The 72,089-nt window shown below is 44.7% G+C and overlaps 1 protein-coding gene and 1 non-coding gene across 2 annotated transcripts; one reads left to right on the forward strand and one right to left on the reverse strand.

Moving 5' to 3' along the window:
• The first annotated feature begins 14,347 nt into the window (after positions 1-14,347).
• LOC126652431 (creatine kinase S-type, mitochondrial-like) lies at positions 14,348-40,674 on the forward strand. The gene is made up of 9 exons (XM_050339165.1): positions 14,348-14,499; positions 16,892-17,090; positions 18,846-18,941; positions 20,399-20,620; positions 25,771-25,856; positions 30,242-30,365; positions 37,220-37,354; positions 37,682-37,807; positions 40,444-40,674. Exons 1-9 carry the CDS (start codon positions 14,348-14,350, stop codon positions 40,561-40,563), a joined length of 1,260 nt encoding a protein of 419 aa, XP_050195122.1. The 3' UTR covers positions 40,564-40,674.
• Positions 40,675-42,514: 1,840 nt separating this feature from the next.
• Positions 42,515-42,587, reverse strand: TRNAE-UUC (transfer RNA glutamic acid (anticodon UUC)). Its single transcript has one exon. It is a non-coding gene; the product is annotated as a tRNA-Glu (tRNA).
• Positions 42,588-72,089: the final 29,502 nt, after the last annotated feature.

Raw genomic sequence — 72,089 nt, forward strand, 5'->3', positions numbered from 1 at the left:
AGATCATGACCTTTCAGATTGTTTTTGCTGATTCACTGGAAGTCATAGATTACTGAATATTGCTCTAGAAAAGGCAATTACAATTTGGCTCTGAATTTACTTACCCTTTATAGTGCTGATGTGGTGGGAGATCAGGAATAATTGTGTTCAGCTATGAAGAAAACTTGGTTTTTGCAGACATTTAATGCTTCATGTTGTATGGCTTAGTGACTTAAGTCAATGTAACATTTATTCCTCTCACAATTAATCACTTCACACATGAAGTGACCACTGCCTATTATAACTTTATCCACAAGATGGTTTGTAAGGAATTAATCAAAACTGTTCGCTATAGCAGTAAACCTGCTGCATGGAAAATATATAGCAGCTGTTGCTGAGCCAAATGTTCTGTATTTCTTCACTTCTGTAGAACAATATTTTTGCTTTCTTTAAGTTATAGTACAAGTACAAATGTCCTTGGAAATAAAACTTTGAAGGACTTATTGCCAGTGATAAATTCCACTCTCAGAACTATTGATCTGTACTTGAGCCAAAGGAATTCATAATCCTGGAGGGATACAAAAGATATATTAACTAGTTATCATGAGGCAAATCCAGCTGCCAAATTGTGAGCAGAATGACATAATAATAATGGCCAGTCTTCGCGAGCGAAGATCCGGGGAAGGTCTTTACACCTTCCAGCCTGCGCATTGGATTTTTTTTTAGGTGAGACACAGTGTGCGCAGAACTGAGCCCACCCTTTAATCCTAAGGTTCATCTGCCGGGGCCAAGCGAGCTTGGACGGTGGCAGCGAGGTCCTTAGGACGTAGGTGGGTTGCCTTTAAGGGCTAACGAGCCCCACCTGCCCGGGAGTGGCCCTGACCGGGAATCGAACCCGGGTCTCCGCGGTGATAGCGCGGCGCCTTTACCACTAGACCACCAGGGGCTCCTGACAGAATGACATAATGACATAATAAAGGCAAAATGTATAAGGCTAGTTGTCCAACCATTTTGTAAAACTGTTAGTTAGATTCAAATCCCAGGAGTCATCAAAATGTCTTGCATCACACTTAGCTAACAAGAGAAAAATCCCTCCCTCTTACCCGCAGGAAAATCACCTTGTAATAAACTATATTTAAAAGGGGATTCTTTTTTTTTTTTTTTAAGCTTAGTAAAACTTCAGGACATTGATGTGTGATTTCCGTGTGTATTTCCCACATAGCTGTTAACTGCTTCTAACAAGCTGCCGTTTGTTCCCGAGGTTGATAATGAAGGGGGGAGGGAAGTCTGGCAATGTAATTAACTACACAAGCTGGAGACACCGAGAAGCTTCCTCTAAACAAGGAGTCAAAGTGATTTATATGTGCGATAAGACTGGAAGGGGAGGAAAAATACCTATTAAAGGCGCATGCTCCAAGCCGGGTTCATCTTGGGGACATCGAGGAAGACTAAAAATCTTCATCGCAGAGACCCCGGCCCACAAAGAAACCCCCAGACCACCGACGCCGGTAACACAGCCCAGGAACATGCATGGGGAAAACTCTGCAACTGAGCATGTGCAAAAAGCACATGCCCCGGACTATGTATGGATAAGAACCTAAGCACTGAGCATGTCTGGACGGGAACCCGGAGGGTTCAAAAGGGGAAGTTTGAGAGCTTGGGGCGGGCGGCGGCGAGCTGAGAAAGAACTTTTTTCTGTTCTAAACGGTCCCTCCCCCCGGCGCGTGCCGATTGTCTATCTACCGCTTATTAATAAATTTGCTTGCTATTGTAAATTGGCTTCTTCAATAGGCATCGCTGGTAACCTATAACAACCTGATGCTGAATACCAACTGATACATGTATATCTTACCCTCCACATACAGCAATTAATGGATATGCAATTGTGGGTACTGCTGAAGCTTGTATCCAAGGCCATGCCATCTTCAATGGAAAGAAAAACAGAAATATTATAGGTTCTGGGTGATAACAGAGCACAACTGTGTGGGGTATAGGCCAATCATCCCTGTCAGTGGTAAGGAAAAGCAGAAGATTTAATGACTTGATTAAGACCATTACATTATGACCAGTAACCAGACACTTATGACCAAACACTTGCATTGGAGAGTTGGTGAGCCAAACCCCACTGTGATGCCATGTGCAGTAAACACAGGTGCACCCTCCCAGTTGCAGCATAGACTGGTATAGCAGTGCATGAGGTGCATTTTTTGTATCTGTGACCTCCTGTGGTATTTGAGAAGCTCATGCTTTTCTCTAGCTGGAATTCTCTTTCTGATATTCTTTTCATCAGCCTGCAATAATATCAATGCTTTCTTAATCTTTGGTTCTGAGTTAATGTTCCAATTTATATTTCCACACTGTGAAATACCAGTTGTCATTTATTCACTCTGGACTGTTGTGTTTCCTGATGTGTTAACTTTAGCTTATCTATATATAGAATATATACAGTTCTCTAGATTCAACAATCTTACACTGAAATAGTTCATTTTAGATCACTTCCCTGAATATTTCTAATAGAGTGGTCAAAATGGGTTAGGAGCTGAAATCCCTGACATCATCCAACTACTAAAGGAAGAAGCTGTCTGTAATGCTTTGGAAAAGCACTCATTACTATGGGAGTATCATCTGAGTGACATGATTCTGGTCTCTTGCTACGAATCCTAAAAGTGTCTTTCAAATATATAAAATAAAATTACTAAACTTTATACTTCAAAACAGTGTTGTGTACAATATCACAGAAATTAGACCTCATTTAGACAACTAAAGGAGAAAAGTTTAAAGAACTAAAAATCAAGGCTAGTTAAGATGCAATTCAGTCCTATATGTTTCCAAAATAAAATCCAAATTTGTATGTAGCTTGTGGTGCATTGAAAGAACTAATTTCTACAAAGATTGATGCAGATATAAACCAACTAGCAGAGTGGTGAGTTGACCCTGGCCAGCAGCTAAGCACCACACAGCTGCTTATTCACTTTCCCAGCCCACTGGGGCAGGGGAAGGAGTAGGAAGAGCAAAGCGAGAAAACTCATGGGTTGAGATAAAGATAGTTTAATAAGCAAAGGAAAGAGGAAGAAAACAAAATGAGTGATGCAAAGGCAATCACTCATCACCTTCCACAAGTAGACTGATGTTCAGCTAGTCTCCAAGCAATGGCTACCTTCCAAACCCCTCCTCTCCTCAGTTTTGATTGCTGAGCATGATGTTGTATGACATGGAATATCCCTTTGGTCAGTCTGGGTCAGCTGTCCAGGTTGTGTCCCCTCCCACCCCCAGCCTACTCACTGCAGGGAGCAGAGCTGGAAAAAAGAGAAAGCCTTGATACTGTACAAGCACTGCTCAGCAATAGGTAAAACACTAGTGTGCTATCAACACTGTTTTAGCCACAAATCTAAGACACAGCATCATACTAGCTGCTATGAAGAAAGTTAACTCCACCCCAACCAAAGCCAGTACAACCTCTATACCTTATTCCATACCGTTTACATCATGCTTGGGTCCCACACTATCCAATACATTGTCATTAATCACCATTCCTCCTTCCTCTCCTTTGCTATACACACAGATATAATTTCCTTAATCTATGAGCCTCCCCTGTAAAATGTCCATAAAATGTCCATAGAGTTCACTTAGTCTGCAATTCAGGCTCCATTCATTATGGTGGTCACTCAGGATGAGAGATTGGTGTTGCATTGAGTTATTGGATGCTAAAGCCAGCTCAGATTGGGTTGCTGCTGTACTTGCTTGGTTTCTTGCAAGGCTCATTCTCAGTTGGTTCAGGGGATTCCTGCTATTGTACTTCCTATAATATACAACTCAAATCATGGGTTATTTTTCCCCAGGGTTAAATCTCCTTGAGGTGCCCAACAGATTTCCCCACCATCCTGCATTACCCACCAATTATACCTGGGTCCTTGACTGAAAGCAAACTTGTGAATGGATTTGCCCATGATGTCTTTCCCAGCCAGTTCCCTACACGTCCCTACAGGGACCTTATCTCCTTCCACAGCTCATAGGAGTTTTATTTGGGTAGGACCAGGTCAGTTATTTGATCCTCTGGTATTAACCAGCCAAGTGGCTTTTGCTAAATTTGCATCCCAATGCTTCTATGTCCCAGCACTTATGGCTTTCAGTACAGTCCTTAAGAGTCCATTGTATCCTTCAGTGTTTTCAGAAGCTGGTGTGTGATAGGGAATGTAGTACATCCAATCGTGTTTGGTGAAACACTGGAACAGGCTGCCCAGAGAGGTGGTAGATGCCCCATCCCAGGAAACATTCACGGTCATGTTGGACAGGGCTCTGAGCAACCTGATCTAGTTGAAGATGGCTCTCGTCCTGCTGGGGGACTTCAACCACTACTGGAGAAGTAGTACAGTGAGCTGTAAGCAATTGTCACAGTTTAAATGGGACAAGGGTCTTTTGCTGAGGATGAATTAGGAGGAAAAGACCCAAACTTCTTTTTCTAAGCAATTATAAATCCGAAATTAAGAGGCTCCAATTGAAGGAAAAAAAATTATGGAAAAGGGAAAACAAAAAAATAACAGCCCTTTATTAAAAGGTATGTGTGTATTAACAGAAACACGAAAAAAAATAAGTAAAACAACCAAGCAATACTCCTATACCCACCAATAATCCCCTTCAAGAACAAAACCGATAAACCGGTAAAAGGAAAATTTAAAATAGTTCAATTTTTAGCACCCTTTGGTGCAGTTCCAACCACAGTCAGCAGGGGGTGCCGTCGGGTCACTGGAGATGCAAAATTTGTAACGTCCTGTACCATTCACCAGGTGGCGCTGTTGGATCACTGGAGGAGTAGAACTTGTAATGTCCAGTGCCCGTCACCAGGCGGCGCTGTGAGATCCTTGGCTGCTGCCAGGTGGGGGGAGGAGAGGGAGGAAAAACAACAGCAATAAAACAGAAAGTTCTCCCAATGGAAGAAAACTCACAAACTTCAGCTGATTAGGGTCCGTTGTAAGCAGGGCCTGCAGCCAGCCACAGCTGAGCCGAGAGCAGCAGCAAAAACTCCCCTCCGACAGGAAAGAGACAAAGAAACCCGGCAGTGTCTGCAGCCCACAGCAGGCTCCCCTCAGGGCAGACTCAGCTCCCCCCCAGCCTCCACCCCCTTCTAGTCACACACCCCAGTAGCCCCCCCCAACTCCTCCCGCTTCGTTGCTCGGAGACTAATCTCTTGGCCATTAGTGACCAGGCCGATTCTTTTGTTCACCTGATGGCTCATCCACAGAGCACACACGCAGGGGGGAAGGGAAAGAAAAAATTCCTTGCTGAAATCAGAACTATGACAGCAATCCAGGAGACTCCTGGAGTGCGTCAAGAATAACTTCTTAAGCCAGGTAAAAGACAGTCCTACCAGAGGGGATGCAATGCTGGACCTGATGGTCACCAATGCAAGCGAGCTAATTGATGACATCAGAATTGGAGGCAGCTACAGTGATCATGTGCTGGTGGAGTTCACAGTCCTGAGGGATATGGGTCAGGTAAAGTCAAGACCCTGAACTTTAGGAAAGCAAACTTCCAGCTGTTCAAGGAGTTAGTCAATAGGACCCACTGTGAAACTGCCCTCAGGGACAAGGGAGTGTAAGAGAGCTGGCAGATATTTAAGGATGCTTTCCAGAGAGGACAAGAGTTCTTGATCCCTATATGTAAGAAATCAGGAAAGGAAAGCAGGAGATCAGAATGGCTGAATAGAGATTTGCTGGTTAAACTAAAGGGCATGAAGGAAATGCACAGGCAGTGGAAGCAGGGACAGGTATCCTGGGAAGAGTACAGGGATGTTGTCCAGTTGTGTAGGGATGGGGTCAGGATGGTCAAGATGCAGCTGGAGCTGAAATTGTCAAGGGACACAAAGAATAATAAGAAGGGCTTCTACAGGTATATCAGTCAGAAGAGGAAGGTCAAAGAAAGTGTACCCCCTCTGATAAACATGACTTGCAAACTGGTAACAGTGGACGAGGAGAAGGCTGAGGTACTCAATAACTTTTTTTGCCTCAGCTTTCAATGGTAATGTCTCTTCCCACACCTCTTGAGTGGATGGACCTCAAGGCAGAGACTGGGGGAATGAAGTCCCTCCCACTGTAAGAGAAGTTTAGGTTTGAGACCACCTGAGGAACTTGAACACACACAAGTCCATGGCCCCCAACAAGATGCTTCCCAGAGTCCTAAGGGAAGTGGCAGATGTAGTTGCAAAGACACTCTCTGTGATATTTGAAAAGTCGTAGCAGTCAGGTGAAGTTGCTGGTGACTGGAAAAAAGGAAACATTTCACCCATTTTTTAAAAGGTTAAAAAAAGAGGACCCTGGGAACTACAGACCTATCAGCCTCACCTCTGTGCCCAGTAAGATCATGGAGCAGATCCTCCTGTAAGTTATGCTGAAGCCATATGGAAGTCAGGGAAGTGATAAAAGACAGCCAAAAAGGCTTCACCAAGGGCAAATTGTGCCTGACTAATCTAATGCCCTTATATGATGGAGTGACTGCATCAATGGACAAGGGAAGAGCTACAGATATCAACTATCTGGACATCTGTAAGGCCTTTGACACAGTCTCCCATCACATTCTTGCCTCTGAATTGGAGAGAGATGAATGTGAGGGATAGACAGACGGATTGGGGGTTAACCCCAGTAGGCAGTTAAGCTTCTCAGTGTACTTCCTAAAGTTGTTTCTCTGAGGAGAAAAGGGAGAAAGTGTAATTGCTGGTTGTCTTCATGAGATGGTGCTTGGAGTACTGAGACAACAGTAATGTAGGGCCCAAATACCAGATTAGCATAGCTAACACTATAGCTGGACACTTGCAAGCCGGAACCTGGGCAGAATGGGGGAAGACTACAGAGCCCTGGGGGTGCAAGCAAAAAGTATTGGTGCCCAAGTTCTCTCTTTCTCCATTTTATGAGTTACAGTCAGAAATGGACGTATAATTCAAATCAACTTCTAGCTTTGTGGCTGATGCTATTGTGAGGGTTTTAACTTTTATGATGGGGCATTCTTAAATTACTATAGCTTATTAGGGAGGAATGGAATCCACCTGTCTAGAAGAGGCAAAGGAATCTTTGGCAGCAGGCTGCCTTACTTGGTGAGGCAAACTTTAAACTGAAGGACTTGAGGGGTGGGGTCCAAAGTGGCAATGCTCATGCTGTTACAACCAAGTGGTGAATATGCCAGACCAACCAGAGCAGAGACAAATATTCCCTAGCTGCCTCCCAAGATGAGAATCAGAAGACCAACCACCTCAAGTGTATATATACTAATGCACACAGCCTAGGAAACAAACAGCAGGAACTGGAGCTCTGCATCCAGTTAGAAAGTTATGGTATCATAGGAATAACTGAAACATGGTGGGACAACTCATGACTGGAGGATCACGATGGATGGCTATAGGCTGTTTTGTAAAGACAGGCAGGGAAGAAGAGGAGGAGTCATGCTCTACGTTAAAGAGAACCTTGAATGTATAGAAGTCAACTACAGTGACTGCGGAAGCCTTATTGAATGCCTCTGGGTCAAGATCAGAAGAGTTGTTTCCAAGGGGGATCTTACAGTAGGCATCTACTACTGACCTCCAAACCAAGATGCTAAGGACAACGAAGCATTATTTGGGTCACTTAAGCAAGCTTTAGTCCAACAGAACCTGGTTCTTATGGATGACTTCAACTATCCAGACATTTGTTGGAAGAACAATACAGCAGCTCACATGCCATCCATCAAATTCCTGGAATGCGTAGAGAACTGCTTCCTCATACAAATGCTGGATGTGCCAATCTGGAATGAGGTGATAGCCTTGGCTGCAGTGATCACAATATTATGGAGTTTGGGATCCAGCTGAGCACGCTGAAGGTTAGTACTAAGACAGAGGTTTTAGCTTTTAGAAGAGCAAACTTCACTCAGAGCTCAGTTGGGAGGGATTCTGTGGGAAGCTTACATGGAGGATAAAGGAGCCAGCGAGTTCTGGGAGTTTTTCAGGAATGCTCTCCTAGAAGCACAAAAACAGTTCATCCCCTGTAAAGGTAAGGGAAGTGGGCAGAGTAAGAAACTCCCTTGGCTTAACTGTGAATGTAATAAAATATTAATATAATAAATAATATACCTGGCACGGACCCAGCCGCCAGCTTGGCCAGCAACTGAATCAGTTTTATTCAAAGGAACAATGACTTCATATATGGAGTTTGAACAGTGACACATCACAACATGTGACCTTCTTAACCAATCATAATCAGGGACTCCATTGAGCATGTGCGATAGAATACTTCAGGACTACATTTCCCAGAATGCCCTTTTGGCACTCTTCCTGAAAACAGAAATGTCTCATGTGAGCTTCTGAGTATGCTCAAAACCAAAAGTGAAGGGTACCAGAGTTGGAAAGAAAAGAAAGAGCGTTGCCAGGGTGAGTAGAGATGCAGTTAGAATTGAAATTGGCAGAGATGTCAAAAAACACAAGAAAGGGTTCTTCAGGTACATAAACAACAAGCAGAATCAGATGGAAAATATTGGTCCACTCTTAAACAGGAGAGGTGAATTAGTCACCAACAATGCTGAAAACGCAGAGGTTCTCAACACTTTCTTCATCTCTATCTTTACCAGCACCGTTGGACCCCAGGACCTGGGAATAAAAATCCAGGTTGATGCAAACACAGACCCACCATCAGTGAAGGAAGAGTTGGTGTGTGAACTATTATAGGAGCTTGGCCCCTGCAAATCAATGGGCCCTGACAATATCCAGCTGAGGGTGTTAAGAAAGATGGCTGAAGTCATTATGAGGCCACTCTCCATGAAGTTTGAGAAGTCGTGGAGATTAGGGGACATCCCAGAAGACTGGAAGAAGGCTAATGTCACCCCCATCTACAAGAAGGGATTAAAGGAGGATCCAGGAAATTATAGACCCATCAGTCTTACTTCAGTCCCTGGGGAATTTATGGAACGAATCCTCCTGGGGGCTATCACAAGTCAGATGAAGCATGTGACTGGGAAAAACCAGCATGGATTCACCAAGGGCAAATCGTGTTTGACAAGCCTGGTTGCCTTTTATGACAAAGCATCTGCTTGGTTGATATGGGATGAGCGGTGGATGCTGTCTACCTGGATTTCTCTGACGAACGCTGAATGGATAGGAAAAGGGGAACCCCGGAGCAGTGGCTTTTTCCTTTTACCCCTAGCTCCAAGGGGGGGAGTGCTCCCCCCCTGGTTGCCCCACCCCGTGGCACCTCATGGTCCTCCAGAGGGACCACGGGGCCAAAGGCCAGGCAGGAGGAATGCAGGCAGAGAGAACTTTATTGATCTGACAACAGCTTAAGTACCTTTTGGAGGGATCACAAGGTGACCACTGGGAAATCAGGAGGTGTTACAAACAACCAATGATGACAAAGGGTTAACAACCAATAGATGAGTTTCTAGTTATCTCTCAGACATTCCACAGGTACACCGAGGTATTTTGGGAAGAAGAAAGGTTACGCAAAGGTTTAAAATCACCATCTTGGACACGTGATCAATATTACAAACTCCTGCATTCTTTTATATGTAGCAGAGTTACCCCAACATCTCTTCCCTTTTTATTTTCTAAAGCTGGATAAACCTTTATTGATTTAAAACTCCTGGCAGATGTGGAAAGACACAAACAACAAACAAACAAACAAAAAAAATTTAAAACAAGCAAATGGGTTTTTCTGGCTGTATTACCTAATTTTCCCCGGTTTTAATTACTTTCCAATGCTTAAAACTTACACATTTTACCCCACTGAGAGGTCTTTGTTTTATTAAAGGCATTTTATATTAGTTACCCAGGTTTATATTTGCAAAATTCTGTCATCTAATTTAAACCATTTTCATTTTGTTTCATTTACTGTTAGATACAAAAACACATACTGCAGTTTAAAGAGTTCACTAGAGTCAGTTTTTTGGAGAAGGGATTTACCGATGTGTGGAAGGAATGCTGCTTCTCTGTTTCATTTGTCTTTCGCCGTAGTTTCGGTTTGGGGTCGGGGGGAGGGGAGGTCCTCGTGGCGCGCTGTTTGCTCCTTCTCCGGCCATGTGGGGGTCGGGGAGGTCGGCTCTCAGCGTGCGGGACGGCAGGGGAGGGGGTCTTCGGCACTTTTTTTTTTTTCTCTGTCAGTCCTCGGGACGGGGTGGTTAGGTTTTCGGGGTCCTTTACGCTGGCTCGTCCTGCGATCACTGGCTGGACGCTCTCGAGAGCTCTAGGCTCTGAGAGGGACGGGAGGAGGTGTCGGGCTTTCTCGGGGTGCTGCTGGTGGTGCTGCTTGTCTTGGTCCCGGGACGGGGTGGGGTGCTTTCCGGGCTCTCTGCGGCGATTTTGCAGGGACGGTCCAGGGCGGCAGCATAAACAATGTTGCTCTCCTCTCGGTGCCAGGATGGGCTGGGCTGCTCCCGGCAAACTGCGGCAATGTTGCAAGCCCCGGGGCGGTAGAAGAAACAATGTTGCTTTCCGGAGTTATTCGCGGGAGGGAAAGCTGCGGAGCTAGTTTTAACAAGTTTAACTCTTTCCTTGCCAATTTATCTGAGTTCTTTAGCTGGAACGGAACTCTCTTTCTTTAGTTCTTAAGGCAGTCTTTTTTAAATGAGTTGCCGATGGAATCGTTTCAGGGTTAGAGGGATAAAGGAATATGCCAGAGTTGCTCCTACCTTGCACCGGGACGCTAACTCTGGGCGTTCGCCCGACACAGAATATCTTCTGCGCTGTAGCTGTCCTCCCCTTCACAGAAGGAGTGGGTCAACCATGCCCTGCTTGGGCGCCATTTGACGAACGCTGAATTGGATAGGAACGGGGATCCCCGGAACAGGAGGCTTCCTTTTACCCCCTGCTCCGAGGGGGAGAGGTGCTCCCTTCCCCCTCCCCCATCCACCCCGCGGCGCCTCATGGCCCCACAGAGGGACCACGGGGCCAGTCAGTCAGGCAGCAGGGAAGCAGGCAGAGAGAACGTTTATTGATCTGACAACAGCTTAAGTACCTTTTGGAGGGATCACAAGGTGACCACTGGGAAATCAGGAGGTGTTACAAACAACCAATGATGACAAAGGGTTAACAACCAATAGATGAGTTTCTAGTTATCTCTCAGACATTCCACAGGTACACTGAGGTATTTTGGGAAGAAGAAAGGTTACTCAAAGGTTTAAAATCACCATCTTCGACATGTGGTCAATTTAACAATATTACAAACTCCTGCATTCTTTTATATGTAGCAGAGTTACCCCAACATTTCTCCAAGGCTTTTGATACAGTTTCCCACAGACTCTTCTTAGAGAATTTGATGCATTATGGTCTAGACAAGTGGTCTGTGAGATTGGGTGGGGAACTGGCTGACAGGCCACACCCAGAAGCTAGTGGTAAATAGTTCCTTTTCAAACTGGCAACCTGTCACAAGTGGGGTCCCTCAGGGATTGATATTGAGTCCAATGCTGTTTAATATCTTCATAAGTTATCTGGATGATGGGATCAAGTGTTTGCCAATGATACCAAACTGAGTGGGGAAGTGAACACCTCATAAAGGGAGAGCCACCTTGCAGGAAGACCTGGATAGGCTGGAAGAGTGGGCTGACCAGAACCTTATGAAGTTCAACAAGGTCAAGTGTAAGGTCTTGCACCTGGGAAAACATATTCCAGGAGTGCAGCACAGACTGGGATCTACCCAGCTGAGAAGTAGCTCTGCGGAAAGGGACCTGGGTATGCTAGTAGACAACATGTTCAATATGAGTGAACAGTGTACTGCTAAGGCAACAGGATGCTGGGTTGCATCAAGCATCAGAGATAAAGAAGTCACCATCAGCAGCAGAGATAAAGAGGTCATTATTCCACTCTACTCAGTGCCACACCGGCAATACTGTGTCCAGTTTTGGTTCTTGCTACACAAAAGATGTGGACAGGCTGAATAGGATCTAGAGAAGGGCCACAAAGATGATCAAAGGAGTGGGAACCCTGCCATGTGAGGAAAGGCTGAGAGAACTGGGTTTGTTCAGCACTGAGAAAAAAGATTTAGAGGACACCTTATCACCGTGTACCAGTATTTAAAGAGTGGCTACAATGAAGATGGAAACTCTTCTTACAAGGAGTCACATGTAAAAGACAAGGGGTAATGGATACAAGTTACTCCTGGGGAGAATCCAATTGGACAGAAGAGGAAAATATTTCACAGTGAGAACAATCAGCCATTGGAATAATCTACCCAGGGAAGTGATGGATTCTCCAACGCTGGACACTTTTACAATCTGTCTGGACAGGGTGTTGGTCCATCTTGTCTAGACCGTGTTTTGCTGAGAAAAGGTTGGACCAGAAGATCCTTGAGTTACCTAGTATTATATGATTCTATGAAATTTGAAACACATCTCCTGTGTTTCTCATCCAACATATGTGACTAAAGTACAAAGTAGATATTGCTTTGCAAGTCAGATTCTGAGGAAGAAAAAAATGCATTCTCTTTTGAGGAAGAAAAAAATATGCATTCTCTTCTTCAGTCTTTTAGACAACATGCCATTTTCTCTGTTAGAGATCTCCTGTACTCTAGACATAATCCCAAAACCACAGCTGCACTGTGAACACACTGCTGGGAATAATCAATAGGGCACACAAATTCCTAGGAAGTATCTTCCTGGATTATCTTCCCAGAGCAATGTTGCTCACAATGACTTCCTCCCTCTAAACACTTATCTCTTTTCTTCCCTAGCTCACTGAAAACACATACTAAAGGAATTTTATAGGAACATGTCATGAGGCAGGCTCTACACATTTTCTTCTTTAAAAGAGCCCTCCCTCCCCCCCCCTACTCCTCAAACTAAGAACATTATTGAATTGCAACAAGACCTCTAAATTTGGTATCCATTATGTTTATTCTTATTTTAAAGTTTTGTGCCATACATGTGGTATAAATGCAAAGGAGACTCTGTCTTGAATAATGAAAGATCTTCATTTCTTGAGAGATAAACATAATCCTAGTTTGGTACCTCAAGACTGATCCAGAAACTGCTACTTATAATGTGCCTCTGCTAAGTGACACCTTGTGGCTTAAAGAAGTCATTTTACTTTGTTTTCTTTAGTCATATTTGTTGGTCTGAAAAATGCTTGTATACTTCAATAGTAACCTAAATCTCGAGAATAACAGTACTGATCTAGACCAGTGGTCTTCATAACCTGGTACTCTGTCTAACAATAAGTTGATGCTCAGAGAAGACAGCAGAACAAACATGATATTCCTCGATACTTTCACAGCTTTCAAATATTTTCAGATCAGGGAATTTTGTTAGCCTGTTTTCATTTGCCTGCTTAAAGCCCACAATGCATCTCTTCCATGTACTTGTTCAGTTTCTTGTTGAACTCATGGAAATGTCCTGCATATACATAATCCTTTGAGAAGGAGTTCCATAGATCTATGACAGATTGTATAAAGATTCACCTACTTTTGTTTTGAATGTTGCTCCCACTAGTTGCCTTTAATGGACTGTATTTTTATATTGGAAAAGGCAGTGAAAAGTTGATCTCTATCCATGTTCCCCATGCCACTCAGAATGTTTAGGTCCCTACCATATTCCTCCTCCAAGCTTTCTCTTTTTCAGGCTGATGAGTTCTGACCTACTTCAAGTTTATTCATAAGGAAACAAAGCACAAAGTGTTTAACAGGTCGGGCTAGCATGAAAAGGTGCATGAGTTTCTGTATAGGTGCTAACTGAAAGTTAGCATCTACCTAATGCCATATCCTGACATAGTTGACTTTTCTGGCTGCACAGCCACTTACAGCAGAGTCACCTGGAAACATTCTCAATAAAAATATAGAACTCATACTTCTGACTTTGCACTACATGCCACATGGACTTTCCCACTCCATGCCACAAATCCCTGTAATCTACAATCAGCATTATATAATTGATTATACCATGAAATACTCAAAACCTCCATATGATTTCAACCTTCTTTCCTCTTACCCCTTTCACCAAAATACTCCTTTCACTTTAAATATTTTTGTCTGCTGTTTCTTACTCCAATATTGTACCTTTTTAGTCAGTGGAAAGACATCTCTGTGTAATGCATTTTTGCTATGAAGCAAGCTAAAGCATTCAATTATGGCCCTAAATCATTAAAACAATTAAACTATTCTGGGTGTTTGGTTTAGAATTGTGCACTTAATATAGAATTAAAAATCAATTGATTTCCAAGTCTACCACAGGTACATATATGGAAATATAGTAAAGTCTAACTATTTTTCTTAATGCACTGTTTCAATGCAAACCAATAATAAAAATGAATTGCTTCTTTTATTGGAGTACAGTTAAAAGTGAAGGTTTATTTTTCATTTGCATTGCATGAGGTCTTCTGGGTTGATTTTAGGTTGTCTTCTCTTTTAGAACTTGTATCCTTTCAAGACGAATGGCTAGCACATTCTGTCGTCTCCTGGTTGACCATGCAACTGCTGCATTCTTTGCAGCGGGAGGCACAGGGATCCTAACCACTGGATACCTCCTCAATAAGCAAAATGTTAAGGCTGCTGTTCAAGAAAAACGAAAACTCTTCCCTCCAAGGTAAGCCCTTTGGGTTAAGTAGTCAGCTGAGCATAGCACCCAGTTCACTGGGCTAGGCATAGCATTTAACTCTTTGGAGGAAGAAGATCCACATTAAAGCTGCAGAGTACATATTCCCTCATGCAAACACACTATGTTTCTGCATATAAATTGTTAACTGTCAAACTAAAACCCAGCATCCTTTATTAATAACACCAGTTTTAGATAGCACTGACAATGGCCTTCAAGGACAGAAAATAGGGATGTGAGATCATATCAACACACTTACAAAAACATTGCCAAACAATGACAAGCCTGAAAAATGGTTCAATTTTTAGGCATACCACCAATTCAGTCCTTATTTTATCTTGTCAGCTCTTGAATGCTTTCAGTGTCTATTGGACATGCTGATTGCATAGACTCTAATATTAGAAACTATAAAAGTATTTTAATGATGCAAATAGTAAAGAAATTTCTTACATAACTACTGTATTTGAAGTTATCCTTATTCTGTTTAAAACCTAGTTGGTTGATAATTAAAAACTAACTACAGATATGTAAGTTGACTTTGCTGGCCATATTTGTGAAAAAATAAAAAAAAACAACAAACCAAACAAAACCACCCAAAAGAAAGGACCAGGCTTTGACAGACTTTTTTTTTTTTTTTTTTCTGTGACAAATAGTATCTTAGCTCAAATAAACTCTTATCAAAGTAATGGGGTTGTGCATAAAGCAAATTTATCAAAACAAGGTAAATGTGATCTGACCCATAAAAATTATTTACTAAAGCATAATGTAATTTTCTCTGCTTTATTATACTGTACAATTTTTTGTAAATAAAACCATTAAAAGAACCCCAAATACTGTAAAATAGTTAGATTTCCAGCTGATATAGATCAGACAGTTACACTGATGTCCACGAAGCTGCAAGAATATCTCAGCTCAGAATGAGAGCTCTCATCCAGTTAAACATAATTCATTTCCTACTTGAACAAAACAATGTTAGAGAGATTTTAATTTTCAATAAGTGTCTCAACAGAGATTTAACATGGTTTAATACACTTTCAAGGATTCATTTTTCTGGTTGCTCCAAGTAACAGAAAGCTGTTATTGTCTGTTAGTGGGGCTGCCCAGCAGTGCAGTGTGGAGTACTTTGTGAGTTCAATATTCCTCATGTCCTAAATTTCAGTGCAATGTATTGTGATTGGTTATCCTTGGCTGGCTGCCATACACCCACACAGCCACTCTCTTACTACCCCTCCACAGCAAGACAGGGGGAGAAAATAAGATGAAAAACCTCATGGGTAGAGATAAGGACAAAGAGATCACTCACCAATTACCATCATGGGGAAAACAGACTTGACTTGAGGAATAATAATTTAATCAATCCCCAATCAATTGTAACAGAGTAGGATATCGAGAAATAAAAAAAAAACTAAAATCACCTGTCCCTCACACCCTCCTTCTTCTGAGGCTTGACTTCACTCCTAACTCTTCTGTCTCCTCCCTGCCAAGTGGCATAGGCAGGGATGGGGAATGGGGGTTCTGATCAGCTCATAACACTTTGCCACTACTTCCTCCTCACACTGTTCCCCTGATCCAGGATACAATCCTTCATGAACTTCAATGTGGATCCTTCCCAAGAACAAACTGCAGTTCTTCAAGAACTGCTCCTGCACGGGTCCTCCACAGACCACAGTTCCTGCCCGAAAATCTGCTCCTGCATGGGCTACTCTCCATGGGCCACAGTTCCTGCCCGAAAATCTGCTCCTGCATGGGCTACTCTCCATGGGCCACAGTTCCTGCTAGGAGGCTGCTCTATTATGGGCTCACCATGGGCTGCAGCTTCCTTCCGGGTACATCCATCTCCGCTGGCATGGGATCCTCCACAGGCTGAAGGAAGACAGCCTGCCTCACCACAGTCTTCACCACGGGCTTCAGGGGAATCTCTGTTCTGGCACCTGGAGCACCTCCTCCCCCTCCTTCTTCAGTGACCTTGGTGTATGCAGGGTTGTTTTTCTCACATCTTTTCTTACTTCTGTCTATCACAACTGCTATGCAGTGTTTTTTACCCTTTCTTAAATGTGTTATCACAGAAGCACCACCAGCTTCACTGATTGGTGCAACTTTGGACAGTGGTGGGTCCATTTTGGAGCCTGCTGAAACTGGCTCTGTTCGAGCATGGAGGCAGTCCCTGATTTCTTCTCACAGAAGCCATTCCTACAGCCCCCTCCACTACAAAAATCTTGCCACATAAACCAAATATATGTATAAACCAAGAACTAATTATATTTTCCAGCTATGCTGTGTTCTCCATATTTCCTGATCATTTAAGTAGTTTCTTAAACTAGCAAGGATTACTGTTTAAAGATATCATATTAAGTGCTTGTTTTGTTTTGGTTTTTTTTTTCAGTGCAGACTATCCTGATCTCCGCAAACATAACAACTGCATGGCTGAATGCCTCACACCAGCAATTTATGCTAGGCTAAGGGACAAGATCACTCCCAATGGCTACACCCTAGACCAGTGTATCCAAACCGGGGTTGACAATCCTGGCCATCCTTTTATTAAAACTGTGGGTATGGTTGCAGGTGATGAAGAATCCTATGAGGTAAAATATTTTCACAATGTTATCATATTTGTTTCAGTTTGTATGCTATAGTTCACAGGAGCTCATTATATGAACACATTCATAGTAGAATATGGACTCCTAAGAAAAATTGTATCCCAGATAATGTATAAAGGGCAGGCCATGTACATTTTTCCTACTCTTTATGAAGATTTGAATGCTATTCTACTTTAGGAAATGCATTGAATATGAGGCATTGCTAAAGAACCCCTCTCTACTGCAGTCAAAGTCAATAAAATGTGGTTTCTTGGGAGCAATCCTCTATTTGCCTCCAACAGCTGCTCTCTTTCCTAATACTAAACATAGTTTATGGAAAAACAACAAGAGACATCAAAATAAAGGTAATATGGAAATTACACTGTAAAACAACTGAGGCAGAACTGAAAAGAAAATGGCTTCTGTGAAGTGCCAAGCATCTTTAAACCATAACTATTAGACCATGACAAAAGCCAAAGACAGTATTAGGATGGAAAAAAAAGAAAATCCTTATTTTTATTTACCTCTGTGGTCTGCTTCCTTCAGTCTACCATACAACAATATCTATTAATATACAATCTCTTAATAGTATCCCAAATTCTAGGCTGCTCAAGATGAAAGAAGACATCTGGTATTCTGGGACTACCAGCTTCTGTGATTTGTTTTGCTTATTTAGACATGGTGACTGCCTTGAAAAGCTCTGCTAGAGTTATTACTGAACAACAGAAGGAAGGTGTGATTGTGATCAGTGTTGACATACCTGTGCTAAATGGTTCTAACTAGCACCAGTAGTCAATGATAGTGAAGACAAGTATTCTTATATGACCTAAGAACAGGGCACAAGCTGCCTGGGGACTGAATGTATTTTTTAGTTGCTAATAAATCCTGAAATTTAATCTGGTTGCCACCACATCCAGTACCTGTCTGTGGTAACTAGAATAAGCTTGTAACTAAAGTAAGGTGTAATTTTTGTTGTGAAGATGAGCAACCACTACAAAGCACTGTTTAGGTCAAAATGACTGAAATCCACAACTGATAATCTCATTGAATCATAGAATCAACCAGGTTAGAAACGACCTCTGAGATCATAAAGTCCAACCCTTGATCCGCTACCACTGCAGTTACTAGACCATGGCACTAAGTGCCATATCCAGTCTCTTCTTAAATACCTCCAGGGATGGTGAATCCATCACCTCTCTGGGCAGCCCATTCCAATGCCTGATTACCCTCTCTGTAAAAAATTTCTTCCTAATATCCAACCTAAACTTCCCCTGGCAGAGCTTAAGACTATGCACTCTTGTCTTACTGCTGATTGCCTGGGAGAAGAGACCAACCCCCACCTGGTTACAACCTCCTTTCGGGTAGTTGTAGAGAGTGATGAGGTCTCCCCTGAGCCTTCTCTTCTCCAGGCTAAACAACCCCAGCTCCCTCAGCCTCTCCTCATAGGACTTGTGCTCAAGTCCCTTCACCAGCCTGGTTGCTCTTCTCTGGACCTTCTCCAGCACCTCAATATCCTTCCTGAACTGAAGGGCCCAGAACCAGATGCAGTACTCTAGGTGTGGCCTCAACAGCACTGAGTACAGGGGAAGAATCACTTCCCTCATCCTGCTGGTCACACTGTTCTTGACACAATCTCCTAATTTATTGTTAGGAGACAGAGTATGAAATTCCATGTTCTGCTTCTAAGGTACAGGAGAAGTTAGTGCATTAAAGTGTTTCTATGGTACTGAAGACTTTTTGTAGATTCTCTTGACTCCGTAGGTATTTGCTGAGATTTTTGACCCTGTCATTAAAGTGAGGCATAATGGCTATGATCCACGCACAATGAAGCATCACACAGACCTGGATGCATCCAAGGTAGGATTTAAATAAAGTATTGATATTCAGTGCTGCTGCTTACGATGATGATATTGTATGTAATAGTACTTTTTTTACCTTGATCCAACTCCAAAGAAATTGAAGAAACTGGCTAAAGAAACTGGAATGGCACAAATGACTGAAATGGCACATCATACAGGGAGTATGACTAAATGAAGCAAGCTCTGGTTCTGCCCTTTTTTATTGCAAGACTGTTAGTTTACAGCTTAGGTTTGCTGGGGTTTTCAGCATCTGAAAAAGGACAAACCAGGCTAGCATCTACATGGCCTTTCTTTCTTTTCCTTATTGTTCTCTTCTAATTTCTTTCTTTACTGGACCACTTTTACCTGACTCCTGTAGTGTTCACCTGACTACTTTATTCAATTACACCCTGACATTATACAGAAGTGTCAGAGGCACAAGACTATGCAAAAGGAGCAAGCCAGGAGCCAAAAGTGATAGCAAGACAGGCAAAACAGTGGGCTCACGAAGGGCACATTTCCGCAGTACCCAAGCAAGAAGAGAACAGGTAAACGAGGTTCAGCCAACAGGCCAATGATTGACAGAAAAACCCATAGTGACAAGGCAAGTCTGAGGTCAGGTCAGTGAGGCAGGGTCAGGATAAACAGGGTACAAGGCCAGGCACAGGCACAGGCACAACACCTACAAAGTAGCTCAGGCAAGGACCAATGGTGCCTTAGATTAAATGCAGCTCAAACCAAGGTGTAAAGAGTGCGAATGAAACTTCTCATAGATCTTTTTCAGACAGCTATTTTCAAAGTTGTTGGATCCATGGTTACACAGGTGTAAAATATCAGAGCTGGCTAAAACCCAGTGGAGAGAGGGTGAAAGAGGTTTGCAGAGCTCCTCGGTGCACTCATGGCCCTAACAGCAAGTTAGTTGCATCCTACCTTATTCTTAACAGAGGGATTGATCTCAACTGTTACAAAACATTTGGGCCTCTGCCTAATGGCACTGTGAACCTGTTCATGAGCTGAAGTTAACCATGTATTTAAGGATCAGAGTGAAAGCATTCCCCCCTCCTGCACACACACAGTCAAGTCTTTGACATTGCTTAATATTTCCTTCCTCATTCAATAACAGTGTTGATTAGCATCATCTTGGGCTTTCTTCTTTCAAAAGAATTTCCATACCTGGCCTTCTTTCTACATTCATATCCATATTTCCAAAAGCCACTCAGATCTTTTTGTATTCCATGCTGGAGATAAGAAGGATCAGCTGGTTACTTTGCCACATTCAGTCAGCAAAAGAACTTTGGAGTTCCTAAAAAAACCCTTAATATCTGAAACACTGAAGGGTTTCCAATGTTTTGTGATATCTAGGAAAGGTCAAGATCCCTGGGCAGAAAGATGACCCATTTTTGTATCATGGGGTTTTTAAATGGTTGTGTACAAAATGGGGAACTGTATGTAAATTAAAAAATATTCTTCTTTCAGATCACCCATGGTCAATTTGATGAGCGCTATGTCCTCTCATCACGTGTACGTACTGGTCGTAGCATCCGGGGCCTCAGCCTTCCTCCAGCTTGTACCAGGGCAGAGAGAAGAAAAGTAGAAAATGTTGTAGTCACTGCTCTAGCTGGACTGAAAGGAGACCTTTCTGGAAAGTACTATAGTTTGACCAATATGTCTGAGAATGATCAGCAGCAGCTTATTGATGTAAGTATAGCTCCATGTGACATGTAGGACTTTTGCATGTGAATAAGAGCCATATGTACACTCAGAGAAAATGCAAAATTAAACTGATTTGGGGAAATTAGTTCAAATTATATCTACACATTTGGGATCTCTAAGGTCAAGGGTAGCAAGCATATAGGCTAAGAACCAAATTCTCAATGTGACACACACACACAGAGATCATGATATTCACAGAGTATAATTTGACAGAAAATAAAACACCGGAACATAGGAACATGAATGTACAAGCATAAGTATTTTAGTTTAGGGTTCTTTAAAAACAGTTGCTGGTAAATCAGGATTTCTACTACAAGCAATGAACTGTATCTTTAGTTAGTCCTTTGTTAATTTAGCAACTCTCAATTTCATCAAATAGATGATATATCCCCAGAGATTCCTCTGACAAAAGGGACCTCCAGAATCTGGAAGACCATCCAATTGCAATTTAAAGAAACTTACATCAAGAATGACTAACTAAAGATAAAAGTCTCTGAAAGCATTAAGAGAAAGAAAGAGAATGTGTGTGTGTGTACGCGCGCGCGTATGTGAAAGAGAGAAAACTTCATTTTCTCATATGAGTGGGGAGAATTATACCTCTCCTTAAGTTTTGCAGTGACATAAGGTCCCCTAGTGTTAAGTTTGGTCTTGCTTGCTTGTCTTCCTTTCTTCTCTTATGCTGCTCTCTGTTTTGCTATGTGTAGATCAAATATTTATATGAAAACTTTTCTTACAAAGTCTTTTTAGATTTTCATGTGTGTAGTGGGTTGACCCTGGCTGGATGCCAGGTACCCACTAAAGCCACTCTCTCACTCTCCTTTTGTAACTGGACAGAGAGAAAGAAAAAAAACCAGCTAAGGATTCATGAGTTAACAGCTGGGAGAGGTCAATTACTGATTACCTTCATGGGCAAAACAGACTCAAAGTGGGGATAGTACTTAAATTAATTACGAACAGGATAAGAGCCAAAGAGTGAGAAATAAAACAGTCTTAAAAACACCTTCCCCCCACCCCTCCTTCCTTCCATGTTCTCCCTCCTCCCCTCAGTGGTGCAGGGGGATGGGGAATGGGAGTTATGGTCAGTTGTTGTTTCTGCCGCTGTTCAGAGAGAGGAGTCCTTCCCCTGCTCCCGTGGGGTCCCTCCCACAGGATACAGTCCTTGATGGACCTCTCCAGCGTGAGTCCATCCCTTGGGCAGCAGTTCTTCCCAAACTGCTGTCCCGTGGGTCACTCCTCCATGGGGGTGTAGTCCTTCGTGAATGAGCTGTACCACCATGGGCCCCCCACAGGGGCCACAAGTCCTACCCAGGAAAAACCTGCTCCAGCGTGGGCTTCCCTCCCCATGGGCCACAGGTCTCCAGCAGGACCCTGCTCCATCTTGGACCTCCCACGGGGTCACAGCCTCCTTCATGCATACACCTGCTCCAGCATGGGCTCCTCCATGGGCTGCAGGTGGGTCTCTGAACCCCAATGGTCCTCCACGGGCCGCAGGGGCCACAGCTCTGGCTCCTGGAGCACTCCTCCCCCTCCTTCTGCACTGACCTTGGTGTCTACATTGGTTTTCCCGTGTTCTCCCTCCACTCTTCCCTGGCTGGAATTCTTTTTGTGCAACAACTTTCTGTTCTTAAATATGCTATCACAGAGATGTTACTATTACTCCTGATTGGCTTGACCTTGGCCAGTGGCAGGAAGTCCGTCCTGGAGCCGGCTGGCATTGGCTCCACAGGACAGGGAAAGGTTCTAGCAGCTTCTAACAGAAGCCACCCCTGTAGACCCCCCTTTCCCCCCCACTACCAAAACCCAGCCCACAGAAACCCACTACATTGTCTTAACAAAAAGAGGCTCTTAAAAGCTCTGCTTGAGGGGTGGTACTGGCAGAAAATAAAAGATAGCTGTTAATTCTGGTTCCAGTGCAGTTTGAATTAGGCCATGGCAGATGGTAGAACTGTGTTTCCACCACTGGGGCAGTCAATTCCAGGTGTACTGGATGCCTCTCCAAATGAAAGTGAACTGTGGTATGCACTCTGCTGCCAAAGAGATTGAGAAAAATGCATTAGTGGCATCATTTGTGTCATACCACTAGGCTGCCTTTGATTCCACTTTGCATAGACGTTCTAGTATGTCTGCTATGGCAGCACTCAGCAGTGGCATGACTTTATTCAGGCCATGATAATCTACTGTTACTGTCCATTCTCCATTAGACTTTTGGACTGGGCACATGGGGTTCTTAAAGGATGAGTGGGTCCTGCTACTTACTCACTGCCTCTCCAGTAGATGAATCAACTTATGGATGAGAATGATAGTCTCGGTGCAATATTGCAGCCGTTGCACCATTGTGGTAGCAATCAGCACCTGTTGTTCTTTGACCTTCAGCAGTGCCTCTCCAAGAGACTGGGTAAGGTAGATAGTTGGTTAATTTCCTGGGTCTCCCAGGCAGCTATACCAAAAGCCCATCGATACCCTTTTGGGTCCTTGAAATACCCTCTCCTGAGATAGTCTATGCCAAGGATTCATGGAACCTCCGGGCCAGTCACAATGGCGTGCTTTTGTCACTCATTCCCAGTGATGCTGATTTCAGCCTCCAGTCAGCCATTGGAATCCTTCTTGTCACTCCAGAAATGCAAATGGGTTCTGCCTCTGCATAGCTTGATGACATTAGGGTACACAGTACAATCTCTTCCCATATGATCAGGAGGTAGATCAACCCTTCCACTCAACCTGGAAAACTGCCCACTGGAGCCTGGAGCTGCAACTTTACTGGAAGAACCCCCTTTTGTGATTTTTTTTCCATCCAATTCCTGCACCTGTACCTCTAGGATCAAAGTAGGTTTTCCATCCCTCTTCCTCATGTCCTCTCTGTGGCCCTGCAAGTAAAACCCCGGGATACCCCATGGTGTGTACATTCTATATCCTCCCTCTTGGGTGGAAGAATGCCTGCTATTAAAATCTGAGATGTGTGTCTGTACAGGTGGGGAGTAGGAGATATCCTCTCTGAATTGCTGAAACTCCCTGAACAGTTTCTCCACAGTTGAGATGATAGAGAAAGAGATTTTTTCATCATATTCCTGGAGTTGGCAAGCCACTTCATTTACTGTTGCTGGCAAGACGTCTCTCCAGCTTATTGTTGCAAATAGGTTAGTGTTTGATGGTGGTGCGCTCCATAAAAATTTCCACCACATGAGTCATGTGCACTGGACTTTGTCTGGATCTGTTGGTAACTGTGCATTTTTTAGGTCAAAATAAACCAACTCCAGCATGGCTAATTCCCTGAGGTACTGGATACCTTTCTCTAATGCGGTCCACTTGCCTGGGTGACACATAACATCTTCCTTGTGGGGCTACTTTTTCCTTACTCTTGACAACAGTTGCCTCCAGAGGCTAAGGACTCCTGTCCCTCTTCCAATTGCCTTGTCAATGCCTGCTTCCCTAGAAAGTGTTTCCAGCTGCTTGGCTTCCCTACCCTCTAATTCAAAACTCTTATCCCCATTATCCTATCATTGGAGCAGACATTTAATAATGTCCTCACCTGGATGACAGCTGAAATCTTGTCGCATATCCCGCAGCTCACTCAGGGATAAGTATCGAGTGGTTCTTTTGTTCTGTCTCTTCCTCCTGTTCCTGTGATGGCCCTTCTTTGTTCTCCTTGTCCTTCTTTACTAAACAAGATGTCTTTCATGTCCAGTTCTTTTTGTGTATAGGGGCAACTGATACCAGCACAGATTGATTCTCTGGTTCAGTGGCAGTGTCTATCACGGGGTTTGCAGTAAGCACAGGATCTGTCACTGGGGTTCAAGTAGCCACAGTGTCTATCATCAGGGTTGGAGTAGCAGCAGTGTCTGTTGTTTTGTTGTCAGATCCAAAGACCTTCTCTTCCCCCTGAGGGTACTGAGCAGTGTAGAACAGGGCTCTGTAGGCATTAGACAGGCCCCAGCACTTTACAACTATTTGCGTCTCTCTGGAATTGCCAGGGTGATAGCATACTTTTTCCTAATATTTTACTAGTTTTTCAGGATTCTGCACTTGTTCAGGAGTTCCAAAAGGATGGAGGTGACCACTCTCCTAGGTACTTGCCCATACTGTCCCGCACCCTGCCATTCATAACTATACAGCCTTGAAACGATCTCTGCATGATGTTCTTAAATAGTTGTTTAACCTTAAACAAGACCTGAACCATATTCAGCAACATGCTGTTTCCTAGCAGGACTGGGAGGAAGGGAGGAAGGAAGGAAGGGAGGAAGGAAGGAAGGAAGGAAGGAAGGAAGGGAGGAAGGAAGGAATCTAGGCCATAGGTTGACTCTCTGGGAGAAAAAAGGCAAAAGATGTAATTATTAATATTTCCCAGTAGATGGCTCCCAAAGTACAGAGGTGTCAGCAATGCTGAGTGCATAGACCACCTTAGTTTCACCACCAGTGAGTCTACCATATCATAAACCAATACTACAAAGTATACTACAATCATAATCTGAGCCCAGGTCCCAAGGACAATAAATATACACAGAGAACACATACAGCAAGTAAGGTATTACATAAAAAACCCTGGGAACAAGCACAACAGTTCTGAGAGCAAATGAATCAACACTGTGACCAGCAGCTTCTAAACCAATACAATGAATGCATATAACAAAGCTGTTTTAACATGGTATTGTCAGATCTGCCATTATCTCAACCCTTTGTGTCCCATATTGGGTGCCAAGAAAAGTCTGTCATGGTTTAATCCCAGCTGGCAACTAAGTACCATGCAGCTGCTCCTCAGCTGTTCCAACTCCCCTCAGTTTTTATACTGAGCATGACATTCTATGGTATGAAATATCCCCTTGGCCAGTTCGGGTCCACTGTCCTGGCAAAGCTACCTCCCAGCTTCTTGTGCATCTCCTCACTGGCAGAGCATGGGAAACTGAAAAGTCCTTGACTTAGGGTAAGCACTACTTAGCAACAACTGAAACATCAGTGTGTTATCAATATCATTCTCATACTTTTAGTCAGGAAGGAATCAGGTTCGCAAGTCATGCTATGGGATTTAATTGTATTGATTACCTTCATATTAAATGCATAAGACAGTGTTAATAAACTTCAATTTTGTTTTGTTTCTCTTTCTCTTTTTGTCTCTCTCTTTCTGGTCCCATTTTGGTGTCCAGGATCATTTTCTCTTTGATAAGCCAGTGTCCCCTTTGCTAACATGTGCTGGGATGGCACGTGACTGGCCAGATGCCAGAGGAATCTGGTATGTTGTGTGATGCGTAGAAGCATGTGTCATGTTTATAAATATGTATTACAAGTCTCCTTGCTTCTCCTAACCCCACAGCCACTCTACACTGATACTCACAGCATGTTCAGTTTGTTTTTTAAATATTTTTGTAGCGTTTTAGATGATTATTGAAAAAAAAATTAAGACCTTTATATTCATAAAGGCAAAGATATGGCAAAGATGCGAGGACTGTTGAAGTGTTAGAAACTACAGAAGAGCTTGAAAACAGTCACAAAGGAATTAGGGCTTCTCCCACATAAAGGTGGTAGGATCACTTCAGCCCAACCGAAGTGCATGCACCATGGGCAACAAACAAGAAGAGTTGGAAGTTATTGCACAGCTGAAAAACTATGATATAATTGCAGTCATGAAAACATGGTGAGTTGACTCACAGAACTGGAGTGCTGCAATGGATGGCTATAAACTCTTCAGAGGGGACAGGCAAGGAAGGAGAGGCCTTGGGGTAGCCCTGTATGTTAGGGATTGTTTGGCCTGTTTAGGGGCCTGGTTGAGAGAGTCCCTTGTGAGACAGTCCTGAAGGGCAAAGAAGTCCAGGAAGCACAGCTAGAACTTAATTGGCTACTGCCATAAAAGACAAGAAAAAAAATTTCTGTAAATACATTCACAACCAAAGGAGAACTAAGGAGAATCTCCATCCTTTGTTGGATGTGGGAGGGAAACATAGTGACAGAGGATGAGGAAAAGGCTGAGGTACTTAATGCCTTCTTTGCATCAGTCTAAAAGCAAGACCAATTGTTCTCAGTGCACCCAGTGTTCTGAGCTGGGAGACAGAGATGGGGAGCAGAATGAAGCCCCCATAATCCAAGGCAAAAAGGATCCTTCCAAGGGTACTGAGGGAGCTGGCAGAAGCGCTCATCAAGCAACTTTCAATCATTTACCAGTAGTCCTGCCTAACCAGGGAGGTCCCAGTTGACTGGAAGTTACCAAATGTGAAGCCCACCTACAAGAAGGGCCAGAAGGAGGATCTGGGGAACTACAGGCCTGTCAGTCTGACCTGGGTGCACAGGAAGGTCATGGAGCATCATGAGTGCCATCAAATGGCATATACAGGACAGCCAGGGGATAGGATCAGGCCCAGTCAGCATGGGTTTATGAAAGGCAGGTCCTGCTTGACTAACATGATCTCCTTCTATGACAAGGTGACCTGCTGATGAGGGAAAGGCTGTGGATATTGTTTAGCTGGACTTCGGTACAGCCTTTGACAGTTTCCCACAGCATTCTCCTGGATAACAAGCAATAGGACAAGAAGAAATGGCTTCAAGTTGAACCAGGGGAGGTTTAGATTGGATATTATGAGAAATTTCTTCACCAAAAGGCTTGTAAAGCATTGGAAGAGGGTTCCCAGGGAAGCAGTTGAGTCACCATCCCTGGAAGTATTTAAAAGATGTAGATGTAGCACTTAGGGACATGGTTTAGTGTTGGACTTGGCAGTGTTAGGTTAATGGTTGGAGGTTGGACTTGATGGTCTTAAATGTCTTTTCCAACCTAAGTAATTCCATTATTATATGGTTCTACATAAACAATCATTAATATCAGCAACACAATGTAGCACCATAAGTATGGGTCCTTCTATGTGTTTTTTTATCTGTTTTTTTTATTTCAAGATAAAAGTTTGATTTTAGAAAGAGCCTGTGAATCACCATTAAATGAGCATAATGAGGTTACAAATATGGCTTAAAACTGGATTGTAGCAACACTGGGAGCTAGGAACCATTGGCAGTAGTTTCAGAACATTGCACTGTAAATTCCTTTCCCCTTCCACACTTTTGAGAGATGGAATGTTATTTTAATTTCCCAAGGTGAAAGTAATCCTTTTTCTCCAAATAAGCTGGACAAAGAGTGGATACAAAACCAGTTAGAATCATAGAATAGTTTGAGTTGGAAGGGATCTTTAAAGGTCATCTAGTCCACCCCCCCTGCAATAAGCAGGGACATCTTCAACTTGATCAGGTTGCTTGGAGTCCCATCCAACCTGACCTTGAAGGTTTCCAGGGATGCAGCATCTACCACCTCTCTGTGCAACCTGTTCCAGTGTTTCACCACTCTCATTGTAAAAAAATTTTTCCTTATGTCCAATCTAAATGTACCCTCTCTTATTTTAAAACCATCACCCCTTGTCCTATCACAATGGACCCCGCTAAATAGTTTGTCACTATCTTTCTTATAAGCCCCCTTAAAGTACTGAAAGGCTACAATAAGGTCTCCTCAGAGCCTTCTCTTCTCCAGGCTGAACAACCCCAATGCTCTCAGCCTGTCTTCATAGAAGAGGTGTTCCAGTTCTCTGATAATTTTTGTGGCCCTCCTCTGGACTTGCTCTAACAGGTCCATATCCTTCCTGTGCTGAGGACTCTGGACCTGAATGATCTGGAATCCTCCTCTGGACCCATTCTAGCAGGTCCATATCCTTCTTATGTTGAAGGCCCCAAAACTGGACGCAGTACTCCATGTGGGGGTCTCACCAGAGTGGAGTAGAGGGGCAGAATTACCTCCCTTGACCTTCTTTAGATGCAGCCCAGGATATGATTGGCCTTCTTGGCTGCTAGCTACATTGCCAGCTCATGTACAGCTTTTCACCCACCATTTGAATTTTGGTGGGGGTTTTTTTTATGTCTGTTTCTTCTTTTATAGCATTGATATTTTTTGTGCTCGAATGTAATATTTTTAGAGAAGGGGATAATAGCCCCCAGTACAGTGCACACACACACATCCTATCACATGGAGGCAGCTGTGCAATGCTTAGCATCTGAATGCATCCTGGTATATTTGTAGGGATTACCAGATGTTATAATTCTGGAAAATGAGGCTAAAAGGGATTTTGAGAAGCCTTCTATCTCCTCGCCCTAGGTAGGTTCAAGACTTTCAGAGATGATGTCATAATGTGTACTCTCGTAGAAAACAATTTTGTGTAAAAGAAGGGTAGGTTTTCAAATCTGGCTCACTGAAATATTTTCCATTCACTATAACTCCATTTTTTTCTTTCTGCCTCATATTTTGCAAGTAAGACAAGATAAAATCAGGTCTGTTTTACTCAGGAAATTCCTGGATAGTATTTACAATGTTAGTGATTTTTCTGTTTTGTAGTAGAGACAATATACAGAATGCCTCAGATTTATCATTTCCCTAGAACATTTAAAAGAGGCACAGGGGAACTAATTGGAAGATCACTGAAATAAAAATTCCTCACAGATTTCCACAGACTTTTGATCAGGTTTTACAGTTACTGCTCCCTGACAAAGCAGGTTTAACTTATCAGAATAATACTGGATATGCTTCTGAACATGATGCAGTATTGTCACACTCTGCATTCCTTGAAGCAATGGGAAGACTCATTTAATTAAAGGAGAAACTGAGTCAGGTCAACATTAATCTCTGGAAAATCCTACCCTGAATATTTGCATGTGACTGAAAATGAGATAACTGGACCTCTCTATAATGTCAGGCCACAGAATACTTGCATCTGTCCAGTTTTGCATTGTCAAAGTGTGAAAAGTAAATTACAGTAAAAGGCAGGCTGCAAGTTAGGCTCTCAGTGAAGTTTCAAATTTCATGTGTTTCAAACTTGGTCATATTCTACTGTTTGTATGTACAAGTCTGATCTTATCAATCACTTTTTATATTCTGTAGAAAGATTGTTGCAAAAGATAGAAAAAAATGGAGAAAATCAAGGAAAGTGATCTTGAGTTTGACCTAGAACTATATAAACCTAGTCATGACTGATCTGTCTGGAACAAGAGTAGATAACTTCTCTGTAGGTATTATCTTAATTGACCAGCCAGCATCTTTAGTGCAGTGTCCAGAAGCAACATGTAGGTGTTTTCCTCAGACATATAATTTGACTGATGTGGCAATTCAGTGTTATTAAGTAATATGAAGGGCACTGAGATTTGATTTAGAAGACAATACAATTAAGTAAGGTCACAGGGCTGTGCCCCCAGTCAGTTTTTTTCTAACTGCACAATTTTCCAAGAACAATAAAAACCATCCCCAGTGACTTAAGATGCAGAATTTGGCTTCTGCCTTTGCCTGTTCCCTTAGCAGCTGTACATCCCAACTGTGTTCATGTTTGAAGCCATGTTCTTCATATCTTAGCTTCATGGCAGCATGATGTGATCAGAGAAAACTGCTCTTCTCACTGTGACCTGAGAAATCTGCATAATTCCATTGGCATGGAGGATCAAGCTGTGAAAGTAGCTCATGTCCTTAACCGTGCAGAGCAATGTTATTTTGCAGTGCTTAACCTTTTCACAGTCCTGAAAGACTCTAATGAAACTATGGATACTGTGAGTTATTTTTCAGGGTTTATCTTGTGTTTTAAAGCTGCTCATTTTTCTCTCAACCAGGCATAACAATGACAAGACGTTTCTTGTCTGGATTAATGAAGAGGACCACACCAGGGTGATCTCCATGGAAAAGGGTGGCAACATGAAACGGGTGTTTGAAAGATTTTGCCGTGGTTTAAAAGAGGTAGTAACTCAATGAATTTATTATAACTATTTGTTTATTGTCAGCACTACTTAGTGTGATTAACACTGAACTGACATCTCCAGAAGCAACAAAATAAAGTAACACCAATTCAAATAGCAACCCACATTAATAGCAGTTAAAAAAGGAAACAAAGACAAATCGTTATCCGAGTTGGACGAAAAAAAGGTAAAATGTCATTTTAGCTTTTATACTACAATCTTCAGCCCTGGATGGCTAAAGAAATATTTTTTTAGGGCTGCAAGGAGGACCTGGGCAACTACAGGCCTGTCAGCCTGACCTCAGTGCCTGGCAAAGGTATGGAGCAGATCATCCTAGGTGCAATCACACGGCACCTACAGGATGGACAAGGGATCAGACCCAGCCAGCACGGGTTTAGGAGGGGCAGGTCCTGTCTGACCAACCTGATCTCCTTTCATGATCAGATGACCCGCCTGGTGGATAAGGGGAAGGCTGTGGATGTGGTCTATCTGGACTTCAGCAAAGCCTTTGACACTGTCTCCCATAATATACTCCTGGAAAAGCTGGCAGCCCATGGCTTGGACAGGGGCACTCTCTACTGGGTTAAGAGCTGGCTGGATAGCTGGGCCCAGAGAGTGCTGGTGAATGGGGCTGCATCCAGCTGGCGGCCAGTCACCAGTGGTGTCCCCCAGGGGTCAATACTGGGCCCAGTCCTGTTTAACATCTTTATCAATGATTTAGATGAGGGGATTGAGTCCATCATTAGCAAATTTGCAGACACCAAGTTGGGAGGGAGTGTTGACCTGCTGGAAGGCAGGAGGGCTCTGCACAGGGACCTGGATAGGCTGGAGAGTTGGGCTGATTCCAACGGGATGAAGTTCAACAAGGCCAAGTGCCGGGTCCTGCACTTTGGCCACAACAACCCCCTGCAACGCTACAGGCTGGGCACAGATTGGCTGGAGAGTAGTCAGGTGGAAAGGGATCTGGGGGTGCCGATTGACAGGAAGCTGAACATGAGCCAGCAGTGTGTCCAGGTGGCCAAGAAGGCCAATGGCATCCTGGCCTGTATCAAGAACAGTGTGGCCAGTAGGACGAGGGAAGTGATCCTTCCCCTGTACTCAGCGCTGGTGAGGCCATACCTTGAGTATTGTATTCATTTCTGTGCCCCTCAGTTCAGGAAAGACATTGAGGTGCTGGAGCAGGTCCAGAAAAGAGCAATGAGGCTGGTGAAGGGACTTGAGCATAAGTCCTATGAGGAGAGGCTGAGGGAGCTGGGATTGTTTAGTCTGGAGAAGAGAAGGCTCAGGGTGACCTCATCACTCTCTACAACTACCTGAGAGGAGATTGTAGCCAGGTGGGGGTCGGTCTCTTCTCCCAGGCAATCAGCAGTAGGACAAGAGGGCACAGGCTTAAGCTCTGCCAGGGGAGGTTTAGGTTGGATATTAGAAAGAAGTTCTTTACAGAGAGACTGATCAGGTATTGGAATGGCCTGCCCAGACAGGTAGTGGATTCACCGTCCCTGGAGGTTTTTAAGATGAGGCTGGATGTGGCACTGAGTGCCATGATCTAGTAATCACAGTGGGGTTGGATCAAGGGTTGGACTTGATGATCTCGGAGGTCTCTTCCAACCCAGTTAATTCTATGATTCTATGATTCTGTGATTCTTCTTTTTCATTGGAACACTTGCTTTATTCCTCTCACTCTGGGCAAAGCAGCTTTCACTCCAGCTTCTCTGGATTTCTAGAGACTCTCCTGTCTCAGGAAATCTCCAACTGCTGTATAGCTCATACAACTGTGCACTCCCATATCACTTCAAAGACACCAACACAGGCCTTCACCTGAAAAAAAACCCAAACAAACACCACATGGTAAAGTAGGGAAAGCACAGAACTGTAAACGGCTTCTACAGGTATGTTAGCAGAAAAGGAAGATCGAAGAAGGTGTATCCCTCCTGATAATGCTGGAAAACTGGTACCAATGGATGAGGAGAAGGCTGAGGTACTCAACAGTATTTTTCTTCAGTCTTCAATGGCAACTGTAGTGTAATATTAATATAATAAGCAATAAACCCAGCACAGACTCAGACACCAGCATGACCAGCAACTGAACCATCTTTATTGAAAGGAACAACGACTTATATATGGAGTTTGAATAGTGACATGTCACAACATGTGACCTTCTTAACCAATCATAATCAGGCACTCCACTGCGCATGTGCGATAGAGTACCCTGGACTTCATTTCCCAGAATGCCCTTCTGGCATTCTTCCTGAAACCGAACGCCACAGGCAACCTCTCTTTCCACACTTCTCCTGTGTATAGACAGCAGGATGGGGACTGGGGGAACAAAGTGCTTCCCACTTTAAGTAAAGATCAGATTCATGGCCACCTGAAGAACCAGAACATACATAAGTCTATGGGACCCAATGAGATGCATCCCAGCATTCTGAGGGAATTGGCTGATGTAGTTGCCAAGCCACTCTTCATGATATTTGAAAAGTCCTGGCACCCAGGTGAAGTGCCAGGTGACTGGAAAAAGGGAAACATTGTACCCATCTTTTAAAAGGGTAGAAAGGAGTGTTGCCTTAAGATCAGGAGCAAATAAATACTCCAGGCAAATTTAGTAGAGATAAGATAAAGAGTAGGTCTTTAATGATGGCCTTCAGGCATGGGGAGTACAGAAAAAAAGGCATGTGCATGGTGTCTAGTGGCTCTACAATTTTATAGTATTGTCCATCCAATCCCAGAATCATCTGCCCCCCAAATCCTCCCTGGCACACCCTTCTGGAAATTGAGTCTGGGGTCTTAAGACCCCTTTCTTCCTCATCTTCCTCTTCTTCAGGGCACGTATTGTCTTTGGAGCTCCTTTAAGGTTCCAGGTTTGAGGGTTGCTTTGACTATGATGCTATCTTGTTCTTCACACCTAAGGTGCAAATGTTCTTACAGGGTGTTTTCTACAATTCTACCTTGAAAAGGAGCCTAAACAAGCCTGAAGAATTTAGAAAATCTGATATGAAATGGGCAAAAAAAGGGTTTAGTGAGTTCTAAGTACTGTTCTGAAGTGTGAAAGGTTATACAACTACATTAAAATCTACATTTACTACACAATAACTTCTAAAATCTACAAAAAGCTAAAAATCAAAAAAATTCAAAGGCATCAGGAGAACCCTGAGAACTAATGACCTATCAGCCTCACCTCTGCACTTGGGAAGATCATGGAACAGATCCTCTAGAAGCTATACTAAGGCACATGGAGAACAGGGATGTGATTAGAGACAGCCATCATGGCTTCACCAAGGGCAAGTCCTGTCTGACCCATCTAGCAGCCTTTTATGATGGAGTGGCTGTAACAGTGAACAAAGAAGAAACTACAAATGGCATTTATCTGGACTTCTGTGAGACCTTTGACACAGTCCCCCACAACATCCTCTCTAAACTGGAAAGAGATGGATTGGATGTGTGGACTGTTAAATGGATAAATAATTGTCTGAACGGTCACATCCAGAGGGTAGTGGTCAACTGCTCAGAGGCCCGATGGACATCAGTGATGAGTGGCGACCTTCAGGGGTCCATATTGGAGACAGCGTTATTAACAATGGGATCGAGTGTATTGTTGCCTAAATGGCTGTGGGGAAAAAAAAGACTCCAAGCCAAATTAGGTAGGAGAAAAGATAAGGATACAAAAGTTTTAATGAGCCTCCAGGCTTTCTGGAATACCCCAGCGCGCTCCCGAAATACAGATGTCCACAGTTTTTATAATGATTTTTGCCCAATCCCCGTCCTGTTACCACCCAGGTTCTGCCCCCGCCACGCCTCTTGGGAATTGGGTCTGGGGGCGTTTTGGGACCCCCTCTTCTTCCTCTTCATCTTCCTCAGAGCACGTAATGTCCTTGGAGGCCTTCCAGAATTCTAGGCCTGAAGGTTGTTGGGTCTATGGCTATATCTTGTTCCGTAGGGTTAGGGTGTTCTTCTACAATTCTACCTTGAAAAAAAGACTAAACAGGCTATGGAATTTAGGGAATTGATATGGGAATGGGTAACAGGGGTTTGAGCTGGTGTGTTAAGGGTAAAGGGATAATATGCTGCTACTCTAAAATCTACATTTACTACATAACTACTTCTAAGGTCTACGAAAATAAAAAATTAAAACATCAAAACTCCAAGGTATCAGTATACTCAGTAAGTTTGCAGATGACACCAAGCTGTGTGGTACAGTTGACACCCCTGAAGTATGGGATGCCATCCAGAGGGACCTGGACAAGCTCAAGAAGTGGGCCTATGGGAATCTCATGAGATTTAATAAGACCAAGTGCAAGGTGCTGCACCTGGGTTGGGGCAATCCCTGGAATCAGTACAGGCTGTGGGATGAGCAGATCAAGAGCAGTCCTGCCGAGAAGGACTAGGGGGTTCTGGTGGACGATAGGCAGGACTTGAGCTGGCAATGTGTGTTTGCAGCCCGGAATCCTATCCTGGGCTGCATCAAAAGAAGCATGGCCAGCAGGTTGAGGGAGATGAATCTGCCTCTCTGCCTTTGTGAGACCCCACTTGGAGTATTGCATTCAGGTCTTGGGTCCTCAGTACAGGAAGGACTGAGACATGTTGGAGCAACTCCAGAGGAAGACCATGAAGATGATTAGAGGGATAGAACACGTCTCCTACGAGGAAAGGCTGAGAGTTGGGATTGTTCAGCCTGGAGAAGGTTTCGAGGGACCTAATTGCAGCCTTCTACTACCTGAAGGGGGCCTACAGGAAAGCTGGAGAGGGACTTCTTACAAGAGCATGTAGTGACAGGACAAGGAGGAATGACTTCAAATTAAAAGAGGGCAAGTTTAGACTAGATATTTGGAAGAAATTTTTTTCTGTGAGGGTGGTGAGGCACTGAAACAGGTTGCCCAGAGAAGTTGTGGATGCCCCCTCCCTGGAAGTGTTCAAGACCAGGTTGGATGGGGCTCTGAACAACCTGGTCTAGTGAAAAGTGTCCCTGCCCATGGCAGGAGGATTGGAACTAGATGATCTTTAAGGTCTCCTCCAACCCAAAGCATTCTATGATTATTTGATTGTGGAAGTGGTCCCTGAAGGTAAGTTCAGAGCATCTCTAAGAAATTTTGAATATGCAGTGAGTTTGGGAACATGGAAAAACAAAAGTGCCTAATGGATGCTTTGTTGGCATCTAGGTCATTCACTGGGATCTGGTATGCTTCTTGGGCATATCCATGAGACTGAGTAATGTACAGGATTGTGGTCTAAGTGACAGCTTGGGGATGTTGTTTCCATGTTTTCCTCTGCTACTGTGCTTACCTCTTGTTCAAGAGAAGTGGACCTCTGGACCTTGCCGTATGAAGTGGTCAGATAGCTTTGGGAACTGTGACCAGAGCAAGTGCATGAGGCAGGAAATCTGGTCTAGTTTCTTACAAGCAATTTCTGCATTCTCACACAATATTGAAATGTCAGGATAGTCCATTCTTTTGTATCCTTCTGCAGAATGGAATTATTTGCCTATATTGCAGAGGTCTTGTGAACCTGAACTGGCATAGGTATCTGATTCTCTTCTGACAGTGGTTTTACTGAACTGAAATTGGATTTGGGTCACAGAATTAAGTCTCAGAAGTGTAGCTGAGTGTACAGAATAGTAGCTTATTAAAAGGTCAATAGACCTTTGTGATATTTCCGAGGATAATGATTTCAGTCTCTTTTGTAACTGGATTTAGAACTACTGACCCTAAGATTAGTTTAGTTGGTTAGAACATGGTGCTAATAATGCCAAAGTCATGGGTACAATATCTGTATAGGCCATTCACTTAGCAGTTGGACTCGATGATCCTTGTGGGTACCTTCCAATTCAGGATATTCTGTGAATTGCAAAAGCACTTACATTATAGAGGAGCTATGTGGAGAGCCTTGCTCGAGAATGGTTACATGAACGAGGTCATGAAGCTGCAGATACTCTGCAACTGATACAGATAGCGGACGGAAAAGGACAAGGGCACAGGATGAAGCCGTCCTGGAGATAAGAAGGAAGGACAAGAAGAGTCTGCTCTACTTCAAGGATGTTTATGTTTAGAGACTGACATTTATGGCCTTAAAATATGTAGCATATTCTGTTGTTTATCCTACTTCAAATTATGTGTTGCTAAGAGTTTTAACCAATCATAGTAAGTTTCTTTGTTCTATATAACCAATGATTCTGTAGAAAATAACTAATGTGGACCAATCAGAACTTTACAAATATAGATTGTAACGTATATAAGCAGTGCTACTGAAGCAATAAATCGAGACTTAAAAGCATCGCCCTGGCTCGTGTCTCCCAGCGTTTTACGACAGAGCTATGTAGTCTTTTCATAGTGGAAGAAGGGCTGTGAAATTTAAGCATTTAGAAATCAAGTGTCCTTCACCTAGCATCATGTAATCACCTTGAAAAATATATAAAACTAGGCTTTGGCTCCTTTTGTTTTATCCACAGTGTTTGAGATGTTTGGACTTATGCTTTGTAACTTGGCTCTAAAAGCACAAAGGCTAGAAAATCATTTATACATTATACAAGCCAGAATTACTATGTAAGCATATGGCTTCATGGGCAAAGGACACGATAAAGTGATAAAGAGCCTTCAAGTTAACGGTAGTTAGAAAATGATGAAGAAATTTTTGTAATATTCACTGGGGAACTTGATGCCTGATGAATGCAAAGGTTCATACCAGAGCCAAAATAGACTTTACTTGAGTATATATGTATGCACCTCCATTGGTGAATAGTGAAGTTCATCATCAACATAGATTTAAAGTGAAAAGAATTTCATCTATAAAAAAGTGTCAGAAGATGACAAGCTTGTATGCATTTCTTTCTCTTTATTTTTCTCTCTTTTTTTTATACCTTCATAGGTTGAAAGATTAATTAAAGAACGAGGCTGGGAATTCATGTGGAATGAACGTCTTGGATATGTTCTGACTTGTCCTTCGAACCTAGGAACTGGTTTACGTGCCGGAGTCCATGTAAAGCTGACAAAACTTAGCAAGGTACATATATTGTTTAAAAGGTCAGTGATGTAAATAATGTCTTCATGTGATTTATAAAGAAAAAATGACAGTTTACAGCAATTGGATGTTTTCAAGATGTGCAACAGCTAGGTCCCAGGCATAATGCATTACTAATTGAGCACACTTGTATTATGAAAATTGTTATATTTTTAATGGAAAATTATCTACTCAGCAGACAGACCCCAAGACAGGCTATAATCCAAAGACAGAGGAAACTGTCTGTCTTTCTGGAGATGGTACTAGATCATGGATAATAACAATAAGCAAGGCAAAAGACAATATGAACAAACCTATTTTTTCTGTTAGGATCCCAGGTTTCCAAAAATCCTGGAGAACTTGAGACTGCAGAAGCGTGGCACTGGTGGAGTGGACACAGCAGCTGTTGCAGACGTGTATGATATCTCCAACCTGGACCGCATGGGTCGATCAGAGGTAACCAGTTTGGTTTTTTCCTTGATTTTAAACTCAAATCTGCACTGATATGTCAGTTCCCCTCCATTTGATTTCACTATGAATTTAGAGCCACTTTTTAGAGCTATGGCAGTTTTTTCACCTAGTGAATTTGATCCAGGCTTACAAAACAAAAAATTACTACTGTGCATACAGTTTGTCAAATATGACAAGTTCCTTAGCAAGTTCCATAAATGTGACTTGTTTACATCATGTGCTGAGGCATTTTGCTGAAAGTGTGCAGGTACTGAAAACATTTGACTGTGGTAACAGAATTTCCTTGGGACAATGTTTCTCAGCATCACAGCACAAACCTTTATACCCAAATACCTGCTAGAGTACACAGCTATGAGCTAGGTGTACAGGTTCTCTCTATAGTGCTGGATATGAGCTAGGTATCTAGAAATCATAGATTCATAGAAACATAGAATGGTTTGAGTTGGAAGGGACCTTAAAGATCATCTAGTCCCAACCACCTCTGCCATGGGCAGGGACACCTACCACTAGACCAGGTTGCTCAGGGCCCCATCCAACCTGGCCTAGAACACTTCCAGGGAGGGGGCATCCACAACTTCTCTGGGCAACCTGTTCCAGTGCCTCACCACCCTCACAGTAAAGAATTTCTTCTTAATATCTAATCTAAACCTACTCTCAGTTTGAATCCATTCTCCCTTTTCCTATCACTACATGGTCTTGTAAAAAGTCCCTCTCCATCTTTTTGAATGGGGTTCACTGAAGTTGTACACTGGGAATGGAGCTAGATACTGTACCTTGGACAGGTACCTGATGTACCCAGTGCAAAATGCTGAGGAAAGAAGCAGGATTTGAGGACTAACCCATACAGGGAATCAGTCACTGAAATCAAGACTGGATTAACATGCAGTTTTCCTTTTAGGATTCAGTCATGCACTTTCACTGTATTGAGTTTGGCTGGAATGGAGTTAACTTTCCCATAGCAGCCCCCATAGTGCTGTGCTTTGCATTGGTAGCTAGAAAGGTGTTGATAACACATCAGTGTTTTGGCTACTGCTGAGCAGTGCTGGCACAGCACCAATGCTGTCTTTCCAACATTATGCCCCCCTGCCCCCCAATAGACTGAGTGTGGGCAAGATCTTGGGAGGGGACATAACTAGGACAGCTGACCCAAACTGGCCAAAGGGCTATTCCAGACCATATGACATCTGTTCATATATAAAAGCTAAGAGGATAGAGGAGGAGGGGATGGCATTTGTTATTTACAGTTTTTGCCTTCTGGAGCAACCACTACGCATGATGAAGCCCTGCTTCCCGGGAAGAGGCTGTAGATCACTTGCTGATGGGAAGTAGAGAATAAAATCTTTGGGGTTTTTTCCATTGCTTGTACATGCATGACCTTTGTTTTTTCTTTAGTAAACTGCCTTTATCTTGACCCATATAGGTTTTCTCCCATACTATTTTCTCCCCCCCCAAGTCCCAGCTGAGGAGGGGAGTGATAGAGTGTCTTGATGGGCAACTGACATCTAGCCAAGATCAACCCACCACATCCAGTTAGTCTAAATGGCTGTGGCCAAAAGTCTAGTCCTGCCATCCTACCAACTCCCAGTCATGTGAAAGAACCCCCACTACCTTCCTCCTACCCCATGCATCCCAAAGCATTCACGGCTCATGGTGCCACTGGATTGGGGAAATGAGTGTGTCTCTTCCCCTCCTTACACTCCCATTCCAATTAGTTTTCAGTTTACTGTTTTCTCATAGGAGAACATAATTTTTGTTTTTTCAGACACACAAAACTATACTAATATCTTAATATCATAGAATAAGTTTTAGTTTCTACAGATGCTTTAAGCATGCTAAACAGTAAGGGAGGGCTCTGCATGATTCTTCAAGTCATTTCAGCGCTACTTATATATCACATTACTATCCATCAATAAAAATACAACTCCCTCACTTTCTATAGAAGACAAAGTGCCAGTAGTCTTCACAGTCATTTACCACGTCAGACAATGTTCCATAGCTTTTAAGCCCAAAGGCATTTGGATAAAGGCATTAATCCAAACTTCACAAAATGCTGTTGGCAAAACATCAGAACCTCTTTACTTGCATTTTTTGCTTCACAGAGAACTGCCTGGTGACTCAACATTCATGGAAATGCCTTTTCACTTTCTTTGTCCTAATATGTAAATTTTGAGAACACAGCAGATGGGAACCCATGGCTTTGACATGCTGTAGTTCTCAGCAAATGTCTGGGGAGGATCTTGTACCCTCAGAGTGGTAACATTTGAAATAGGTGTCTAAACTAGTGCCTAAACATTTTATTTAAGCGCTTCTGTTTGTTTATTTATATAGGGATATGTGTAGGAACAGAATTTGGTGGAAATTAGGGACCTATTTGAAAATTTCTATTGTCAGAAGACCCAACTCAGCATGAACAAGAGAAGGGGTAGGGAGAAGGGAATTACTATTGGCTTCCACTGAATCAGTGCATGATCCATATTCCCTGTGTGTGATCTCTGTGCCCATGACTCTCCTTGGGTCTGTCTTTACTTTTGCAGCCTTTGCCATACAAAGCCAATTTTTTCTTTCCTCTATTAAAATGTTACCTAAATCTTTTATTATTATTGTTTTTCTTGTTGTTGTAGGTAGAACTAGTTCAGATTGTCATTGATGGAGTCAACTATCTAGTTGACTGTGAGAAGAAACTGGAAAGAGGTCAAGACATTAAAGTACCACCACCCTTATCTCAGTTTGGCAGGAAGTGATCTTGTGGATGATGATTGTAAATGATGAAAAATATGGTTGCCATTTTGATAGAAAGGCACCTCTGTATATCTCTATATAGATAGCTGGTTTAATAAAACACTGACTGATACCCAATGTCTCTCTAGATGCCTGGTTACACTGACAGAAAATAGTCTTAGTGCACCTTTAGTAGGTGTGAGACACTGGATTATTATATTAATTATTGGTTCAGACCAACTCAAGTGTGTTTGGGGGGGGGGGAAGGGACATGTTGACTTTCACGAAGGTGGTGTCCTGCTCCATATCCCAGCCCCTGAAGCCTCCTTGGTCAGCCCTGTAGCAGCTGTCCATCATTGGCACACTGGGAGCACTGACCCACACCACACCCCCTGGGGCCCCTAACCCAGCCTCAGAATGGCTAGCACACTGGAAGTCCCATCTGGGAGGGAGGTTGCCACAGCAGGGCCAGAGCAGATAAAAACAACACCATAAAGCCTCCACATGGTTGTGGCCCTGCCATTTCCTAGACTCCTGGATAGCTGACTCTAGGGTGGTAGCTATGATTCTCCTTTTCTCTCTCTCTCTTTCTCTCTCCTTCTTCTTCTCCTAATCTCCTTTCTTAATATTTTGGATAACTTAAAGACGTATGATTTGGATTTGCTAAATTGTATGGGTTAGCATGTGCTAAGTCAATGCTTTGTGGAATGTCTCATTTTGGTTGAATGTTGCCCTTTAAACTTTTGCCAAGTTTCCTTATTTTCTAAAGTTTGCCAAAAAAGTGTGTTATTTGACCTCCTGAGAAATGTGTGCAGTATCTTCTCCCATGCGCTCTCTCAAGGTATAAAAGAACTGAAGGCCCTTTTAATACATCTGGAGGGTAGATTTTTGGAGTCTTGTATATTTTTAATGTAAAACCCCTTCAATGAGCTCGTAGGGAGAGCCTAGGGTCTTAGAGTAGGACAACCACTTTGTAGTGTTGCCTTAGATCAGGAGACAAAAAATTCCTCAGCAGGTAATCATTAGTAGAGATAAGGTAAGAGAGCAGCTTTAATAGAAAGCCTTCAACCACCACGGGGGTACAGATATGCATGTGCCATGTCCAGGGGATTCCAAAATTTAAGGTATTACCCATCCAATCCCAGATCTATCCACTCCCCAGTTCTGCCCCTGGCACACACCTCTGGAAATTGAGTCAGGGGTCTCTAAGACCCCATCTTCCTCATATTCCTCATCGTCACAGCACGTCCAGTCCTTGGAGTTCCTCCAAAGTTCTGTCTTTTGAAGGTTGCTTTGTCTGTTGGTATATCTTGTTGCTCAGGCCAGGGTGCAAAGGTTCTTAAACTGAATGAAGGCCTACCTTGAGGGAAGTCTAAACAAATTGAAGGAATTTAGAAGGTTCAGTATGAAATGGGGAAAAGGGTTTGGGTATGTGTAAACTACTCTGCTAAAGTGTGAGCTAAGTACAGCTACTTCTAAAATCTACAAAAAGCTAAAACTCCAAAAAGTTCAAAGGTACTTTGGCTTTGAACCTCTCTTTCTTGGTTGATGATAAGGAAAGTATTACTTGAATAATGAAAAAAGCACAAATACATAATTCTAGCTTGTATGTGCCCTCATGGTCATATTTATGCAGACTTCTGAGCACCTGCGTTTTATTCACAGAAGCACTTCTCTTGAGTGCTTGTCCAGACAGAAAAAATCTCTGTCTGAAGGGCAGGTGCTGCAAAGTAGTCATTATAATAATAATAATGGCCAGTCTTCGCGAGCAAAGATCCGGGGAAGGTCTTTTACACCTTCCAGCCTGCGCATTGGATTTTTTAGGTGAGACACAGTGTGCATGGAACTGAGCCCACCCTTTAATCCTAAGGTTCATCTGCCGGGGCCAAGCGAGCTTGGACAGTGGCAGCGAGGTCCTCAGGACGTAGATGGATTGCCTTTTTAAGGGCTAACGAGCTCCACCTGCCTGGGAGTGGCCCTGACCGGGAATCGAACCTGGGCCTTGGCGGTGAAAGCGCCGCGCCCTTACCACTAGACCACCAGGGGCTCTAAAGTAGTCATTACTTTTTCAGCATTCAACATCGTGTTCAAAAGTTAACTAGAACAGGCAACTGCAAATGGCTTCAGTCTCTAAAGTCTGCCAGTTGGTCTGTCATCTGTAACCCATTGGTGTCTCTGTATGGGAGATGTCTCTTCTCTGACCAGGACTGGTTTGCAGACAAACTTCTTTACCATGTCATCCAAAACCCTCAGACTTTCTTAGCCCTGGAGAGTTAACCAGGTCACTTCTCAGGTGTTTTCCTCAGGCACCACCTCTGACATTAGACTGCAGCAAGCTGAACCAAAAATCAGAAGTAACAAATTTTGCTGATAAGTAACAAAGTTTGCTGATATTCTGTATCCAACAGAAACCTGCTCAGCATGGCTTCTTCCAGTCTTTTGCTGCAGATTTCTAGTCCCAGGTAATAGGAACCAGGCTCTGGCACTGGTCATCCAAGTGCCTAGGATGTACTGGGATGCAGTACCTAAAGTAAAATCCATGTGGTGAGCAGCTTGGAAAACCAGCAGACAGCTAGAGTCCCTTTGCTTATCTTTTGCACACCAAACATATTCAGTGTTTCACAGTAACCTATCAAAACAACAGTTTTTCTCTGAAGAAAAAAATCAAAACATGCTCTGGTGAATGTGCTGTGTTGCTGTTGAGCTGGGAGTAGTATCTGTAAGGGTATGTAGAAGAGGAAGGTATTTGCTCATGTATTGGGTTTTTGTGGCAAGGTTTTGGTAGTGGGGGGGCTCCTGTAAGATGTCAGAAGCTTCCCCCATGTTGGACAGAGTCAGTTGCAGCCAGCTTCAAGACAGACTTGCCACTAGCCAAAGCTGAGCCAATCAGCACCAGTGGTAGCACCCCCATGATAACATATTTAAGAAGGGGAAAAAGTTTCTGTGTAACAGTAGCCAGAAGAGAGGAATAAGAATATGTGAGAGAAACAACTATGCAGACACCATAGTCAGTGAAGAAAGAGGGGGAGGAGGTGCTCCAGGCTTCCTCATTCCCTGTCCTGCTGTACTGCTCAGGGGGAGGAGGTAGAGAATTTGGAAATTAAATTGAGCTCAGGAAGAAAAGAGGGGTGAGGGGAAGGTGTTTAAAGATTATTTTTTATTTCTTATTATCCTACTCTGACCTTTGGCAATAAATTTAAATTATTTTCCCCAAGTTGAGTCTGTTTTGCCTCTTATGGTAATTGCTGACTGATCTTCCTGTCCTTATCTCGACCCACAAGCCTTTTGTCATACTTTTGTCTGCCCCTGTCCATTTGAGGAAGGGGAGTGGGAGAGTGGCTTGGTGGGCACCTCGTGTTCAGACAAGGTCAATCCACTATAGCTCCCTTAAGGGTATCTGGTCAAGGATATTTATAATGCAAAAGAGGATTGTCTTGGTTTTAAGACAATGTTGCCAGGGAAACGAGACCTTAGATGTAATAGAGACCCCTCTTTTCCTGGACTTACTGTAAATTATTTAAAAAATAAATTGATACAAGGAATGAAGTAGAAACAAAGAAACAATGTTTACTTAAAACCAAAAGGAAAAACCAAAAATAAACTACAAACACACAATAACAGAGAGAGAGAATATTAACCAGAAAAGTCTCTTTCTCCACTGCTGTGTTGTTGAACCGGTAACTGTGGTTTACTTTGGTGCAGCTACAGCCATGGCCAGAAGGTGGCGCCGGCAGACTTTCTTACAATGGCAGAAACTCTGGTGGCAGAGGTGGTAATGGCAGCCACCACGCGTTAGTGGTGACAAAATGGCGGCCGCAGCCTCAGTTGGTGGCAGCAGGCACAGGCGGGGGACTCCCCTGCAGGCACTGGCGACTCGGCTTGGCTGCCCCAGCAATGATCCCTGTAATAGAAGGGTTAACTTTGTTCATAAAATCTTATGTGTATGGGGGAGTAAGAGACTTTTCTTATAATCAAGCAAGACAAGCTTCACAGACATCCTGTTAATCAAGCAAGTGTCAGTAGAAGTAATTGCAGACATCTTGCTAAGCAAACAAGTGTCAGTATCAGTGGAATTCACAACTGATAAGAACTACGGCTTTCATCCCTGAGGAATTCCAGGAGGCAGATAACAACCACCTAGCAACAAGCCACGCACTTGCAACCACAACGCATGTAATGTAATAGAAGGGTTAACTTTGTTCATAAAATCTTATGTGTATGAGGAAGTCAGAAACTTTTTGTTGTAATTAAACAAGAGGAGTTTCACAGACAGCTTGCTAATCAAGCAAGTGTCAATAAACAACTGATAAGAACTGCACCTTTTCATCTCTGACAAATACCAGACGACCACTTACCCAGCCACCAACTCAAGCAACAAACAAATTTACATCCGAAAAGCCAATGCCAGACACCAATTAACATGTACTTAACAACCACGTGTATAAAAAGAGACACTGACTTCATTTCGGTTTGTGCCTTGGCAGGGCGCTTGCCCTCCAGGCCACCCAACGCTGTTTTGCTTTATTATCGCTTGCTTAATAAAATTATCAATATTTAATTGAAATTGAATTGTCTAAATTCTTATAGTAACTTATAACATGTAATAAACTATATATATTTTAAAGGGGATTTTTTGTTAAGCTTAGTAAAACTTCAGGACATTGATGTGTGATTTCCGTGTGTATTTCCCACATATCTGTTAAATGCTTCTAACAAACTGCCCTTTGTTCCCGAGGCTGATAATGAAGGGGGGAGGGAAGTCTGGCAGTGTAATTAACTACACAAGCTGGAGACACCGAGAAGTTTCCTTTAAACAAGGAGTCAAAGTGATTTATATGTACGATAAGACTGGAAGGGGAGGAAAAATACCTGTTAAAGGCGCATGCTCCAAGCCGGGTTCATCTTGTGGGCATCGAGGAAGACTAAAAATCTTCATCGCAGAGACCCCGGCCCACAAAGAAACCCCCAGACCACCGACGCCGGTAACAGAGCCCAGGAACATGCATGGGGAAAACTCTGCAACTGAGCATGTGCAAAAAGCACATGCCCCGAACTATGTATGGATAAGAACCTAAGCACTGAGCATGTCTGGACGGGAACCCGGAGGGTTCAAAAGGGGAAGTTTGAGAGCTTGGGGTGGGTGGTGGTGAGCTGTGAAAGAATTTTCTTCTGTTCTAAACGGCCCCCCCTCCCGGCGCACTGATTGTCTATTTTGGTGTGTGTCTCGGGCAGAGCACTGACTCCCCAGACCACCCAGCGCTGTTTTGCTCTATTATCACTTGCTTAATAAATATATCAATGTTTAATTGGAATTGAGTTGTCTAAATTCTTGTACAAATTTATAACAATCCCCACCTCTTGGAGGGTGGAACCAGTTCCGATGGGGGAGGGGAGGCTGTGGTTGTCAGGAACAGGGAGGCAGCAGCTCCTTGTCGGGAGCTAAGTAGGGAACTAAGAGGGAGTTCATATGATGCCAGTGGTTCTTATACCCCCTAAACTCTCACTCTACTTCACGCAATATCCCCCTTTCCCTTTGCTTCCCCCTCCCGGGAAGGGGGAGGTATGTATATGCTGGACGACACTTTGTGCCCTTTCGTTGTCGGTGAGCTCCCTCGCATGGTGGCAATGGGAAAACAAACAAACAGTACCAGAGACAATGACCAGAAGTCACACCAATTGAGGCGCTATCAAGAAACTGCAGGGAAATGGGGACTTTGCAACTGACGCAAACCTGAGGGTCCAGGATATTGCCAGGCATAGGGGAAGGGGTGGGAGGGTGGAACTATGCAAAAGTATGAAGGAATGTGCAGGGGAAGGGGATCAGGGAGGAACAATGATGGGAACAGATAGGGGTATTGCTATGGGTTTAGGCTTCTCAGTGAATTTTTCTCATTACTATTGTTAAGAGGCTGGCAGGCTGGGAGGGGGTGGCTCACTGGGTTTTTTTCTACCTGTTGGAGCAGGGCTCCCTGAGGTAGATAGCCAGCAATTAAGCTGCACAAAAGAGTAGCTAATAGCCCTCACATGCCAACTGAATTGCTTGAGTGGAAGCCGGATTCCCAAATCCACCATGGCCGAGGGACCAGCCCAGAGAGGGTGGGGGGAGCATGTGTGGTGAATTTTTGACTTGGGCTGTATTTGCTCACTTCTCTGGTTTGGAGAACCATGTGGAGAGGTTCTCTGCATTTGTCTTTGCTGGTTGCACATGCCTCCAGTCCCATAGGCTTAGGTGTTCAGCTGCTGCCTTATTGGGGCTTGCAGCAGCTCCAGGAGGGTCCTGGCTCACCCCTGACCCCACACATCCTTGCTGTCTTCTCTGCGGACTGCCATCACCACTGGAGCTCTTGCCAAACTCATCTGGGACTGGTGCCGTCCATGGTAGGGAGCTTCCAACCTCCCCCCTTCCCCTGGGAAACGGTGAGAAGGTCCTTATGCTACCCACGGGAATGTTCCAGATTGTCTCTGTCACCATTGCAACCACCATCATGGTCACGTGGGCCCTGGAACTCGGCACCATACCCTCAGCTGCCCCTTTGCCTCCCAAAGCATGCAGACGTCCCCTGCTGGCTGCAAGTAGTCACTGAAGCCTTTGACTTCCAAAGTGTGCCAGCACCCCCTGCTGGCTGTGGTTATAACTGCACCAAAAGAGAAAAGTAGTACTTATCTGGTTGAAAGCTCCTGTTATCGTGTTGTTGTTTGTTCTGTTTTGTTCTAGTTATTTTTAGTAAAGAACTATTATCCCTTTTTCTACATTTTTACCTGAAAGCCTCTTAACTTTGAAGTTATAATAATTTGAAGGGAGGGGTCTTCTTTCTATTCCAGGAAGGTTCCCACCCTCCTTAGCACACATTTGTCTTTTTAAACCAAGACAGGTATAAAAGGGGCCAGCTGTGTACAAAAGGTCTGCTTATCTGACCCAGTCCTGCACTTGATCACTGCAGTCTGTCCTATCTTCTCATTATTGGCAAGGTAAGCAGTGACAGCAGTGTCTACTACAGTAAGTTCTGGGGCAAAACACCCAAAGGAGCTTGGCAGGGGGTTCCCAGAATCAGGGAAAACCAAAAAAGAATGGAGAGACCAGGCAGGACCCAGCAGCTCTTGTGAGAGAGGTTTACGTGGAGAAGGCATTGCCAGAACAACCACAGGAGATTTAAACTGCTCTAGGGAGCTCCTGGCTCCTGAAGCGAGCTCACCTAGTGGTTTTTGCCTGCCCAATGAAAACAGACCAAGTGATGATTTCCACATGGTCAAAAAGTGTCACTAGAAGGAGCATGGTGACCCAGACAGAGCTCCCTTGGGAGCATGCAGCTGTCCAGGTCTCTTGCTGCAAGGAGTGTTTGAGCCTGACATTAGTACCGAAGGGCAGCAGAGATGACCATATGGTGTGACCAGGTGGATGATCTGCTCTGACTGGTGGAAGAGCTTAAAGAGGAAGTGGAGAGGCTGTGGAGTATCAGGAAACGTGAGAGAGAAATAGACTGTTGTAGTCACACTCTTCCATCCCTGAGACAAAAGCAGTGGATAGAAGCTTGGAAAGAGTCAGAGGAGCCCTGACCCTCAATATAATGGAGTCATAGAATGGATTCATTTGAAGGGACCTTAAAGATCATGTAGTTCCAACTCACCTGCCACAGGCAGGGATGCAACTCACTAGATCAGGTGTCTCACGGCCCCATCCAACCTGGCTTTGAACACTTCCAGGGATGGGGCATCCACAACTTCTCTGAGCAACCTGTTCCAGTGCCTCACCACCCTCACAGTAAAAAATTTCTTCCTGACATCTAATCTAAACCTGACCTCTCTCAGTTTAAAACCATTGCCCCTTGTCCTGTCAGTATCTCCTTTCTCTTCCAGTGAAAGGTGTCCCTGTCCGTGGCAGGGTGGTTGGAACTACATGATCTTTAAGGTCCATTCCAACCCAAACCATTCTATGATTCTCCACATTGAACAACCCCAGCTCTCTCAGCCTGTCTTCGTAGGAGAGGTCCTCCATCCTTCTTTGTGGCCCTCCTCTGGACCCGGTCTAGCAGGTATATGTCTTTCTTGTGATGAAGACCCCAGATCTGGATGCAGTCCTCCAGGTGGGGTCTCATGAGGGCAGAGTAGAGGGGGAAAATCACCTCCCTTGACCTTATGGCCACGTCTTTTAACGCAGCCCAGGATGCAGTTGGCCATCTGGGCTGCAGGCACGCACTATTGGTTCACGTCCAGCTTTTCATCCATGAGAACCCCTTCCATCCTGCCAGAAATGCAGCAAATGGAAGCTCGGCAAGAGTCATAGGAGCCCTGACCCTCTTGCAATCAAGCAGAAGGAAGGAACCTAAATGACCGGGGAGAAGGGAAACAGGTCCCTGTTCGGGGTGGTAGGAGAGCCCCATTCCAGCCTCCCTGTCCTTATAGAATAGGTATGAGGCTCTGGAACTCGGGGGTCAGGCAAATGATAGTGAAGGTGAAGGTCTATCCAGGGGCTTGCCCAGAGCAAGTCAGTCAACCAGACACATCACAACTATGGTTGCTAAGAAAGAAAGAAGAGTAATTGGTGTAGGTGACTGTCTTCTGAGAGGAATGGAGGGCCCTGTATGCTGACTGGACCCATCCCACAGGGAAGTCTGCTGCTTCCCTGAGGCCCAGGTAAGAGACATTACTAGGAGACACCCTGGACTGATTTGGCCCTCTCATCATTACCCACTGCTAGTTGTCCAGGTCAGGTTCTGGAAAGAAACCCTAGGGCAATCAAAAAGGACTTCAGGGCCCTGGGATGACTGGTTGAAGGGACAGGAAGGAGCACAGGTAGTGTTTTCTTCAATTCCTTTTGTAGCAGGGAAGAATGTCGAAAAGAACAGGAGAACCCACCTGATCCACACGTGGCTTAAAGAGTGGTGCTATCGGTGGAATTTTCGCTTGTTTGATTGTGGGGAAGTTTATATGGCACAAGGCCTGCTGGGGTTCACCTGTCTAAAATGGGGAAAAGGATTCTAGCCCATGAGTTGTCAGGGCTGATTGAGAGAGTTTTAAACTAGGTTTAAAGGGGGGAGGGGATAAGACCAGGCTCAGTAGAGATGAACCTGAGCGCAGCATGTCAGTGTTGTAGTGAAATCGATAGCCCAACTGAAGTCCATCTACACCAATGCACACAGTATGGGTAACAAACAGGAGGAGCTGGAGGCCATCATGCAGCAGGAAAACTATGATGTAGTCACTGTCACGGAAATGTGGTGGGATGACTTGCATGACTGGAGTGCTGCAATGGATGGATACAAGCTCTTCTGAAGGGACAAGCGAGGAAGGAGAGGTGGTGGGGTGGCTCTGTACATTATGGAGTGTTTTGACTGTATAGAGCTCAAGGTTGAGTGCCTATGGGTAAGAATCAGGGGGAAGGACAACAAGGCAGACATTCTGGTGGGAGTCTGTTATAGACCACCCTGTTGCAATATTATTAATATAATAAATAAAGTGTTGTTAGGACAGCCGAAAGATAAATGCCAGGCACAGTATGATGATCAGAGAGTCTGACTTTATTGCTCAGTTCAGCCCTATTTATACACCTTCTGCTAGTAGAACTTTATATACCCTTCTATTAATAGCCCTCTATCTATGGTCTATTATTAGCCCAGCATAAACCTTACACACAATTGGACATTCATGCCTTATTTACCCTCTCCTCCCATTGGTCATTTTCGGCACCTTCTCAAACTTTCTAACTGCTCTTGTGATTTCTTCAGGGAAATGACTTTAAAGCATCTAAGTCTATATCCTCCATCTCTATATCCTTATATATCGTCGCCTACCCCAACAATAAAGGGTCCAGTGGACCAGAGAGACACCAATGTGGTGTGTAGCAAAAGGTCCTTTACTGAGAGAGACAAAAGCTTAAATAGTGGTTTCAAATTGTAACACGTCATAACATGGGACCTTCTTGACCAATCCTAATCAAACACTCCACTGCACATGTGTAATAGAGTACTTTATGGACTACAACTCCCAGAATGCCTTTCTGGCACCCTTCCTGTAACCTGAAACACCATATCTCCCCTGACTTTATCACAACAAGATACAGAACAGTGCAATTTTGAAATCCTTTAGTTAACTACCTTTTAACAGAACATTTTTCATTTGACATAGTGACCTTATTACTTGTATTACCTTCATGGACTTGCAAATTGCAGCAAGTATTTACTTAAACCTTATTTACCTAAGGGTTTCATGCAACTGGGTAGAACAAAAACTTTATTCTCTGAGGGCCTATATATAACTGGGGAAAACTTACTTTTACTTCAAGAAAAAAGGGTTAGGGGAGGATGTCTTGTTCTCAGCTGTCCCCTATTAGGGTGATGTGGCAGAGGTAGTGTTTGTTGTGTGAGTGTGCTTATTCTAGGCATATTGCATAAGGTGCATTTTGGCTCACATACATTCATAGGTCCACACAATCTCTCTCTCTCTCATTCTTAGGCGGCCACCTCAATCTCTCCTCATTCATGCATACCCGTAATCTTTATTTTATTTTTCAGCCACACAGCTTAGGTTTGGTATGAATCATTAGCTATGTGTTTCTCTGTCTTCAGTTTTTTCATTTGTCACTTCTTTTGCTTGCTCCTGGTGTGAAAGAGGCTTAAGATATGACCTTACACACCTGGAAGGAATCCACCTCAGTTTAGTACCTGTAGATATGCAAGCATACCCTCTCCTCCATGTCACGAGGTCCACCAGTCCCGACCACTGTCCTGTTACTATGTCTTTTATCATGACCAGTGGTTTCTGAGGAGAGTGTACCTGAGTTGTATGTTGGTGTTCATACCTAGTATAGTCTGTGTCATCACAATTTAAGAAATTTAAAACATATGTTGCTTTCCACAGGATTCCCTGTGGACTAAGGACAGATTTCCCCTCTTTTTGTTTTAGCAACATTTCCTTCACTGTACGGTGTGCTCTTTCCACGATCGCTAGCCCCGTGGGTGAGTGCGGTATGCCTGTGGAATGAAGAATACCCCAATCTGTAAGAAATGTTTTGACCTTTAAGGAGCAGTATGCAGGACCATTATCTGTTTTTATGGTTTTTGGAATTCCTAAAGTTGCAAAGCAACTAAGCCAGTGCTTGATAACGTCCCTTGCCTTCTCCCCAGTGTGTGCAGTAGCATTAATATACTTAAAATGTGTGTCTACTGTGACATGGACATATTTTAGTTGACCAAATTCAGCTATGTGTGTTATGTTCATTTGCCAGATTTCATTGGCTGTTATACCTTGGGGATTAACCCCTTCTTTAGATGGCATGGGGGCAATTTGCTGACAGTCAGGACATGACATAATTATATCTCAAGCTTGATTCATTGTAATTTGGAATTGTCTTTTAAGGGAACATGCATTTTGATGAAAGAACAGGTGGGAAATTTTAGCTTGCTCGAGAACTTTGGGCACTGTGACAGTCATAGCGGCAGCATCTGCTTTTTGATTACCTTCCGCTATGGGTCCTGGCAAATCTGCGTTGAAGTGGGCATGCATTATGTAAAAATCAAATTTTCTGTGGTTCACAAGGAACCATATAGTACGTATTTCTGCAAACAGACAAGGATTACTGATATCTCAAAGGAAAGAGGCTTTGAGATGCGAAACCAACCCTGCAGCATAACAGGAATCAGTAATAACATTAAGTGGTTGATCAGAAAACAGTTCAAAGGCTATACAGATTGCAGGAAGTTCTAGGACTTGTACAGAACCTTGGTTTATGGTCTGTATGTTTTTGTCCCACTGTCCAGTGATAGGGTTTATCCATGTTACCGCAGACTTTTGTGACCATCCAGATGTATCAGTGACGACAGTGATGCCTTCCACAGGTTGTGGCCAGCAGCAGCATGCAGTCATTAGAGGTAGGTTTCCCACTTCTGCCCAGAGTCTGTGTTTGGGGAAATGAATAGAAATGTCACTGATGTAGTCTGCTAACGCAGTCTGGAACCCAGCATCCTCTGCAAGCAGCCAGTCCAGGTTGTCCTTCGTCACTGGAATATAGATGATCTCAGGGTCTCGTCCATCCAACTCCTGTAGATATTCCCCACCCTTAATGATAAGCTTAGAGAACACTTAATTTAAGGTCCAAACAGTTTTGGGTGGTGTGTGGGGCAGAAATAACCATTCAGTAATCCTGAGGGGGTCAAGACTCCATCTGATACCATTGAAACAGTATGGCAAAAGGCTGGAATTTACTGGAGACAAGTGCAAGGCGCATGTGTAGGTCAGGGTGTCGCCACCTGCCTTGTCTGTTCTCAATCACTTGAGAGCATACCTTTAGGGCTCGCTTAGCTTCGGTTGTCAGAGACCGAGTGGAGGTTAAAGTCGAGTCTCCCTTGAGCAGTTCAAAGAGAGGGTGCAGCTCCTCTGGGGTTATCCCTAGGATCTGTCTGAGCCAGTTAATAGCTCCTAATATTCACTGCAAGTAATGCAATGTCAGAGTGTCTTTTACCTTAAGAGTCAGTGGCTGTGGCATGATTTCCTGCTGCATGGTTTTCTATCTGATGTAGGCCCAGGGCTGAGTTCTCTGGATCTTTTCTGGGGCAACCTGCAACCCTGCTTCTCGAATATCATTAGTTAAAGCAGTCATTATAGGTGGTAAATCAGTTTTTTGGGCAGCAGCTACTAGGATATCATCCATGTAGTGATAAATGACAGCAGAAGGGTAGAGTTCCTGGACAGAGCATATAGCTTTGGCAACCATTGTCTGGCAAATAGTTGGACTATTCCGCATGCCCTTTGGGAGAACAACACGGTGAAACCTTTCCATAGGCTCTGCATGATTGAGGGCAGGAACGGAAAAGGCAAAGCAGGGGGCATCACTTGGATGCAGGAAAATAGTGAAGAAACAGTCTTTCAGGTCAATTACCATCAGTGGCCATCCTACAGGGAGCATGGCAGGTGAGGGGAGTCCTGGTTGTAGCACCCCCATTGCCTCAATGACTGCATTAACTGCTCTGAGATCTTGTAGCGTTTGCCACTTGCCACTTTTCTTAGGGACACAGAACACTGGGGTATTCCAAGGGCTGGAAGTTGGTTCTATGTGGCCAGCATCCAGCTGTTCCTGGACTAGGTTTTGCAGTTGAACAAGCCGTTCCTTTTTCAAGGGCCATTGATTGACCCAAATGGGGTCCTCTGTTTTCCATGTCAGTTTGATAGGTTCATGGAACGGCTGATCAATGGCCCTTAATGAAAAATCTGAGTGTCTTTTGTTTGGTCATCCCCTGCCACAATTTGCATCACAGTGCCAAATGGACCCAAGACATCCCTTCCTCACAGGGTACATGGAATGGGAACTATGAAAGGTGCAACTCTGGCTATCTGCCCCTCTGGCCCAAGCACCGTGTGCAGATGAGCACTTTGCCTAGGCCTTTGCATGCCTCCTATCCCCAGAATGGTTGACGCAGGGAACACCGTGGCCCAGTGAGATGGCCACTCTGTATCCTTTATGATAGTAACATCAGCTTCTGAATTTACCAAACCTTTAAACTTGCGGCTGTCTATTTGGCAAATCAGCATAGGCTTTTGTCCAAAATATTTGTGGTTTACCTGTGCTCCCAAAAGCCCCGGAGCCTCTCTCCCTCTCCCCAGGTGGTGATAAGGTGTAGAAAAGTATTAGCTGAGCTAGTCTCTGCCCTTCAGGTATGTAGCAGGGCGGTACTGGTGTCCATGCCACCATTTGGATCTCACACAGAGAATCTGAATCAATCACTCCGGGTAAAACAAACAAGCCCATCCTCATGGTTGAGGAACAACCGATTAGGAGGCCGTGCACCCTTGGGCCTAGGGGTCCCCACACCCCAGTTGGTATTAACACCACGTCTGTGGATGTTATAGTTACTGGTTTTCTGGAGGCCAAGTCCAGGCCAGCGCTTCCTGCGGTGTTGGCGAGTAAATCGCGAGTCGATCGCTTGGGGCCAAATTTATTTGATTGCAGGGGGCGCTCGACCTCGCACCCAGCCTGCAGTTTCCTGAGAACGCAGGTCTTTTCCTGTGGTCAGCTCGCGACCTACAGTTACAAGCCCATTACTTTCCCTTACAGCATTTGTGACATGCTGTCAAGGGGGGCTTTTTAGGGCAATTTTTAACAAGATGATTAGTTGCCCCACATCCATAAAAACCACCTTTCTCCTTTTCTCCATTATCTACCTTTAGTTGGGCGGCTAACACCATTGCCAGAGAAACAGAGTGGTGGTCAACAGATCCCACATTCTGACAAGCTCGCACCATTTCAGCAATCGTGCAGCTTTCTCTTTTAGGCAGGGATTGCAAAGGTCGCCTAAAGTCATTATTTGCATTTTTGTATGCGAGCTGTTTAAAAAACAAATCCCTAGCAGTGTCATCATCTACTTGTTTGTTCAGAGCAGTTTGTAACCGATCAAGGAATTTTGAGAATAGCTCAGTGGATTCCTGTAAGACTTTAGCAAAAGACAAGTTACCGTCTTTGTCTGCACTAGTGTCATGGTTTGGTTAGCTCTGGGAAACCTTTCCAGGAATTTTTTCCCCTTCCCCCCTGCCCCTGCTTCAGAGTCATCAAGTGAACACTTGAGAGATACAATGGGCTAGCTGGCCTGGCTAATGAATGAAAGATTAGTCTCCTAGGAAATGGGGCAGATGAAAAACTAATGTTTACCTTTTTCTCATCTCCTGGGCAACGGGGGAGGAGGAGTTTTTTTTGGTGGGCTGGGCTGTGGTCTGGAGCAAAGCATTGGAGGGGGAACTCACTACTGCTGCTCTGCTCTCAACCATTGGCTAGCGCGGGGCCCTGCCTGGATTTTTCATCGGATAAGAGCTGTTGTTTTTTCCCTCCCATGAAGGTTTTTCCTTTTCTTTTGTTTTTTTTTTTTGTTTGTTTTTTTTCCCTTTCACTGTTTCCCTGAGCATGGAGCTCCCCCTTCCCCCGGGAGAGAGAGAGAGAGAGAGAGAGAGAGAGAAAGGACTGGGCAGAGCAGTTTTCGACCAACTGGAGTAAGTGAAATTATCTGGCCCCTTTTCCCCTCTCCCTCTCCCCTCTCCCAGTGTGTGGGAAGGAAAAAAAGGTCCAGTTTTTTTTTGGTTGGATTGGTTTCTCTGGCAAACCCAAGTGGCAGGCATCGGACATTGCAAGTTCTGCATCTCCACTGATCCCACAGCGCCACCTGGTGACTGCTATAGGACACTACAAGTTCTGCACCTCTAGTGATTCAACAGCGCCATCTGGTGACTACTATAGGACATTACAAGCTTTGTATCTCCAGTGACCCAACAGCACCCCCTATTGACTGAGGTTGGAATTGCACCAAAGGGTGCAAATTTGAACTGTTTACTTTTCCCTTTGCCTGTTTATCGGTTTGGTTTTTTTAAAGGGATTATTTGTGGGTATAAGAGTATTGTTTCATTGTTTTACTTGGGTTTTTTTTGTGTTTCTGTTAATACACACATACCTTTTAATAAAGGGCTGTTATTTTTCCTTTTCCATAATTTGTTTTTCCTTCAATTGGAACCTCTTAATTTCGGATTTATAATTGCTTAGAGGGAGGAGTTTAGGTCTTTTCTCATAACTCATCCTTAGCAAAAGACCCTTGTCTCATTTAAACTGGGACGACTAGGAAGTTTCCACACTGCTCTCAAAACCAGTTTTGATATGACTTCATAAATATCTCATGGATGACCAATCTGGGTCCCAGGAGCTGAGTAAGCTCCCTCTCCTGCTAGATGATCACTAGTCATGCTAACCTGTAAAGCACCTGGTTCATTTTCATAAGCGATGCAACTTTCCTGAAAGTCTGAAAACCACACACTGTATGGGGTTATGCTTAAGACCATTTTTAACAGCATTTTCCAATCATGGGGGGTAAACACATATGTGCTACCTATTGTCTCCATATAAGAAACCATATGGGATGAGGAAACACCACTTTCTTTAATTATTTGCCTCAGATCTTTAGTTACCTTATATGGTAAGTTTTGGAACTGAGGGTTTTGCCGTGGTCGGTATACCACTGTACATGCATGTAATATTTTCCAATTGCCCAATTTAACTGCCTTCTCTTGGCATCTATCCCAGTTTCTTGCATATAAATTCGCATCCACACACATTTCCTCATTCAGAGCTACCGCAACTATCCCTTCTCCCAGGTCCCCCACCATATCACTGGGTCATCACTATTGGCATCTGCCATAGGCACATTACAAATTTTCCGGGTTGCTGGTAGAGAAGGGTACCCTTCCACCGTGTGGCTGGTGCAGGATGGCCAGTGCCACTGGTAGAGACAGCTCCTCCCCACCGGTCGGGATAGTATGGCTACGTGGGTAGAAGAGAAAGGCTCATTTCCTGTTCCTGGGGTGAACAAGATGGCGCCACCTTTGCAACAATGTGTTCACCATGCGGTCAAGAGCCAACCACATGCAAACGGTAGGCACCATCCTGCACGCACTCCCCCTGACCCTCACGGTGCAAGTCCACTGTTTGTTCCCCAGTACGGGCCCCACGGCCTGAACCCTGCATCTGCACCCCGGCAACAGTTCCATGGTTCAAGTCCCTCGCCTGGCCCCCTGCAGCAGCCCAGCAGCTTGAGTCCTGCGCCTAGCCCTCTGCAGCAGCCACACAGTTTGAGTCATGCGCCCAACCCGGCTCCCGCTCCCCTGGACCCCCATGCCTGCGAAAAACCTGCTCCAAACTGTAACCCATAACATTTCCCTCCTGTTCCTGGCTGCAGTAAAACAACACTTCCTCTGAAAAAAGTCCTTCCCTTTCCCAAACTCTCTCCTCTGTCATGCCCGGTAAGCCCCCCCATCTCCCAGTTTCACTCTCTACTTCTATAAGAACTGTTTGCCCACCAGGGTTTTTGGGGGGGAGGGATGTCTGGGGTTTATTCCCATGGCTGAACTTGCCTTCCTTTGTGTAGTGAGTAAGGCGTTCATGACCTGAGTCCATGCAGTCAGATTTCTAAAGGCCTCTATATTTCTGAGCACTGCTGCATGTCTCATTGTCCTTCCAATATTCCGCCAATCAGTCACGTTTAATGCTCCGGCCAATGAAGTTCCCGATAATGCAACTTCCATCCATTTTAGTAAGTTCACTAAATTCACTAGTTTTTTTTCCTTAATTTCCCTTGAATGTCTCTTTAATATTGACCTTAAAGCTTCTGCATTTTCCTGTAATTCACGTGAATTAGAAGTTCCCATTTTTCGGCCTCTCACCTGAGACACAGATGCAACTTTTTCTTCTTACTTCTCGAGAGCTTCTCTCTTCAAACGTAGGACTTCTTCCTACCATCCCAGGCTATTTGTGTGCACTTTTTCTCTGAACTCATTCATGGTTCTTCCTACCAATGCCCATCAGAGGGTTTTTTTTCTCTGGTACCTGGAGTGTTTTTACTTTTCTCCAACGAGAGTCCGTCAGTGCTAATTTAGGCTGGTTCCTGATGCTTTCCATATTTTTCCCTGTTTCAGGGCCTCATATGTTGCAATAATATTAATATAATATATAAAGTGTCCAGTGGACTAGAGTGACACCAATGTGGTGTGTAGTAAAAGGTCCTTTATTGAGAGAGCCAAAAACTTAAATAGTGGTTTCAAATTGTAACACATCATAACATGGGACCTTCTTGACCAATCCTAATCAAGCACTCCACTGCACTACTTTATGGACTACAACTCCCAGAATGCCTTTCTGGCACCCTTCCTGCAACCTGAAACACCATACCACCCAAACAGGATGAAGAGGCAGATGAAATATTTTATAAGCATCTGGGTGATGTTTCATGATCACTAGCCCTTGTTCTTATGGGAGACTTTAACCTGCCGGATGTCTGCTGGAAACTCAACACAGCAGAGAGGAGGCAGTCTAGGGGGTTCCTGGAGTGTGTGGAAGAGAACTTCCTGACACAACTGGTAAGTGAGCAAACCAGGGGTGGTACCCCACTAGAGCTGCTGTTTACAAACAGAGAAGGGCTGATGGGAGATGTGGTGGTTGGAGGCCATCTTGGGCACAAAGACCACAAAATTATAAAGTTTCATTTCTCAGTGAAGTAAGGATTCAACACAGAATCATAGAATATTCTGAGTTGGAAGGGACCCACAAGGATCATTGAGTCCAACCCTTAACGTTGCATAGGACCATCCCCAAGAGTCACACCATGTGCCTGAGAGTATCATCCAAATGCTTCTTGAACTCTGTCAGGCTTGGCACTGTGACCACTGCCCTGGGGAACCTGTTCCGGTGCCCAATCACCCTCTAGGTGAAGAACCTTTTTCTAATATCTAACCTAAACCTCCCCTGACACACCTTCAGGACATTCCCTTGGGTCCTATCACTCGTCACCACAGAGAAGTTGTAGACTGTGATGACGTCTCTCAGTCTCCTCTAGGCTGAAAAGACCAAGTGACCTCAGCTGCTCCACATACAGTTTCCCCTCAAGGCTCTTCAACATCTTTGTTGCCCTCCTTTGGACACTCTCTAATAGTTTAATATCTTTCTTATATTGTGGTGACCAAAACTGCACACAATATTCAAGGTGAGGCCACACCAGTGCAGAGTAGAGCAGGACAATCACCTCCCTCAACCAACTGGTGATGCTTTTCCTGATGCACCCCAGGACACAGTTGTCCCTCCTGACTGCCAGGGCACACTACTGACTCATATTCAACTTACCATCAACCTGGACCCCCCAAGTCCCTTTCCATGGCACTACTTTCCAGCATCTCATTCTGCATTCTGTAATAGTATAAATATATTTTTATATTTTATAAAATATATAATAATACTTATATATTATATAGAATATTATATTTTGGGGGGGTGGTGAGGGACCCGCTCCTGCTCTCGCGGCTCGTCGTGGCCCTGAATGCGTGGGAAAGGCTGCAGCACCGATCTGTGCAGTCGACCTCCTGGAGAAGCCGTCAGGAGCTGTGCTTCGACGTCGGAACTGCGGAGCGGTTGGCAGATGGCCGGTGGCCATGTGGGGCTGGGCCGGGTCGGACCGGGCGGGTGCAGGGAGGGGGTCGGACGGTCCCGGGTGTTCCCCAGACCGTCGGGGGGGTAGATGGTCCCGTTCAGCGCGGGGAAATCCTGGTCGAGCCGTGCCGGGTCAGGCCGGGCAGGAGCAGGGGGAGGGTGGACGGACCTGGAGCTTCCCGGACCCAGCGTGGGGGGCCGGCGGGGCGGCCTCATTTGGGGGCCGCGGACGGGCAGTGGAAAGGGGAGCTTGCAGTGGCACGCTGGGGGCTGAGGTTTGGGGTGGGTAGTGGGTTTATTCTGGAGGCTGGGGGGTTTTGACTGGGCAGGGGTTGTGGAGGGTGCCCTAACCTAGGGTGTATGCGGGGACTTCTTACACGTGTGCCTGCCATTGCCTGGGGGTATGCCGGAATCGCCGGGTGTTGTCGCAGTGGGAGTTGGGATACGATGGGTTCGGCTTGCTAGTGGCTTCTAGTGGCTTCTGCCCAGGAATGTGGCGTGCTTTTATTATTGTTGTTGTTGTTCTGTGGGTTTTTGTGCTGGTGCTTGTTGTTGGTTTTGTTTTTGTTCTTTGTTTGGTTTTGTTTTATTTGTGTGGTTGTTTTGGGTTTGTTGTGGGGTTTTTGTTTGTTTGTTTTGGGTGTTTGTTTGGTTTTGTTTGGGTTTTTGGTTGTTTGTTAGTTTGGTTTTTTTGTTTGTGTCTTGTTTGTGGTTTTTATTTTTTTGGGGTTTTTTTGTGGTTTTTTTCTTTTTTTCTTTTTTTTTTTTTTTTCTTTTTTTTCCCCTCTTCCCTTCTTCTTCTCCTAGTGTCTTGAGGGGTGCTCAGGGCAAGGAAGTGTCCCTGGGTTAAACTGTAGGAAGCTGTGAAGGAAAAGTTGGGAGAGCAGGGCTTGTCCAAACTATTTCAGTATGCCCTTATGAGGTTGCGAGCTGTGCTGGCGGTGGCATATGCCTCCGGTAGGGTCTCCCATGCCAGACAGGTCAAAACTGAAGGGTCAAATGTGTCCGTGGGCAGGATGAGCTCACTAGCCTTCCGGCAGTCATCCTAGGAGAAGGACAACTCTAATCTCAAACCCGGGCAGATGGAGCTCGCTTAGCCCTGTAAGGCCATCCATCCAAGAGAAGGATACTCTAATCAAACCTACGTCCTGAGGACCTCACTGTCACCGTCCAAGCTTGCTAGGCCCTGGCAGATGAACCTCAGGAGTAAAGGGTGGGATCAGTTCTGCGCAAGCTGAGCCTCACCTAAAAAATCCACTGCGCAGGCTCCAGGGTTATACCCACACTTGTAAAGTCCTGCAGCGACAGGTGAGGGACGAAACAGCAGGTGATAAGGTGCACTGGAAGCTGCAGTCCTAACCCTGCATGCAGGCGGTTCAGGACATTGGTCGCCTGAGTCTGACCCTGGAGATGACAGACTCACTCGGCAGCATCCTGAATGACCAAGCAGCCTTTTCCAAGGAGAGCACTACTTGCTCCACACGGAGAGGGGCCTAGAAAAGGTGGCCTAACCAAAGCTCATCTCCATCCTTCACCTGGTTGGTTAGCCGCGGCCAACAGGCACCTTCTGTTGCGGTCAAATAAAGATTAAGAGCAAAAGGCACACACCTGCCTCCAAAGGTATACTCAAATTATCACTCGTATGCTGGAACATCAGAACCATGCTCGATACTGCAAACAGTGGCCGTCCTGAGCGTCGCTCAGCTCTAATTGCCCATGAACTGTCACGACTCAACATCGACATCGCTGCTCTCAGTGAAGTTCGTCTTCATGAGGAAGGCAGCCTTAGAGAACATGGTGCCGGTTATACACTCTACTGGTCAGGTAAACCCAGTTCTGAAAGGCATCTCTCAGGAGTTGGCTTCATGATTAAAAACTCTATTGCCTCTAAACTCGAAAATCTACCAACTGGTCATTCTGATTGTATCATCTCCCTACGCCTCCCACTACACAACAAGCAACATGCTGTTCTCTTTAGTATATATGCCCCAACCCTCAAGCTGACCCTGCTGAAAAAGATAAATTCTACAACGACCTACGCCACCTTATCCAAAAGGTTCCTGCAGATGATAAGATCATTATCCTTGGTGATTTCAACGCCAGAGTAGGAAAGAACTCTGAAGCCTGGAAAGGAGTACTAGGCAAGCATGGTGTTGGGAACTGCAATGATAATGGTCGCCTTCTGCTAGAGTTTTGTGCTGAGCAGCAGCTTACCATCACCAACACTATCTTTCAGCAGAAAGATAGTCTGAAGACAACCTGGATGCATCCTAGGTCCAAGCACTGGCACCTCATTGATTATATCTTGGTCCGACAGAGATATCCGCGATGTTCGTCACACCCGCGTGATGCCTAGTGCAGAATGTCAAACGGATCATCGCCTCATGCGCTGTAAACTTAACCTCCACCTTAAATTCAAACCTAAAAAGGGCAGCATTCCTAGAAGGAGACTTCAAGTTAACAGCCTTCAATCAGCTACAGTGAGGGACAGCTTCCAGGCAAATCTTCAATCCAGGCTCGAAGTTCATTCCACAGACTCCTCTCCCGAAACACTTTGGCAACTTATTAAAAGTAGCATTCTGCAGTCCTCTGAAGAATCCTTAGGGTTCTCCTTCAAGAAAAACAAGGACTGGTTTGATGAAAACAATCTTGAGATCCAGGAATTGTTGAGGAAGAAGAGAACTGCTCACCAAGCCCACCTTGCTCAGTCATCTTGTCATATAAGAAAAGCAGCCTTTCGACTCGCATGCAGCAAGTTGCAACAGAAACTTCGTGACATCCAGAACAAGTGGTGGACCAATCTAGTGGAAAAAATCCAATTATGCGCAGATACAGGTGACTACAGGGGATTCTATAAGGCTCTGAAAACAGCTTACGGTCCTACACGCCAGGTTCAAAGCCCATTACTCAGTGCAGATGGTCAAATGCTTCTCACAGATAAAGTTTCCATCTTAAATCGATGGTGTGAACACTTTCAGACCCTCTTCAGTACTAACCGTGTAGTTCAAGACTCAGCATTGCAGTTCATTTCACAACAACCAGTGAAAACAGAACTGGATACCGCCCCCACCATGGGAGAAACTCTTAAAGCAATACAGCAGGTGAAAATTGGCAAGGCAGCTGGGGTTGATTGAATCCCACCTGAAATCTGGAAGTACGGTGGCCAAGCACTCTGTGCTAAGTTTCATGAATTTGTGGTGCGCTGCTGGGAACGAGGTGAACTACCTTCAGACCTTCGTGACGCTGTCATCGTCACCTTGTACAAGAGGAAAGAAGATAAATCAGACTGCTCAAATTACCGAGGTATTACTCTGCTCTCCATTGCTGGTAAAATCCTTGCAAGAATTTTGTTGAACAGATTAATACCCACCATAGCAGAAGATCTTCTACCTGAAAGCCAGTGTGGTTTCTGAGCCAACAGAGGTACCACAGACATGGTATTTGTTCTCAGACAACTGCAAGAGAAGTGCAGGGAGTAGAACAAAGGACTCTATGTTACCTTTGTTGATCTCACCAAGGCTTTCGACACTGTGAGCAGAAAAGGTCTGTGGCAGATTTTGGAACGTTTAGGATGTCCTCCCAAGTTCCTTAAAATGATCATCTCGCTTCATGAGGACCAGCGCGGCCAAGTGAGACATGGTGACGCACTTTCTGAGCCGTTTCCAATAGCCAATGGTGTGAAGCAAGGCTGCGTTCTTGCACCAACTTTATTCAGTCTTCTTCAGCATGATGCTCCAAAGGGCCACGGCAGACCTCGATGATGAAAACGGTGTCTACATTCGATATCGTGCGGACGGGAGCCTGTTCAACCTAAGGCGACTGAAGGCCCACACTAAGACCTTAAATTATCTTATCCGTGAGCTGCTTTACGCTGATGATGCTGCCCTCGTTGCCCACACAGAAGTAGCTCTGCAGCGTTCAACATCCTGCTTTGCAGAGGCTGCTGAGATGTTTGGACTGGAAGTCAGCTTGAAGAAGACAGAAGTTTTATATCAGCCTGCACCTCAGGAAGTCTCCCATCATCCCCATATCACCATTGGTGAAACAGAACTCAAATCAGTCCAACAGTTTAATTACCTGGGTAGCATCATCTCCTCAGATGGTAAGATTGATGCAGAAATAGGCAACAGGTTAGCAAAGGCATACAGAGCTTTCGGTAAACTCCATAAAAGAGTGTGGCAAAACAAACACCTGAAGAAAAGTACAAAGATCAGCGTTTACAGAGCTGTTGTACTGTCTACTCTTTTGTATGGGTCCGAATCATGGGTCATTTACTGGCACCACTTGCGTCTCTTAGAACGCTTCCATCAGCGCTGCCTCCGCACAATTCTAAACATCCACTGGACTGACTATGTGACCAACACGTCTGTCCTTGAACAGGCAGCAATCACGAGCATTAATGCCATGCTGCTCAGAACACAGCTGCGCTGGGCAGGGCACGTCTCCAGGATGCAGGACTACCGCCTCCCCAAGATTGTGCTCTATGGGGAACTTGCCACTGGTTGCCACAAGAGAGGAACCCCAAAGAGGAGATACAAGGACTCCCTGAAACAATCTCTTAGCCTTGGCCATATTGATCATCACCCTTGATCTACCCTGGCCTCCAATCGGGAGGCCTGGAGACACACCATCTATAACGCTGCTGCTGCTTTTGAGAACACACGCAGGATCACTCTCGAGGAGAAAAGACAACGCAGAAAGAATCGCGTCTCGTCTGTATCACCTGGGGAGTCTTTCTGCTGTGCCTTCTGCAACCGGACTTGTCTATCTCGCATTGGCCTTTTTAGCCATCAGCGCGCTTGTAGCAAGCGTGGGTAGAGCCCTTTCAAATCTTCGTTCGCGAAGCCTAGCCATGATGATGACTTTCCAGCATCTCATTCTGCATTCTGTATGTACATCTGGGGTTGCCCCATTCCAGGTGCAGAATCTGGCACTTTACCTTGTTGAACTTCATATAGTTGGTGATTGCCCAGTCCTCTAGTTTGTTTGTTGGGGTCTCTCTACAGGGCCTCTCTGCCTGGACTTCCGGAAGGTGGAGTTTGGCCTTTTCAAGACACTGGTTCAGAGAGTCCCTTGGGAAACAGTCCTTAATAACAAAGGTGTCCAAGAAGGCTGGACATACTTTAAGAAGGAAATACTAAAGGCACAGGAGCAGACCAACCCTACGTGCCAAAAGATGAACCAGTGGGCCAGTGGGGAAGAAGAATGACCTGGCTGACTAGGGAGCTTTTACTGGAACTCAGGGGAAAATGAGGGTTTATGACCTTTGCAAGAAGGGGCAGGCAACTCAAGAAGAGTACAAGGATGTCCTTAGGTCATGTAGAGACAAAATGAGAAAGGCAAAATTTCAGCTAGAACTTAATCTGGCCACTGCTGTGAGAGATAATAAAAAGTGTTTTAATAAATACATCAACAATAACAGGAGGGCCAAGGAAAATCTTCATACTTTATTGAATGCGGGGGGAACACTGTCACCAAGGATGAGGAAAAGGCTGAGGGACTTAATACCTTCTTTGCCTCAGTTATCTTCAGGGCAACTGGATCCCTGAGCTGGTATACAGGGGCAGGGAGCTGAATAAACCCCCTATAATCAAGGAGAAGGTAGTTAGTGACCTGCCAAGCCATTTAGACACTCACAAGTCTATGGGTCCAGATAGAATTCACCCAAGGGTACTGAAGGAGTTGGCAGAAGAGATTGTCAAGCTGCTCTCCATCATTTGCCATCAATCTTGGTTAACCGGGGAGGTCCCAGAGGACTGGCAGTTGGCAAATGTGATGCCCATCTACAAGAACGGTTAGAAGGAGGATCCAGGGAACTACAGGCCTTTAAGGCCTGACCTCGGTGCCCGGAGAGGTTATGAAATGGATCATCTTGAGTGCAATCAGGTGGCATCTACAGGATTGCCAGGGGATCAGACCCAACCAGCATGGACTTTGGAGGGGCAGGTCCTACCTGACCAACCTAATATTTTATGACCAGCTGACCCTCCTGGTGGATGAAGGGAAGGCTGTGGATGTTGTCTACCTGGACTTCAGCAAGGCCTTTGACACTGTCTCCCATATCATACTTCTGGAAAAGCTGGCAGCCCATGGCTTAGACAGAGGCACTCTTCACTGGGTTGAGAGCTGGCTGGCTGGCCTGGCCCAGAAAGTGGTGGGGAATGGTGTTGCATCCAGTTGTTGTCCAGTCACTAGTGGTGTTCCCCAGGGATCAGTGTTGGGCCTGATCCTGTTTAATATCTTTATTGATGATCTGGATGAGAAGTCTACCATTAGCAAATTTTCAGATGACACTAAGTTGGGGGGGAGTATCGATCTACTGGAGGGTAGGAAGGCTCTGCAGAGGGACCTGGAAAGGCTGGATAGATAGGTCGAATCCAACAGGATGAGGTTCAAGAATACCAAGTTCTGGGTCCTGCACTTTGGCCACAACAACCCCATGGAGCACTACAGGTTGGGGACAGAGTGGCTAGTGAGCAACCAGGCAGAAAGGGACATGGGGATGCTGATTGACAGGAGGCTGAACATGAGGCAGCAATGTGCCCAGGTGGCCAAGAAGGCCAATGGTATCCTGACCTGTATCAGGAATAGTGTGGCCAGCAGGACGAGGGAAGTGATTCTTCCCCCTTTACTCAGCACTGTTGAGGCTGCATCTCAAGTACTGTGTCCAGTTCTGGGGCTCTCAATTAAGAAAGGATGTTGAGGTGCTAGAGCATGTTTGAAAAGGGCAACAAGGCTGGTGAAGGGTCTGGAACACAAGTCCTATGAGGATTGGCTAAGGGAGCTGGGGTTGTTTAGCCTGGTGAGGGGGACGCTCAGTGGAGACCTCATCACTCTCTACAACTACCTGAAAGGAGGTTTTAGCCAGGTGGGCGTCGGTCTCTTCTCCCAGGCAACCAGCAGTAAGACAAGAGGCCACAGTCTTAAGCTGCACCAGGGGAGGCTTAGTTTAGACATTTGGAAGAAGTTCTTTACAGAAAGAGTGATTGGGCATTGGAATGGGCTACCCAAGGAGGTGGTGGAGTCACCATCCTTGGAGGTGTTTAAGAAAAGACTGGAATGGCACTTAGTGCCATGGTCTAGTTGACAAGGTAGTGGTAAATCATAGGTTGGACTCGATGATCTCAGAGGTATTTTCCAACCTAGGTGATTCTGTGAAATCTATGGGACCTGATGGGATTCATCCCAGAATCCTCAAAGAACTAGCTGATGTAATCACAAAACCTCTCTTGATGATTTTTTAGTGGTCTTGGGAATCCGTAAAGGTCCCAGATGAATGAAAACTGGCAAACATTGTTCCAGTTTTCAAGAAGGGCAAGAAGGAGGATGCCGGAAACTGTCAGTCTCGCTTTAGTGCCTGGTAAAGTTGTGTAGAAGATTATTCTGGGAGTTATTGAAAAACATCTGAAAGACAATGCAGACATTGGTCACAACCAGCACGGCTTCATGAGAGGAAAGTCCTGCTTGTCAAACCTCATTTCCTTTTATGACAAGGTAACCTACCTAGTTGATCAAGGAAAACCAGTTGATGTAATCTTTTTGGATTTCAGTAAAGCTTTCGATACTGCGTCACACAGTCTCCTTCTGGACAAAATGTCCAGCATACAGCTGGATAAACACATCATGTGGTGGGTGAGTGTCATCATCATCATGGCTAGGCTTTGCAAATGAAGATTTGAGAAGGGCTTTACCCACGCTTGCTACAAGCATGCTGATGGCTAAAAAGGCCAATGCGAGATAGAAAAGTCCAGTTGCAAAAGGCACAGCGAAAAGACTCCCTTGGTTGTATTGACAAGACGCAATTCTTTCTGTGTTGCCTTTTCTCCTCAAGAGTGATCCTGCATGTGTTCTCAAAAGAAGCAGCAGTGTTACAGATAGTGTGTCTCCAGGCCTCACGATTGGAGGCCAGGGTAGATCAAGGGTGATGATCAATATGACCAAGGCTGAGAGATTGTTTCAGGGAGTCCTTGTATCTCCTCTTTGGGGTTCCTCTCTTGTGGCAACCAGTGGCAAGTTCCCCATAGAGCACAATCTTGGGGAGGCGGTAGTCCTGCATCCTGGAGACGTGCCCTGCCCAACGCAGCTGTGTTCTCAGTAGCATGGCCTCGATGCTCGTGACTGCTGCCTGTTCAAGGACAGACATAATTCGTCCAGTGTATATTTAGGATTGTATGGAGGCAGCGCTGATGGAAGTGTTCTAAGAGATGCAAGTGGTGGCGGTAAATGACCCATGATTCAGACTCATATAAAAGAGTAGACAGTACAACAGCTCTGTAAATGCTGATCTTTGTACTTTTCTTCAGGTGTTTGTTTCGCCAAACTCTTTTATGGAGTTTACCGAAAGCTCTGTATGCCTTTGCTAACGTGTTGTCTATTTCTGCATCAATCTTACCGTCTGAGGAGATGATGCTTCCCAGGTAATTAAACTGCTGGACTGATTTGAGTTCTGTTTCACCAATGGTGATATGGGGATGATGGAAGACTTCCTGAGGTGCAGGCTGAGAGAAAACTTCTGTCTTCTTCAAACTGACTTCCAACCCAAAAAGCTCAGCAGCCTCTGCAAAGCAGGATGTTAAACACTGCAGAACTACTTCTATGTGGACAACGAGGGTGACATCATCAGAGTAAAGCAGCTCACGGACAAGATGATTTAAGGTCTTAGTGTGGGTCTTCGGTCGCCTTAGGTTGAAAAGGTTTCCATGGCCATGATATCAGATGTAGATACCATTTTCTTCATTGACGTCTGCTGTGACCCTTTCGAGCATCATGCTGAAAAAGATTGTGAATAAAGTTGGTGCAAGAACACAGCCTTGCTTCACACCATTAGTTATTGGAAAGGTCTCAGAAAGTGCATCTTCATATCTGACTTGACCATGCTGGTCCTCATGAAGCGAGATGATCATTTTAAGGAACTTGGGGGGACATCCTAAACGTTCCAAAATCTGCCACAGACCTTTCTGCTCACAGTATCAAAAGCCTTGGTGAGATCAACAAAGGTTACATAGAGTCCTTTGTTCTGTTCTCTACACTTCTCTTGCAGTTCTCTGAGAACAAATACCATGTCTATGGTACCCCTATTGGCTCTGAAACTACACTGGTTTTCAGGTAGAAGTTCTTCTGCTATAGTGGGTATTAATCTGTTCAAAAGAATTCTTGCAAGGATTTTACCAGCAATGGAGAGCAGAGTAATACCTCGGTAATTTGAACAATCTGATTTATCTCCTTTCTTCTTGTACAAGGTGACAATGACAGCATCACGAAGGTCTGAAGGTAGTTCACCTCGTTCCCAACAGCGCACCACAAATTCGTGAAACTTCCAGACTTCAGGTGGGATTCCGTCAACCCCAACTGCCTTGCCAATTTTCACCTGCTGTATGGCTTTAAGAGTTTCTCCCATGGTGGGGGCAGTATCCAGTTCAGTTTTCACTGGTTGTTGTGAAATGTACTGCATTGCTGAGCCTTGAAGTACATGGCTGGTACTGAGGAGAGACTGAAAATGTTCAGACCATCGATTCAAAATGGAAACTTTATCTGTGAGAAGCATTTGACCATCTGCCCTGAGTAAAGGGCTTTGAATCTGGTGTGTAGGTCCGTAAACTGTTTTCAGAGCCTTATAGAATCCCCTGTAGTCACTCGTATCTGTGCATAATTGAATCTTTTCTGCTACATTGATCCACCACTTGTTCTGGATGTCACGAAGTTTCTGTTGGAGCTTGCTACAGGCAAGTCGAAAAGTTACCTTTCTTACATGACAAGATGGCTGAGCAAGGTGTGCTTGGTGAACAGTTCTCTTCTTTATCAACAATTCCTGGATCTCTTGATTGTTTTCATCGAACCAGTCCTTGTTTTCCTTGAAGAAGAACCCTAAGGATTCTTCAGAGGACTGCAGGATGCTATTTTTAATAAGTTGCCAAAGCACTTCTGTATCTGTGGAATAAACTTTGAACCTGGATTGAAGATTTGCCTGGAAACTGTCTCTTACTGTAGCTGTTTGAAGTCTCCTTCTTGGAATGCTGCCCCTTTTAGGTTTGAACTTAAGGTGGAAGTTAAGTTTACAGCACACAAGGCGATGATCTGTTTGGCATTCTGCAATAGACATCACTCGGGTATGACGAACATCGCGGATATCTTTCTGTTGCACCAAGATATAATCAAGACAGTGCTTGAATCTAGGATGCATCCAGGTTGTCTTCAAACTATCTTTCTGCTGAAAGATAGTGTTGGTGATGGTGAGCTGCTGCTCTGCACAAGACTCTAGCAGAAGGCGACCATTATCCTTGCAGTTTCCAACACCATGCTTGCCTAGTACTCATTTCCAGGTCTCAGATTTCCTTCCTACTCTGGCGTTAAAATCACCAAGGATAATGATCTTATCATCTGCAGGAACCTTTTGGATAAGACGGTGTAGGTCGGTGTAGAATTTATCTTTTTCGGCAGGGTCAGCTTGGACAGTTGGGGCATATATACTAAAGAGAACAGCATGTTGCTTGTTGTGTAGTGGGAGGCGTAGGGAGATAATGCGATCAGAATGACCAGTAGTCAAATTTTCGAGTTTAGAGACAATAGAGGTTTTGATCATGAAGCCAACTCCAGAAAGATGACTTTCAGTTCTGGGTTTACCTGATCAATAGAGTGTATAACCGGCACCATGTTCTCTAAGGCTACCTTCCTCATGGAGACAAACTTCACTGAGAGCAGCAATGTCGATGTTGAGTCGTGACAGTTCGTGGGCATTTAGAGTGGAGCAACACTCAGGACGTCCACTATCCACAGTATCGAGCATGGTTCTGATGTTCCAGCATGCGAGTGTCAATTTGGACACACCTTTGAAGGCAGGTGTATGCCTTTGACTCTTAATCTTTATTTGACAACAACAGAAGATACTTATTGGCCACGGTTAGCCAACCAGGTGAAGGGTGGAGATGAGCTTTGGTTAGGCCACCTTTTCTAGGCCCTTCTCCATGTGGAGCAATCAGTGGTCTCCTTGAAAAAGGTTGCTTGATTCAGGATCCTGCCGAATGAGGCTGTCGTCTCCAGGGTCTGACTCAGGCAACCAATGTCCTGAACTGCCTGCATGCAACGTTAGGACTGCGGCTTCCAGTGCACCTTATCACCTGCCGTTTCATCCCTCGCCTGTTGCTGCAGGGCTTTACAAGTGTGGGTATAACCTTCAAGCCTGCGCAGTGGATTTTTTAGGTGAGGCTCAACTTGTGCAGAACTGGTCCCACCCTTTACTCCTGAGGTTCATCTGCCAGGACCTAGCAAGCTTGGACGGTGACAACGAGGTCCTCAGGACGTAGGTTTAATTAGATATCCTTCTCTTGGATGGATGTCCTCACAGGGCTAAGCGAACTCCATCTACCTGGGTTTCAAATCAGAGTTGTCCTTCTCCTAGGATGACTGCTGTAAGGTTAGTGAACCCATCCTGCCCATGGATGCATTTTATCTGACCCTTCAGTTTTGACCTGTCTGGCATGGGAGACCCTACCGGAGGCATGTGCCACCCCCAGCACAGTTCGCAACCTCATAAGGACATACAGTCCTCTCCCCTCTGAAACAGTTTGGACAAGCCCTTCACTCCCTACTTTTCCCTCACAGTTTCCTACACTCTAACCCAGGGACGTTTCCTTGCCCTCAACATCCCTCCAAGACGCTATAATTCCAAAACAAACCATTCCTGGGCAGAAGCGGCAGGCAAACCAAGCCCATCACATCCCACCCTCACTTCAACAATGCTGGAACAGGAGCGATCCCGGCATACCCCTGGCCAGGGTGGGCACACATGTAAGGGGTCCCCGCATCCACCCGGGGCTTGGGCAACCTCCACAGCCCCTGCCCAGCCCAAACCCCCTCAACCCCCAGAGAAACTCACTACCCACCCCAACCTCATCCCTCCCCCACCGTGGCACCACAAGCCCCCTCGCACTGCCCACCCTTGGCCCCCAAACAGGACCACCCCACCTGCCCTCCTGTCGACCTGGGGATTCCCCCCCCGTAAACGCGACCACCCCACCTGCCCTCCTGTCGACCTGAGGATCCCCCAGGTCCGTCTGGTCCCCCTGCTGCTCCCTCCCAGTCTGACTCGACCTGGCCAGGGGTTCCCCCCCTCTTAACAGGACCATCCCACCTGTCACCCTGTCAGTCTGGGGATCCCCCAGGTCCGTCCTGCCCCCTCCCGGCTCCTGCCCGGCTCGACCTGGCCTGGCCCGGCCCCACGACCTGGTGACTGCTCTACACGGTGAAGCAAAACAAGGCTTTAGACGGGTTAATCAAGCATTTTACTGCAAAGACCCACTTTTCTTCCCCCCCCTCCCCCGTTTTCTACCTTACTCAAAGGAAATTTTGTTCTGTACAAATCCAGCAGACCTAAACCCACAAAGAACATAGTACAAAGAGTTCAGACATAATAAATTATAGCAAAATGAGCTAAGGTAGACATTTGAATAGGTAAAATAGACCTGAAGCCAAGGTTTTCTTCAAGCTTCAGTGAATAGAACACAAAACAGTGGAAAGTTCAGAAGTTCACCAGAGGTCACCAACGAAGAGGAGTAAAATTGAGACCCTCCTATGAAGTAAGACTGGATGTACCACCAAATCATTCCCCAAAAT

The sequence above is a fragment of the Myiozetetes cayanensis genome, unplaced genomic scaffold (assembly GCF_022539395.1).
Source record: "Myiozetetes cayanensis isolate MyiCay16 unplaced genomic scaffold, myiCay2020 scf85, whole genome shotgun sequence".
In the NCBI taxonomy this organism is placed as follows: Eukaryota; Metazoa; Chordata; class Aves; order Passeriformes; family Tyrannidae; genus Myiozetetes; species Myiozetetes cayanensis.

Coding starts and splice junctions, on each gene's coding strand:
- LOC126652431 (XM_050339165.1), top strand. CDS start 14,348: ATGGCTAGCACATTCTGTCGTCTCCTGGTTGACCATGCAACTGCTGCA. Junction 25,857..30,241: donor CCAGATGCCAGAGGAATCTG/GTATGTTGTGTG, acceptor TCTCTCAACCAG/GCATAACAATGACAAGACGT. Junction 37,808..40,443: donor ACCGCATGGGTCGATCAGAG/GTAACCAGTTTG, acceptor TTGTTGTTGTAG/GTAGAACTAGTTCAGATTGT.